This window comes from Bufo bufo, chromosome 8, assembly GCF_905171765.1.
Source record: "Bufo bufo chromosome 8, aBufBuf1.1, whole genome shotgun sequence".
NCBI lineage: Eukaryota > Metazoa > Chordata > Amphibia > Anura > Bufonidae > Bufo > Bufo bufo.
In genome coordinates, this window is record NC_053396.1 from 33,796,651 (window position 1) to 33,868,739 (window position 72,089).

Here is a 72,089-nt window from a genome sequence, read left to right on the forward strand (position 1 = left end):
ATTCAGAAAAACCTAAGACACACGCTAGCGTGCAGATAGAAGTCTGATTCTGTGATTAAACCTTAACCTGTCACACAGTGCAAAAAAAAACAGGCCTCACATCTCTATTTAACCAAATCTGTACTGTTTTAGCTGGTCAAGTTATTTGTAGTGACCGTAAAAGCACACTTTTTGTTCTGGGTTGAAAAACCATTCCCAAATTTGCCATTCTCAAAATAACTAGTTTCTGGTATTTGAGGCCTACTTGAAATCTATCCCAAAAAGAATATCTTACATTGAAGGTACTGATAGTGTCATTCAGAAAAACCTAAGACACACGCTAGCGTGCAGATAGAAGTCTGATTCTGAGATTAAACCTTAACCTGTCACACAGTGCAAAAAAAAACAGGTCTCCCATTTCTATTCAAGCAAATCTGTACTGTTTTATCTGGTCAAGTTATTTGTAGCGACCGTAAAAGCCCTATTTTTTTTCTGGGTTGAAAAACTATTCCCAAATTTGCCATTCTCAAAATAACTAGTTTCTGGTATTTGAGGCCTACTTAAAATCTATCCCAAAAAGGATATCTTACATTGAAGGTACTGATAGTGTCATTCAGAAAAACCTAAGACACACGCTACCGTGCAGATAGAAGTCTGATTCTGAGATTAAACCTTAACCTGTCACACAGTGCAAAAAAAAAACAGGTCTCCCATTTCTATTCAAGCAAATCTGTACTGTTTTATCTGGTCAAGTTATTTTTAGCGACCGTAAAAGCCCTATTTTTTTTCTGGGTTGAAAAACTATTCCCAAATTTGCCATTCTCAAAATAACTGGTTTCTGGTATTTGAGGCCTACTTGAAATCTATCCCAAAAAGGATATCTTACATTGAAGGTACTGATAGTGTCATTCAGAAAAACCTAAGACACACGCTACCGTGCAGATAGAAGTCTGATTCTGAGATTAAACCTTAACCTGTCACACAGTGCAAAAAAAAACAGGTCTCACATTTCTATTCAAGCAAATCTGTACTGTTTAATCTGGTCAAGTTATTTGTAGCGACCGTAAAAGCCCTATTTTTTTTCTGGGTTGAAAAACTATTCCCAAATTTGCCATTCTCAAAATAACTAGTTTCTGGTATTTGCGGCCTACTTGAAATCTATCCCAAAAAGAATATCTTACATTGAAGGTACTGATAATGTCATTTATAAAAACCTAAGACACACGCTAGCGTGCTGATAGAAGTCTGATTCTGTGATTAAACCTATACCTGTCACACAGCGCAAAAAAAAACAGGCCTCACATCTCTATTTAACCAAATCTGTACTGTTTTAGCTGGTCAAGTTATTTGTAGTGACCGTAAAAGCACACTTTTTGTTCTGGGTTGAAAAACCATTCCCAAATTTGCCATTCTCAAAATAACTAGTTTCTGGTATTTGAGACCTACTTGAAATCTATCCCAAAAAGAATATCTTACATTGAAGGTACTGATAGTGTCATTCAGAAAAACCTAAGACACACGCTAGCGTGCAGATAGAAGTCTGATTCTGAGATTAAACCTTAACCTGTCACACAGTGCAAAAAAAAACAGGTCTCCCATTTCTATTCAAGCAAATCTGTACTGTTTTATCTGGTCAAGTTATTTGTAGCGACCGTAAAAGCCCTATTTTCTTTCTGGGTTGAAAAACTATTCCCAAATTTGCCATTCTCAAAATAACTAGTTTCTGGTATTTGAGGCCTACTTGAAATCTATCCCAAAAAGGATATCTTACATTGAAGGTACTGATAGTGTCATTCAGAAAAACCTAAGACACACGCTAGCGTGCAGATAGAAGTCTGATTCTGAGATTAAACCTTAACCTGTCACACAGTGCAAAAAAAAACAGGTCTCCCATTTCTATTCAAGCAAATCTGTACTGTTTAATCTGGTCAAATTATTTGTAGCGACCGTAAAAGCCCTATTTTTTTTCTGGGTTGAAAAACTATTCCCAAATTTGCCATTCTCAAAATAACTAGTTTCTGGTATTTGAGGCCTACTTGAAATCTATCCCAAAAAGGATATCTTACATTGAAGGTACTGATAGTGTCATTCAGAAAAACCTAAGACACACGCTACCGTGCAGATAGAAGTCTGATTCTGAGATTAAACCTTAACCTGTCACACAGTGCAAAAAAAAACAGGTCTCACATTTCTATTCAAGCAAATCTGTACTGTTTAATCTGGTCAAGTTATTTGTAGCGACCGTAAAAGCCCTATTTTTTTTCTGGGTTGAAAAACTATTCCCAAATTTGCCATTCTCAAAATAACTAGTTTCTGGTATTTGAGGCCTACTTGAAATCTATCCCAAAAAGAATATCTTACATTGAAGGTACTGATAGTGTCATTCATAAAAACCTAAGACACACGCTAGCGTGCTGATAGAAGTCTGATTCTGTGATTAAACCTATACCTGTCACACAGCACAAAAAATAACAGGCCTCACATCTCTATTTAACCAAATCTGTACTGTTTTAGCTGGTCAAGTTATTTGTAGCGACCGTAAAAGCCCTATTTTCTTTCTGGGTTGAAAAACTATTCCCAAATTTGCCATTCTCAAAATAACTAGTTTCTGGTATTTGAGGCCTACTTGAAATCTATCCCAAAAAGAATATCTTACATTGAAGGTACTGATAGTGTCATTCAGAAAAACCTAAGACACATGCTAGCGTGCAGATAGAAGTCTGATTCTGAGATTAAACCTTAACCTGTCACACAGTGCAAAAAAAAAACAGGTCTCCCATTTCTATTCAAGCAAATCTGTACTGTTTTATCTGGTCAAGTTATTTTTAGCGACCGTAAAAGCCCTATTTTTTTTCTGGGTTGAAAAACCATTCCCAAATTTGCCATTCTCAAAATAACTAGTTTCTGGTATTTGAGGCCTACTTGAAATCTATCCCAAAAAGGATATCTTACATTGAAGGTACTGATAGTGTCATTCAGAAAAACCTAAGACACATGCTAGCGTGCAGATAGAAGTCTGATTCTGAGATTAAACCTTAACCTGTCACACAGTGCAAAAAAAAAACAGGTCTCACATTTCTATTCAAGCAAATCTGTACTGTTTTAGCTGGTCAAGTTATTTGTAGCGACCGTAAAAGCCCTATTTTTTTCTGGGTTGAAAAACTATTGCCAAATTTGCCATTCTCAAAATTGTGGTGAACGGGAACAATGAGGAAAACATCTAATAAGGGACGCGGACGTGGACATGGTCGTGGTGGTGTTAGTGGACCCTCTGGTGCTGGGAGAGGACGTGGCCGTTCTGCCACAGCCACACGTCCTAGTGTACCAACTACCTCAGGTCCCAGTAGCCGACAGAATTTACAGCCATATTTGGTGGGGCCCAATGCCGTTCTAAGGATGGTAAGGCCTGAGCAGGTACAGGCATTAGTCAATTGGGTGGCCGACAGTGCATCCAGCACGTTCACATTATCTCCCACCCAGTCTTCTGCAGAAAGCGCACAGATGGCGCATGAAAACCAAGCCCATCAGTCTGTCGCATCACCCCCATGCATATCAGGGAAACTGTCTGAGCCTCAAGTTATGCAGCAGTCTCTTATGCTGTTTGAAGACTCTGCTGCCAGGGTTTCCCAAGGGCATCCACCTAGCTCTTCACCAGGGGTGGAAGAGATAGAATGCACTAACGCACAACCACTTATGTTTCCTGATGATGAGGACATGGGAATACCACCTCAGCACGTCTCTGATGATGACGAAACACAGGTGCCAACTGCTGCGTCTTTCTGCAGTGTGCAGACTGAACAGGAGGTCAGGGGTCAAGACTGGGTGGAAGACGATGCAGGGGACGATGAGGTCCTAGACCCCACATGGAATGAAGGTCGTGCCACTGACTTTCAGAGTTCGGAGGAAGAGGCAGTGGTGAGACCGAGCCAACAGCGTAGCAAAAGAGGGAGCAGTGGGCAAAATCAGAACACCCGCCGCCAAGAGACTCCGCCTGCTACTGACCGCCGCCATCTGGGACCGAGCACCCCAAAGGCAGCTTCAAGGAGTTCCCTGGCATGGCACTTTTTCAAACAATGTGCTGACGACAAGACCCGAGTGGTTTGCACGCTGTGCCATCAGAGCCTGAAGCGAGGCATTAACGTTCTGAACCTTAGCACAACCTGCATGACCAGGCACCTGCATGCAAAGCATGAACTGCAGTGGAGTAAACACCTTAAAAACAAGGAAGTCACTCATGCTCCCTCTGCTGCCTCTTCTGCTGCTGCCGCCTCGGCCTCTTCTGCTGCTGCCGCCGCCTCGGCCTCTTCTGCTGCTGCTGCCGCCTCGGCCTCTTCCTCTGCCTCTGGAGGAACGTTGGCACCTGCCGCCCAGCAAACATGGGATGTACCACCAACACCACCACCTGCGTCACCAAGCATCTCAACCATGTCACACGGCAGCGTTCAGCTCTCCATCTCACAAACATTTGAGAGAAAGCGTAAATTCCCACCTAGCCACCCTCGATCCCTGGCCCTGAATGCCAGCATTTCTAAACCACTGGCCTATGAAATGCTGTCATTTAGGCTGGTGGACACACACAGCTTCAAACAGCTCATGTCGCTTGCTGTCCCACAGTATGTTGTTCCCAGCCGCCACTACTTCTCCAAGAGAGCCGTGCCTTCCCTGCACAAACAAGTGTCCGATAAAATCAAGTGTGCACTGCGCAACGCCATCTGTGGCAAGGTCCACCTAACCACAGATACGTGGACCAGTAAGCACGGCCAGGGACGCTATATCTCCCTAACTGCACACTGGGTAAATGTAGTGGCGGCTGGGGCCCCAGGCGGAGAGCTGTTTGGCGCACGTCCTTCCGCTGCCAAGGATCGCAGGGCAACATTCTTTGCCTCCTGTCTCCTCCTCCTCCTACTGAGCTTCCTCCTCCTCTTCTTCCACCTGCTCATCCAGTCAGCCACACACCTTCACCACCAACTTCAGCACAGCCCGGGGTAAACGTCAGCAGGCCGTTCTGAAACTCATATGTTTGGGGGACAGGCCCCACACCGCACAGGAGTTGTGGGGGGGTATAGAACAACAGACGAGTGGTTGCTGCCGGTGAGCCTCAAGCCCGGCCTGGTGGTGTGCGATAATGGGCGAAATCTCGTTGCAGCTTTGGGACTAGCCGGTTTGACGCACATCCCTTGCCTGGCGCATGTGCTGAATTTGGTGGTGCAGAAGTTCATTCGCAACTACCCCGACATGTCAGAGCTGCTGCATAAAGTGCGGGCCGTCTGTTCGCGCTTCCGGCGTTCACACCCTGCCGCTGCTCGCCTGTCTGCGCTACAGCGTGACTTCGGCCTTCCCGCTCACCGCCTCATATGCGACGTACCCACCAGGTGGAACTCCACCTTGCATATGCTGGACAGACTGTGCGAGCAGCAGCAGGCCATAGTGGAGTTTCAGCTGCAGCACGCACGGGTCAGTCGCACTGCGGATCAGACACACTTCACCACCAATGACTGAGCCTCCATGCGAGACCTGTGTGCCCTGTTGCGCTGTTTCGAGTACTCCACCAACATGGCCAGTGGCGATGACGCCGTTATCAGCGTTACAATACCACTTCTATGTCTCCTTGAGAAAACACTTAGGGCGATGATGGAAGAGGAGGTGGCCCAGGAGGAAGAGGAGGAAGAGGGGTCATTTTTAGCACTTTCAGGCCAGTCTCTTCGAAGTGACTCAGAGGGAGGTTTTTTTCAACACCAGAGGCCAGGTACAAATGTGGCCAGACAGGGCCCACTACTGGAGGACGAGGAGGACGAGGATGAGGAGGAGGTGGAGGAGGATGAGGATGAAGCATGTTCACAGCGGGGTGGCACCCAAAGCAGCTCGGGCCCATCACTGGTGCGTGGCTGGGGGGAAACACAGGACGATGACGATACGCCTCCCACAGAGGACAGCTTGTCCTTAACTCTGGGCAGCCTGGCACACATGAGCGACTACATGCTGCAGTGCCTGTGCAACGACAGCAGAGTTGCCCACATTTTAACGTGTGCGGACTACTGGGTTGCCACCCTGCTGGATCCCCGGTACAAAGACAATGTGCCCACCTTACTTCCTACACTGGAGCGTGATAGGAAGATGCGCGAGTACAAGCGCACGTTGGTAGACGCGCTACTGAGAGCATTCCCAAATGTCACAGGGGAACCAGTGGAAGCCCAAGACGAAGGCAGAGGAGGAGCAAGAGGTCGCCAACGCAGCTGTGTCACGCCCAGCTCCTCTGAGGGCAGGGTTAGCATGGCAGAGATGTGGAAAAGTTTTGTCAACACGCCACAGCTAAGTGCACCACCACCTGATACGGAACGTGTTAGCAGGAGGCAACATTTCACTAACATGGTGGAACAGTACCTGTGCACACCCCTCCACGTACTGACTGATGGTTCAGCCCCATTCAACTTCTGGGTCTCCAAATTGTCCACGTGGCCAGAGCTAGCCTTTTATGCCTTGGAGGTGCTGGCCTGCCCGGCGGCCAGCGTTTTGTCTGAACGTGTATTCAGCACGGCAGGGGGCGTCATTACAGACAAACGCAGCCGCCTGTCTACAGCCAATGTGGACAAGCTGACGTTCATAAAAATGAACCAGGCATGGATCCCACAGGACCTGTCCATCCCTTGTGCAGATTAGATATTAACTACCTCCTCTTAACAATATATTATTCTACTCCAGGGCACTTCCTCATTCAATACTATTTTTAATTTCATTTTACCATTATATTGCGGGGCAACCCAAAGTTGAATGAACCTCTCCTCTGTCTGGGTGCCGGGGCCTAAATGTGTGACAGTGGCCTGTTCCAGTGGTGGGTGACGTGAAGCCTGATTCTCTGCTATGACATGAATACAGATTCTGCGCTGACATAAGGCCAGATTCTCTGTTACGGGACCTCTCTCCTCTGCCTGGGTGCCTGGGCCTAAATGTGTGACAGTGGCCTGTTCCAGTGGTGGGTGACGTGAAGCCTGATTCTCTGCTATGACATGAAGACAGATTCTGCGCTGACATAAGGCCAGATTCTCTGTTACGGGACCTCTCTCCTCTGCCTGGGTGCCTGGGCCTAAATGTGTGACAGTGGCCTGTTCCAGTGGTGGGTGACGTGAAGCCTGATTCTCTGCTATGACATGAAGACAGATTCTGCGCTGACATAAGGCCAGATTCTCTGTTACGGGACCTCTCTCCTCTGCCTGGGTGCCTGGGCCTAAATGTGTGACAGTGGCCTGTTCCAGTGGTGGGTGACGTGAAGCCTGATTCTCTGCTATGACATGAAGACAGATTCTGCGCTGACATAAGGCCAGATTCTCTGTTACGGGACCTCTCTCCTCTGCCTGGGTGCCTGGGCCTAAATGTGTGACAGTGGCCTGTTCCAGTGGTGGGTGACGTGAAGCCTGATTCTCTGCTATGACATGAAGACAGATTCTGCGCTGACATAAGGCCAGATTCTCTGTTAAGGGACCTCTCTCCTCTGCCTGGGTGCCTGGGCCTAAATGTGTGACAGTGGCCTGTTCCAGTAGTGGGTGACGTGAAGCCTGATTCTCTGCTATGACATGAAGACTGATTCTGCGCTGACATAAGGCCAGATTCTCTGTTACGGGACCGCTCTCCTCTGTCTGGGTGCCGGGGCCTAAATGTGTGACAGTGGCCTGTTCCAGTGGTGGGTGACGTGAAGCCTGATTGTCTGCAATGACATGAAGACAGATTCTGCGCTGACATAAGGCCAGATTCTCTGTTACGGGACCGCTCTCCTCTGTCTGGGTGCCGGGGCCTAAATGTGTGACAGTGGCCTGTTCCAGTGGTGGGTGACGTGAAGCCTGAATCTCTGCTATGACATGAAGACTGATTCTGCGCTGACATGAAGCCAGATTCTCTGCTATGGCATGAAGAGACTGATTCTCTGCTGACATGAAGCCAGATTCTTTGCTATGGCATGAAGAGACTGATTCTCTGCTGACGTGAAGCCAGATTCTCTGCTATGGGACCTCTGTCCAATTGATATTGGTTCATTTTTATTTTTTTAATTTTAATTCATTTCCCTATCCACATTTGTTTGCAGGGGATTTACCTACATGTTGCTGCCTTTTGCAGCCCTCTAGCTCTTTCCTGGGCTGTTTTACAGCCTTTTTAGTGCCCAAAAGTTCGGGTCCCCATTGACTTCAATGGGGTTCGGGACGAAGTTCGGATCGGGTTCGGATCCCGAACCCGAACATTTCCGGGAAGTTCGGCCGAACTTCTCGAACCCGAACATCCAGGTGTTCGCTCAACTCTAACTATAACCACCCACCCCTTCCACCCCTTCCACCCCAATTGGCTGTTGTCACTTCAACTCTAATAAAAACCGACACAGTTTCACTAGTAACTATGTCTGAACAGTCATACGGGCCGCTCTCCGTTTTCTTTCCATATCCTCATAAACTTTAATTTGTTGAAGGTACAGAATCTAGCTGCTTTAGACATTAATCACTAATTGGCTTTTAATCTGATTAGCAATAAAAAAAAAAAATTTAAACAGTACTAATACAACAAAAAAAAGAAAATCTTAGAGCTGCAGCGGGAGCACCACAAAGATATAATGGAGCTACGGGAGCACCGGCCGCGAAAGTTGTGGGAGCTGAAGCTCCAGTTCTCCCACAAACTGATGTAGCTGGAGGAGAAGCACAATAAGGCCGTGGAGGTGCTGTTAAACCTCCATGACCAACTTAAAGCTTTGCCATAGTTTTAAATGTAAATATAAAGCTTTTTCATAATGTTAAATGTTAATATAAAGGTTTTCTAGTTAACTTATAATGTCTGATTTAATTTTTTTTATTTTTATGGTTTCTGTTTTATTTTAACCAATAGGGTTACAGTAAGGCCCCTTTAGTTCCATCCGCAGTTTGGCACATTTTCTGGTACTGATACATCTGGTATACCTGAAGAGGAAAGATTCTCCTCTTCGTTGTCATCTATTTGGCGGAAGATTCAAAACAATTTAAATAAAATGGGCAAAAAGTATAAATGTATGGTTGACAAGAGACGTGTGAGTGGTCCGGACCTGAGAGTGGGTGATTCTGTGTGGCTGTCCACAAGAAACATCAAGTTGAAGGTACCCTCTTGGAAGTTGGGGCAAAGGTTTATTGGGCCATACAAGATCTCTGCCATTATTAATCCGGTTGATTTTCGTCTTGAGCTTCCGCAGGCTTTGAAGATTCATAATTTGTTTCACAAGTCATTGCTGAAAAGATATTTTGAACCTGCTGAACCGTCCTCCTTGCCACCACCTCCTGTCATGGTGGATGGTAATCTTGAGTTTCAGATTGCCAGGATAGTGAACTCACGTATCCTTCGTGGATCTCTTCAGTACCTCGTGCACTGGAAGGGTTACGGTCCAGAGGAAAGAATGTGGGTTCCTGCGACCGATGTGAATGCCAGTCGCCTTGTGAGGGCCTTTAACAGGGAGCATCCTGATAAAGTCGGTCCTGGGTGTCCAGAGGCCACTGGTAGAAGGGGGGTTACTGTCACGGTCTCTCCTGTGAGAGAGGTGAGAAGATCAGATAGACTTGCTGCACGTGAGGCTATCTGACAGGTCTCCTATTTTCCTCTATGTATGTTGTTCTTTGGCAGGATCTCACCTCTCCTCAGGTGCCGCTCGTTATCAGTGATGAGGCTCTATTTAGATCCGCCACACACTGCTGACCATGCGGTTGATAGTTTCTGCTTGGAGTTGCTAATGCTGGTTTGTCTTGGATCTCCTACTTCTCCATACATCTCTAAGCTAAGTACTTATTGCCTTTGCTGTTTCTTATTATCTGGAGTGTGTTGTTTCTAGGCCTCAGGGAGAGGCAGGTTCCTTCATTCTGGAAGGAACCAGCTGTCTCATACCCTGCTACCTACATTGCTGCCCATAATTATTCATACCCCTGGCAAATTTTGACTTAAAGTTACTTTTATTCAACCAGCAAGTAATTTTTTGACGGGAAATGACATAGGTGTCTCCAAAAAGATAATAAGATGATGTACAAGAGGCATTATTGTGGGAAAAAAACATTTCTCAGCCTCTATTTACATTTGAGCAAAAAATACAAGATGTTCCGCACTGTGAAAAATCTCAGAGGACGTGGTTGGAAGCCAAAAGTGACAACTGTGCTGGCCAGGAGGATAGTTAGAGAGGTGAAAAAGAATCCAAGGATCACCACCAAGGCCATCCTGGTGAATCTGGTGGCAATGTCTCAAGGCAGACAATCCAACGGACACTGCACACTGCTGGGTTCTACTTCTCCAGATAAGGCACAAAAGCTTGCTTGGCCTTTGCAAAACCTCATCTGGACAAAGAAGAAGACTTCTGGTCTTCTGTGTTATGGCCAGATGAAACAAAAATTTAATTGTTTGGTCACAATGATGTTTCCTTCATTTGGCGTAAAAAAGGAGAAGCCTTAAACCCAAAGAACACCATACCCACTGTCAAACATGGTGGTGGGAACCTAATGCTTTGGGGGTGTTTTTCAGCCAATGAACCAGGGAACCTAATCACAGTAAACGACACCATGAAAAAAGAGCAATGCATGAGGATTCTCAACGACAACATCAGGCAGTCTGCAGAGAAACTTGGCCTTGGGCACCAGTGGACATTTCAGCATGACAATGACCCAAAACACACAGCAAAAGTGGTGAAGAAATGGTTAGCAGACAACAACATTAACATTTTGGAGTGGCCCAGCCAGAGTCCAGACTTGAATCCAATAGAGAATCTGTGGATGGAGCTAAAGATCAGGGTGATGGCAAGAAGACCCTCCAACCTGAAAGATTTGGAGCTCATTGCTAAAGATGAATGGCCAAAAATACCTGTGGAGACATGCAAAAAGCTGGTCTGCAATTATAGGAAGCGTTTGTTTGCTGTAATAGCCAATAAAGGCTTTTCTATTGATTATTGAGAACGGTATGAATAATTTTGGACTGGACACTTTTTGCTCAAATGTAAATAAAAGATGAGAAATGTTTTTTCCCCCCACAATAATGCTTCTTGTACATCGCCTATTATCTTTTGGGAGACACCTATGTAATTTCCCATAAAAAAACTACTTGCTGGTTGAATAAAAGTAACTTTAAGTCAAAATTTGCCAGGGGTATGAATAATTATGGGCAGCACTGTATCGTCATTTTTAGCAGGAATTTAGGCATTCGGTGTAAGAGTATTTCCACCAACAGGATTTATTCATAAAGGCAGAAGTTATGGAAAGGCCTATGGATTACTAGGAGGTCACCATCCCTCTTCCTTAGCTTTTGAGGCCTAGATTGTTGTCTATTCGTTGTGGTGTGTATTTGGTGTTTTCCCTTTCCCTTAACCTGTGACAATTAGAGGTCAAAATAGGCCATGAATGTGTCACTAGTCAGACTGGACTTCAGTGTGTCAAATGCTTTTTGATGTTGGATAGTCCATGACCATGAAGTATCTTTTTTGGTGAGCTGTTGCAGGGGTTCAAAAACAGTAGCCAGATTAGGTATGGAACGTCCACAACGTATGATACATTTTGAGGCTGGCTGGCAGAGTTATTAGCAGCTATTTTCTGAGGGTTAGCGGAAACACCATTTCCAGAAAAAGTATAGCCAAACAGTTTAATGACTTTTGGTTGAACACACATTTTACATGGATTTACAGTTAAAATTCAGGTTTGCAGACTCTGTTTGTTCTAAGTGATGTCATGTTCCTCTTGGGTTGTGTCAAATATAAGGATGTCATCACTGACATTGAGGACTCCAGGAACTCCTGAAAAAAAACTACCTGATAACATTCTGAAATATTTCTACAGCTGATGAAATATCAAAGTTCAGCCTCTCATCGCAGACCCACATGAGTGCTATAAGTGCAGTACGCAACCCTGCAGGGTATTGCGATGGTGAGGTCACGGCTAATAGGGAAAACGAGGGTTGCTCTTGGTTACTCACAGTTTATGAAAGACCCTGGGCAGGCGTACAGCAGTGATGGAGAGGCTGGCACTTGGATCCTCTGGGGCACTCTCTGTATATAGGGACCAGGTCAGGTGGTAGGTGAGGTGCCCTAGGTGTTGTAGGTTTAAAGTTTGTGACGCCAGTGCCGGTAACGGTGGCACACCGATTTGTTGCAGTAATAATGGAGGAACACAAGTTGCAGTGAACCAAAACTTTTGTTTACTGAAACAGTTAACTATTTACAGTTCTTTGTTCAGTTCCACATGTACAAGAAGGTAACAGGCAGGCTTTACATCCAATGGCAGGCACAATGTTCTTGCAAGATACTCAGAGGGTTAAACACTTACAGATCAGGCTGCACTTTTCCTCAGAATCCTGTCTGTCTTTATCCCAAGGCCTGTGTGCCCTATTGCTGGCTTTATCCTTGGTTAGGGAAACTTCCTCAGGTATATATCTCCTTGCTTTGAATAAATCCTTCTGCCCTTCAGCTCTCTGTTTAGCTGGAACAATAGCTCTGCTCTGTACTCTTATAAGAACTTCAGGTTTCTCAGGAGGCAGGTTCTTCTCTTGGTGGCAAGCTAGAAGCCTGGGCTATCTAGCTGCATGTCAGAAGCTGCACCTCAGCTACTGTCTGGCTGAAGTCACTCTTGGCTCCTGACTACACAATTCCCTCTTCCATGTCTGGGCCTAACTATTTATATAAGGGGTTCCCTAGCTCCCTCTACTGTCTAGGAGGAGGAACTACACCCTTAATAGGCCTGGTACACAGGAGATAACATAAATAACATGACAATTTACATTAAAATGACATATAAAATACAATAGCCATGTTCCACAGGAGGTGGAGAACAACATAGCCCAATTAACCCTTGTGTAGTGCCCACATTTACCTAGTGGGACACTACATACCCTGCTGCTTTGATGTTGCCCGTCCTCGGCGTAACACAAGGGGCCCGCCCAGCTGGAAACTGCAACCTGAAAGACGAAAATGCAAAGCAGACACACACATCTATATTTGCAATACAAATATCAGGCAGCTCCGCTGGCAAAGGAACAAGTGCGGTGAAAAGGGGCGTCGTTCTCTTCACTCATGATAGTATAGGGAACAGGGGAGCTGACCTGGTACAGCGTATCAGGAATAACCAGGATAGTCCATGATAATAAAATACAATAGTCCCATAAAACAGCATCTCAGAGACCCACAAGCACTGTGGTCATCTCTGGGCACATTTCTTTAAGTTTTAATATTGCACATAAAAGTCACAGCACAAAAAGTCCATATCCCAGGGACATTTTTTCCTGGCAAGTCCTGGCATATAAAAATAGTGCTGTAATATTCCCTACTCAACCTGAAAAGGGGGTTAAAAGGGTAAAGTGCAAAGATAACAGGCACAACTTGGTTTGGCACTTTAAAGCAGGCAGGATGTCCTGGTAGAAGGATGGCAGTAGAGAACTTGGTATACTCAGTGTTTTTTTTTTTTTTTTTCACCTACTACTGGGCCATGGGTAACTGGCAGCAGCTCTTGTGGCCAAAACATAGGACTCCTGTCCTGAAACAGTTAAATTTACTGGAAGGGTCCCTCAGCAATCATGGCCTAGCAGGCCTACTCACAGGTAAGTATCCAGTTCAAACTGGTCATCAGATGTGGTGCATCCTGGCTCCGCTCTGAGTCGTGGCCTGTGTGGATCAATACTTGGCTGGGCCCACAAAATGGTATTGGCAGGCAACTGTAGAATAAATGGGCCTGTCAATTGTATAGGCTCCGCAAGCCTGGAGGTTGATGCTGCAGGAGGCTCCATAGGTCTGGGTGGCGCCGGCTTTAGGCAACAGACCCGACTCCTGGTATAGCAAAGTTTCTCAGGTACAGCAATGGTGGGCACAGCGGTGGTGGTCGCTGAGCTGGTGGCGACGGGATCTTTTACTGCAGGCTCGGGGACATCAGAGTTCTTTGGGGGATCGCTATGGTCCGGTGGTATCGGTGCCACTCTGGACGCAACAAGTTGCCGCAAGCCATGAAGATGGATCTCTAACCTGGCAATCTGATCCTCCAGTCTCTGGTGATGCTCCGCTGCAGGGATCCGGTACTGTCGCAGCAGGTACAGGTGCTGAGTCACGATTCTTTCCTCGGCGCAGGTCATCAAGAGCCATTGCATTGAAGGCTTAACAAATCCTCTGCGCGAGCCAGGGTACGGCTCGGGCTGCGACCGCGATGGGGAGCAAGGTGGCCTCTCCGGTCCCGGAGTGTAGACGGGTGGCTCCTCTCCGATCATCTCAGGCTCCGGGGTCTTGTTCGCAGGTAAGGCCATTCCGGCAGGAGACTCTCCTCTCTGCGACATGCCCGATCCTTTTACTGCACACAACAGGGCGGCACACATGACCTCCCACTGCTCCGGGAAGCCGCCCCCTAGGTACTACAACATGGGGAGGCGGAGTCCATCTTGGCAGACATGAAAATAAGATGATAAGGCGGTGGCGCGAACATACAGTCCTTCCCGCTCTCATCAGCAGAAGGCGCCAATTTTTTCCGCCAACACAATACAGAGATGACGCAGCAGTAATTCAGTCAGCTTAAGCGGCCATCTTTAAGTATAACGCTGTCCATTCACTGACAGCAAGCGGTGACTTAAAAAGCGGCAAACAGTCCACAATAATACAATTTTCACACCACGGTTTTCCCAATTCTTTGGCCCCACATTTTCAAAAAAATATATAGGGCTTTATCACTTTATGGGCAATAACGACACACAGTTTAGATTCCACAATGGCGTAGGAATAATCCGTAAATCCTGTTCGTGACGCCAAAATATGCAGTACGCAGTCCTGCAGGGTATTGCGATGGTGAGGTCACGGTTAATAGGCAAAACGAGGGTTGCTCTTGGTTACTCACAGTTTATGAAAGACCCTGGGCAGGCGTACAGCAGTGATGGAGAGGCTGGCACTTGGATCCTCTGGGGCACTCTCTGTATATAGGGACCAGGCCAGGTGGTAGGTGAGGTGCCCTAGGTGTTGTAGGTTTAAAGTTCGTGACGCCAGTGCCGGTAACGGTGGCACACCGATTTGTTGCAGTAATAATGGAGGAACACAAGTTGCAGTGAACCAAAACTTTTGTTTACTGAAACAGTTAACTATTTACAGTTCTTTGTTCAGTTCCACATGTACAAGAAGGTAACAGGCAGGCTTTACATCCAGTGGCAGGCACAATGTTCTTGCAAGATACTCAGAGGGTTAAACACTTACAGATCAGGCTGCACTTCCTCAGAATCCTGTCTGTCTTTATCCCAAGGCCTGTGTGCCCTATTGCTGGCTTTATCCTTGGTTAGGGAAACTTCCTCAGGTATATATCTCCTTGCTTTGAATAAATCCTTCTGCCCTTCAGCTCTCTGTTTATCTGGAACAATAGCTCTGCTCTGTACTCTTATAGGAACTTCAGGTTTCTCAGGAGGCAGGCTCTTCTGGTGGCAAGCTAGAAGCCTGGGCTATCTAGCTGCATGTCAGAAGCTGCACCTCAGCTACTGTCTGGCTGAAGTCACTCTTGGCTCCTGACTACACAACTCCCTCTTCCCTGTCTGGGCCTAACTATTTATATAAGGGGTTCCCTAGCTCCCTCTACTGTCTAGGAGGAGGAACTACACCCTTAATAGGCCCGGTACACAGGAGATAATATAAATAACATGACAATTTACATTAAAATGACATATAAAATACAATAGCCATGTTCCACAGGAGGTGGAGAACAACGTGGCCCAATTGACCCTTGTGTAGTGCCCACATTTACCTAGTGGGACACTACATAAGCAGTAATATATCTGGAGTCTGGGTGCAACTAAAACTGATGATAACCAGATTTTAGATCAATTTTAGAAAATATTTTTGCACCATTTAGATCTGTGAGAATGTCATCAATAGTAGGCCTTTCTCTTTGTATAGCTCAACTGGCATGTCACATATCCACACATAATCAGATTTTACTAGGCTACTTAGGTACAGGTGCAACAACGATTTGGGGAACCCACATCCAATCCATCCATATGTTTAATAACATCAGATGCTTCTAGGTCTTGAAGCTCTTTCTCCACAAGCTTGTGGACATGGAATCGATGTGCCCATGAGGCTGAACTGAGGGCTGCACTGACTGATGAACGTGCAATTTTATTTGAAATTCTTTCAGTTTAACCATGCCTTTAATAATTTGAGTATATTTCTGCACAATGTTTTGGACAGAAGAATTTGTTACGCTGTTTACCAGTTTCACAAGGCCAAGAGATACTGCATCATTGCAGCAGAGAAGTGTGTCTGCAGAGCACTCCACTACATAGAAAGTGTCAGTGATGGATTTCATATCACATGCTCCTTCTGACTAAAATTTGCCACACAGGGGTAAGGCAGTAGCTTAACCATAAGGAAAAATTTGTAGTTTACTACTTTGCAAAGTAGGTTTGTTCTGAAGATGATTACAGATAGCGTGACTAATAACTTTGACAGATGCCCCTGTTTCCACAAGGGTTTACACAGGACTGACATTTATTAAGATTACTTGTTTTGGATTATTAATAGAGTTGAGCGGACACCTGGATGTTTGGGTTTGGCAGGTTCGGCCGAACTTGAAAAATAAATTCGGGTTCGGGACCCGAACTTGACCCCAAACCCCATTGAAGTCAATGGGGACCCGAACTTTTGAGCTTTAAAATGCCTGTAAAAATGTCATGAAAAGGGCTAGAGGGCTGCAAAAGGCAGCAAAATGTGCTTAAGAGCATGGTAAATGCTCTGCAAACAAATATGGATAGGGAAATGAATATAAAAAACATAAAAGACCTTAAAAAAAATAAAAATTTGGAATGATGTAGGAGGAAGAGGTTGAGGAGGCGGTGAATGGGTGGATGTGGCCATGTAGGCTCACGTGGCGGTCTAGGTGAAGCGGCGGCGAAGGAGGAATAGGTAGCCAACACAGATGTGTGTTATTTTGCATTTTTACATAGGGGTATCTCCCAAAATATTGGGACATAAAAATAAAAAAAGGAATAAATGCACTTGAGTACATGGATGGATGGTTGAGGCTGTTAGAACTGTCTATTCTGCACAAGGTACAGACAAGTCTTGTGGGATCCAGGCCTGGTTCATTTTAATGAACGTGAGCTTGTCCACGTTGGCTGTGTACAGGCGGCTGCTTCTGTCTGTAATGACGCCTCCTGCCGTGCTAAATACACCTTCAGAGAGTACACTGGCTGCAGGGCAGGCCAGTACCTCCAAGGCATACAGGGCAAGCTCTGGCCATGTGGACAATTTGAAGACCCAGAAGTTGAATGGGGCAGAACCATCAGTCAGTACGTGTAGACGTATGCACAGGTACTGTTCCACCATGTTGTTCAAATGCTGCCTCCTGCTAACACGCTCCATATCAGCAGTTGGGGCCGGTTGTTGCGGCGAGGTGACAAAGCTTTTCCACATGTCAGCCATGCTAACCCTGACTTCTGAGGTGCTGGCGCTGACACAGCTGCGTTGGTGACCTCTTCCTCCTCCCCTGCCTTCGCCTTGTGCTTCCACTTGTCCCCCGGGTTCAGTCGGGAATGCTCTCAGGAGCGCGTCTACCAGCTTGCGCCTGTAGTCGTGCATCTTCCGATCACGCTCCAGTGAGGGAATAAAGGATGGCACATTGTCTTTGTAAGGGAGATCCAGCAGGGTGGCCACCCAGTAGTCAGCACACGTTAAAATGTGGGCAACTCTGCTGTCGTTGCGCAGGCACTGCAGCATGTAGTCGCTCATGTGTGCCAGGCTACCCAGAGGTAAGGACAAGCTGTCCTCTGTGGGAGGCGTATCGTCTGCGTCCTCCGTATCCCCCCAGCCACGCACCAGTGATGGGCCCGAGCTGCATTGGGTGCCACCCCGCTGTGAACATGCTTCATCCCCATCCTCCTCCTCATCCTCCTCCTCCTCGTCCTCCAGTAGTGAGCCCTGGCTGGCCAAATTTGTACCTGGCCTCTGCTGTTGCAAAAATCCCCTTTCTGAGCCACTTCTAAAAGACTGGCCTGAAAGTGTTAGAGATGACCCCTCTTCCTCCTCCTCATCCTGCGCCACATCCTCTTCCATCATCGCCCTAAGTGTTTTCTCAAGGAGACATAGAAGTGGTATTGTACCGCTGATAACGGTGTCATCGCCACTGGCCATGTTGGTGGAGTACTCGAAACAGCGCAACAGGGCACACAGGTCTCGCATGGAGGCCCAGTCATTGGTGGTGAAGTGGTGCTGTTCCGCAGTGCGACTCACCCGTGCGTGCTGCAGCTGAAACTCCACTATGGCTTGCTGCTGCTCGCACAGTCTCTCCAGCATGTGCAAGGTGGAGTTCCACCTGGTGGGCACGTCGCATATGAGTCAGTGAGGGGGAAGGCCAAAGTTACGCTGTAGAGCAGACAGCCGAGCGGCGGCAGGATGAGAACGCCGGAAGCGCGCAAAGACGGCCCGCACTTTATGAAGCAGCTCTGACATGTCGGGGTAGTTGTAAAATGAATTTCTGCACCACCAAATTCAGCACAAGCGCCAGGCAAGGGATGTGCATCAAACCGGCTAGTCCCAGAGCTGCAACGAGATTTCGCCCATTATCGCACACTACCAGGCCGGGCTCACTGGCAGCAACCACTCGTCGGTCTGTTGTTCTATACCCCGCCACAACTCCTGCGCGGTGTGGGGCCTGTCCCCCAAACACATCAGTTTCAGAATGGCCTGCTGACGTTTACCCCTGGCTGTGCTGAAGTTGGTGGTGAAGGTCTGTCCCTGACCGGATGAGGAGGTGGTAGAAGAGGAGGAGAAAGCCGAGTAGAAAGAGGAGGCAACAGGAGGCAAAGAATGATGCTTATCGATCCTTGGCGGCGGAAGGACGCACGCCAAACAGCTCTCCGCCTAGGGCCCAGCCGCCACTACATTTACCCAGTGTGCAGTTAGGGAGATATAGCGTCCCTGGCCGTGCTTACTGATCCACGTATCTGTGGTTAGGTGGACCTTGCCACAGATGGCGTTGCGCAGTGTACACTTGATTTTATCCGATACTTGGCTGTGCAGGGAGGGCACGGCTCTCCTGGAGAAGTAGTGGCGGCTGGGAACGACGTACTGTGGGACAGCAAGCGACATGAGCTGTTTGAAGCTGTCCGTCTCCACCAGCCTGAATGACAGCATTTCAAAGGCCAGTAGTTTAGAAATGCTGGCATTCAGGGCCAGGGATCAAGGGTGGCTAGGTGGGAATTTACGCTTTCTATCAAAGGTTTGTGAGATGGAGAGCTGAACGCTTCCGTGTGACATGGTGGAGATGCTTGGTGACGGAGGTGGTGTGGTTGGTGGCACATCCTCTGTTTGCTGGGCGGCAGGTGCCAACGTTCCTCCAGAGGCGGAGGAAGAGACAGAGGCAGCAGCAGAAGAGGGAGCAGGAGGGGCCTGAGCCCTTTCTTGGTTTTGAAGGTGCTTACTTCACTGCAGCCCGTGTCTCGCATGTAGATGCCTGATCATGCAGGTTGTACTAAGGTTCAGAATGTTAATGCCTCGCTTCAGGCTGTGATGGCACAGCGTGCAAACCACTCAGGTCTTGTCGTCAGCACATTGTGTGAAGAAGTGCCATGCCAGGGAACTCATTGAAGCTGCCTTTGGTGTGCTCGGTCCCTGGTGACGGTGGCCAGTAGCAGGCGAACTGTTTTGGCGACGGCTGTTCTGCTTTTGCACCCTGCTCCTGCTTTTGCTACGCTGTTGGCTCGGTCTCACCACTGCCTCTTCCTCCGAACTCTGAAAGTCAGTGGCACGACCTTCATTCCATGTGGGGTCTAGGACCTCATCGTCCCCTGCATCGTTTTCCACCCAGTCTTCCTCCCTGACCTCCTTTTCGGTCTGCACACTGCAGAAAAACGCAGCAGTTGGAACCTGTATTTCGCCATCATCAGAGACGTGCTGAGGTGGTATTCCCATGTCCTCATCAGGAAACATAAGTGGTTGTGCGTCAGTGCATTCTATGTCTTCCACCCCTGGGGAAGGGCTAAGTGGATGCCCTTGGGAAACCCTGCCAGCAGAGTCTTCAAACAGCATAAGAGACAGCTGCATGACTTGAGGCTCAGACAGGTTCCCCGATATGCACAGGGGTGATGTGACAGACTAATGGCTATGGGTTTTGTGAACGTGCTGGATCCACTGTCGGCCACCCAATTGACTAGCGCCTGTACTTGCCCAGGCCTTACCATCCTTAGAACGGCATTAGGCCCGACCAAATATCGCTGTAGATTCTGGCAGCTACTGGGACCTGAGGTAGTAGGTTCAGTAGGACGTGTAGATGTGGCAGAACGGCCACGTCCTCTCCCTGCACCAGAGGCTCCACCAACACCACCACCATGACTATGACCACGTCCCTTATTAGATGTTTGCCTCATAGTTAGCGTTCACAAAGCAAAGTAAAAAGCGGTTAAGTCTGTTAAAAGTAATTAACCGCCAATAAAAACCCTGATGTAGGGTATTGCACTCAATTTGTTTTTTTTTAACTCTATACGACAGCGGTATTTGTGGCCTAAATTTCACAGTAATTTATGTACGTCTAATCCCAGATGTGCACTATATCAGAGGGTTTTTTCACCCCAGTAACCACAAAGCCGTATTTCTGGCCTAAATGTGACACTCACTTATGAAAGTCTTATCCCAGATGTGCACTATATGAAACAGATGTTTTTTTTCCCACCCCAGTAAGCACAAAGCCTAAATGGGACAATTTATGCACGTCTAATCCCAGATGTGCACTATATCAAGCAGATGGTTTTTTTTCCACCCCAGTAAGCACAAAGCCGTATTTCTGGACTAAATGTGACACTCACTTATGCACGTCTAATCCCAGATGTGCAGTATATCAGAGGGTTTTTTCACCCTAGTAAGCACAAAGCCGTATTTCTGGCCTAAATGTGACACTCACTTATGCACATCTAATCCCAGATGTGCAGTATATCAGAGGGCTTTTTCACCCCAGTAAGCACAAAGCCGTATTTCTGGCCTAAATATGACACTCACTTATGCACGTCTAATCCCAGATGTGCAGTATGTCAGAGGGTTTTTTCACCCCAGTAAACACAAAGCCGTATTTCTGGCCTAAATGTGACACTCACTTATGCAAGTCTAATCCCAGATGTGCACTATATGAAACAGATGTATTTTTTTCCACCCTAGTAAGCACAAAGCCGTATTTCTGGCCTAAATGTGACACTCACTTATGCATGTCTAATCCCAGATGTGCACTAAATGAAACAGATGTATTTTTTTCACCCCAGTAAACACAAAGCCGTATTTCTGGCCTAAATGTGACACTCACTTGTGCACGTCTAATCCTAGATGTGCAGTATATCAGAGGTTTTTTTTACCCCAGTTAGCACAAAGCCGTATTTGTGGCCTAAATTTCACAGTCACGTATGCACGTCTAATCCCAGATGTGCACTATATGAAACAGATGTTTTTTTTCCCCACCCCAGTAAGCACAAAGCCGTATCTCTGGCCTAAATGTGACACTCACTTATGCACGTCTAATCCTAGATGTGCACTATATGAAACAGATTTTTTTTCTTCTTCACCCCAGTAGGCAAAAAGCTGTATTTCTGGCATAAATGTGACACTCACTTATGCACGTCTAATCCTTGATGTGCACTATATGAGACAGATTTTTTTTCTTCTTCACCCCAGTAGGCAAAAAGCTGTATTTCTGGCCTAAATGTGACACTCACTTATGCACGTCTAATCCTAGATGTGCACTATATGAAACAGATGGGTTTTTTTTTCACCCCAGTAAGCAAATTGCTGTATTTCTGGCCTAATTGTGACACTCACTTATGCACGTCTAATCCTAGATGTGCACTATATGAAACAGATGGGTTTTTTTTCACCCCAGTATGCCCCAGTATGAGAAAGCCATATTTGTGGCCTAAATTTTACAGTCACTTATGCACGTCTAATCCCAGATGTGCAGTATATCAGAGGGTTTTTTCACCCCAGTAAGCAAAAAGCTGTATTTCTGGCCTAAATGTGACACCACTTATGCACGTCTAATCCTAGATGTGCACTATATGAAACAGATTTTTTTTCTTCATCACCCCAGTAGGCAAAAAGCTGTATTTCTGGCCTAAATGTGACACTCACTTATGCACGTCTAATCCTTGATGTGCACTATATGAGACAGATTTTTTTTCTTCTTCACCCCAGTAGGCAAAAAGCTGTATTTCTGGCCTAAATGTGACACTCACTTATGCACGTCTAATCCTAGATGTGCACTATATGAAACAGATGGGGGGTTTTTTCACCCCAGTAAGCAAATAGCTGTATTTCTGGCCTAATTGTGACACTCACTTATGCACGTCTAATCCTAGATGTGCACTATATGAAACAGATGGGTTTTTTTTCACCCCAGTATGCCCCAGTATGAGAAAGCCATATTTGTGGCCTAAATTTTACAGTCACTTATGAACGTCTAATCCCAGATGTGCAGTATATCAGAGGGTTTTTTCACCCCAGTAAGCAAAAAGCTGTATTTCTGGCCTAAATGTGACACCACTTATGCACGTCTAATCCTAGATGTGCACTATATGAAACAGATGGGTTTTTTTTCACCCCAGTAAGCAAATAGCTGTATTTCTTGCCTAAATGTGCCACTCACTTATGCACGTCTAATCCTAGATGTGCACTATATGAAACAGATGGTTTTTTTTTCACCCCAGTATGCCCCAGTATGAGAGAGCCGTATTTGTGGCCTAAATTTCACAGTCACTTATGCACGTCTAATCCCAGATGTGCACTATATCAGAGGGTTTTTTCACCCCAGTAAGCACAAAGCCGTATTTCTGGCCTAAATGTGACACTCACTTATGCAAGTCTTATCCCAGATGTGCACTATATGAAACAGATGTTTTTTTTCCCACCCCAGTAAGCACAAAGCCTAAATGGGACAATTTATGCACGTCTAATCCCAGATGTGCACTATATCAAGCAGATGGGTTTTTTTCCACCCCAGTTAGCACAAAGCCGTATTTCTACACTAAATGTGACACTCACTTATGCACATCTAATCCCAGATGTGCAGTATGTCAGAGGGTTTTTTCACCCCAGTAAACACAAAGCCGTATTTCTGGCCTAAATGTGACACTCACTTATGCACGTCTAATCCCAGATGTGCAGTATGTCAGAGGGTTTTTTCACCCCAGTAAACACAAAGCCGTATTTCTGGCCTAAATGTGACACTCACTTATGCAAGTCTAATCCCAGATGTGCACTATATGAAACAGATGCATTTTTTTCCACCCTAGTAAGCACAAAGCTGTATTTCTGGCCTAAATGGGATACTCACTTATGCACGTCTAATCCCAGATGTGCAGTATATCAGAGGGTTTTTTCACCCTAGTAAGCACAAAGCCGTATTTCTGGCCTAAATGTGACACTCACTTATGCACATCTAATCCCAGATGTGCAGTATATCAGAGGGTTTTTTCACCCCAGTAAGCACAAAGCCGTATTTCTGGCCTAAATGTGACACTCATTTATGCACGTCTAATCCCAGATGTGCAGTATGTCAGAGGGTTTTTTCACCCCAGTAAACACAAAGCTGTATTTCTGGCCTAAATGTGACACTCACTTATGCACGTCTAATCCCAGATGTGCACTAAATGAAACAGATGTATTTTTTTCACCCCAGTAAGCACAAAGCCGTATTTCTGGCCTAAATGTGACAATCACTTATGCACGTCTAATCCCAGATGTGCACTATATGAAACAGATGTATTTTTTTCACCCCAGTAAACACAAAGCCATATTTCTGGCATAAATGTGACACTCATTTATGCACGTCTAATCCCAGATGTGCAGTATATCAGAGGGGTTTTCACCCCAGTAAGCACAAAGCCATATTTCTGGCCTAAATGTGACACTCACTTGTGCACGTCTAATCCTAGATGTGCAGTATATCAGAGTTTTTTTTTACCCCAGTTAGCACAAAGCCGTATTTGTGGCCTAAATTTCACAGTCACTTATGCACGTCTAATCCCAGATGTGCACTATATGAAACAGATGTTTTTTTTCCCACCCCAGTAAGCACAAAGCCGTATCTCTGGCCTAAATGTGACACTCACTTATGCAAGTCTAATCCCAGATGTGCACTATATGAAACAGATGTATTTTTTTCCACCCTAGTAAGCACAAAGCTGTATTTCTGGCCTAAATGTGACACTCACTTATGCACGTCTAATCCCAGATGTGCAATATATCAGAGGGTTTTTTCACCCCAGTAAGCACAAAGCCGTATTTCTGGCCTAAATGTGACACTCACCTATGCACGTCTAATCCCAGATGTGCAGTATGTCAGAGGGTTTTTTCACCCCAGTAAACACAAAGCCGTATCTCTGGCCTAAATGTGACACTCACTTATGCAAGTCTAATCCCAGATGTGCACTATATGAAACAGATGTATTTTTTTCCACCCTAGTAAGCACAAAGCTGTATTTCTGGCCTAAATGTGACACTCACTTATGCAGGTCTAATCCCAGATGTGCACTAAATGAAACAGATGTATTTTTTTTACCCCAGTAAGCACAAAGCCGTATTTCTGGCCTAAATGTGACACTCACTTATGCACGTCTAATCCCAGATGTGCAGTATATCTGAGGGTTTTTTCACCCTAGTAAGCACAAAGCCGTATTTCTGGCCTAAATGTGACACTCACTTATGCACATCTAATCCCAGATGTGCAGTATATCAGAGGGTTTTTTCACCCCAGTAAACACAAAGCCGTATTTCTGGCCTAAATGTGACACTCACTTATGCACGTCTAATCCCAGATGTGCACTAAATGAAACAGATGTATTTTTTTCACACCAGTAAGCACAAAGCCGTATTTCTGGCCTAAATGTGACACTCACTTATGCACGTCTAATCCCAGATGTGCAATATATCAGAGGGTTTTTTCACCCCAGTAAGCACAAAGCCGTATTTCTGGCCTAAATGTGACACTCACCTATGCACGTCTAATCCCCGATGTGCAGTATGTCAGAGGGTTTTTTCACCCCAGTAAACACAAAGCCGTATTTCTGGCCTAAATGTGACACTCACTTATGCAAGTCTAATCCCAGATGTGCACTATATGAAACAGATGTATTTTTTTCCACCCTAGTAAGCACAAAGCTGTATTTCTGGCCTAAATGTGACACTCACTTATGCACGTCTAATCCCAGATGTGCACTAAATGAAACAGATGTATTTTTTTTACCCCAGTAAGCACAAAGCCGTATTTCTGGCCTAAATGTGACAATCACTTATGCACGTCTAATCCCAGATGTGCACTATATGAAACAGATGTATTTTTTTCACCCCAGTAAACACAAAGCCGTATTTCTGGCCTAAATGTGACACTCACTTATGCACGTCTAATCCCAGATGTGCAGTATATCAGAGGGGTTTTCACCCCAGTAAGCACAAAGCCGTATTTCTGGCATAAATGTGACACTCACTTATGCACGTCTAATCCTAGATGTGCAGTATATCAGTTTTTTTTTACCTCAGTTAGCACAAAGCCGTATTTGTGGCCTAAATTTCACAGTCACTTATGCACGTCTAATCCCAGATGTGCACTATATGAAACAGATGGTTTTTTTCTACCCCAGTAAGCACAAAGCCGTATCTCTGGCCTAAATGTGACACTCACTTATGCACGTCTAATCCTAGATGTGCACTATATGAAACAGATGTTTTTTTTTTCACACCAGTAAGCACAAAGCCGTATTTCTGGCCTAAATGTGACACTCACTTATGCACGTCTAATCCCAGATGTGCAATATATCAGAGGGTTTTTTCACCCCAGTAAGCACAAAGCCGTATTTCTGGCCTAAATGTGACACTCACCTATGCACGTCTAATCCCAGATGTGCAGTATGTCAGAGGGTTTTTTCACCCCAGTAAACACAAAGCCGTATTTCTGGCCTAAATGTGACACTCACTTATGCAAGTCTAATCACAGATGTGCACTATATGAAACAGATGTATTTTTTTCCACCCTAGTAAGCACAAAGCTGTATTTCTGGCCTAAATGTGACACTCACTTATGCACGTCTAATCCCAGATGTGCACTAAATGAAACAGATGTATTTTTTTCACCCCAGTAAGCACAAAGCCGTATTTCTGGCCTAAATGTGACAATCACTTATGCACGTCTAATCCCAGATGTGCACTATATGAAACAGATGTATTTTTTTCACCCCAGTAAACACAAAGCCGTATTTCTGGCCTAAATGTGACACTCACTTATGCATGTCTAATCCCAGATGTGCAGTATATCAGAGGGGTTTTCACCCCAGTAAGCACAAAGCCGTATTTCTGGCATAAATGTGACACTCACTTATGCACGTCTAATCCTAGATGTGCAGTATATCAGTTTTTTTTTACCCCAGTTAGCACAAAGCCGTATTTGTGGCCTAAATTTCACAGTCACTTATGCACGTCTAATCCCAGATGTGCACTATATGAAACAGATGGTTTTTTTCACCCCAGTAAGCACAAAGCCGTATTTCTGGCCTAAATGTGACAATCACTTATGCACGTCTAATCCCAGATGTGCACTATATGAAACAGATGTATTTTTTTCACCCCAGTAAACACAAAGCCGTATTTCTGGCCTAAATGTGACACTCACTTATGCACGTCTAATCCCAGATGTGCAGTATATCAGAGGGGTTTTTACCCCAGTAAGCACAAAGCCGTATTTCTGGCATAAATGTGACACTCACTTATGCACGTCTAATCCTAGATGTGCAGTATATTAGTTTTTTTTTACCCCAGTTAGCACAAAGCCGTATTTGTGGCCTAAATTTCACAGTCACTTATGCACGTCTAATCCCAGATGTGCACTATATGAAACAGATGGTTTTTTTCTACCCCAGTAAGCACAAAGCCGTATCTCTGGCCTAAATGTGACACTCACTTATGCACGTCTAATCCTAGATGTGCACTATATGAAACAGATGTTTTTTTTTTCACACCAGTAAGCACAAAGCCGTATTTCTGGCCTAAATGTGACACTCACTTATGCACGTCTAATCCCAGATGTGCAATATATCAGAGGGTTTTTTCACCCCAGTAAGCACAAAGCCGTATTTCTGGCCTAAATGTGACACTCACCTATGCACGTCTAATCCCAGATGTGCAGTATGTCAGAGGGTTTTTTCACCCCAGTAAACACAAAGCCGTATTTCTGGCCTAAATGTGACACTCACTTATGCAAGTCTAATCCCAGATGTGCACTATATGAAACAGATGTATTTTTTTCACCCCAGTAAGCACAAAGCCGTATTTCTGGCCTAAATGTGACAATCACTTATGCACGTCTAATCCCAGATGTGCACTATATGAAACAGATGTATTTTTTTCACCCCAGTAAACACAAAGCCGTATTTCTGGCCTAAATGTGACACTCACTTATGCACGTCTAATCCCAGATGTGCAGTATATCAGAGGGGTTTTCACCCCAGTAAGCACAAAGCCGTATTTCTGGCATAAATGTGACACTCACTTATGCACGTCTAATCCTAGATGTGCAGTATATCAGTTTTTTTTTACCCCAGTTAGCACAAAGCCGTATTTGTGGCCTAAATTTCACAGTCACTTATGCACGTCTAATCCCAGATGTGCACTATATGAAACAGATGGTTTTTTTCTACCCCAGTAAGCACAAAGCCGTATCTCTGGCCTAAATGTGACACTCACTTATGCACGTCTAATCCTAGATGTGCACTATATGAAACAGATGTTTTTTTTTTCACCCCAATAAGCAAAAAGCTGTATTTCTGGCCTAAATGTGACACTCACTTATGCACGTCTAATCCTAGATGTGCACTATATGAGACAGATTTTTTTTCTTCTTCACCCCAGTAGGCAAAAAGCTGTATTTCTGGCCTAAATGTGACACTCACTTATGCACGTCTAATCCTAGATGTGCACTATATGAAACAGATGTTTTTTTTTTCACCCCAGTAAGCAAATAGCTGTATTTCTGGCCTAATTGTGACACTCACTTATGCACGTCTAATCCTAGATGTGCACTATATGAAACAGATGGGTTTTTTTCACCCCAGTATGCCCCAGTATGAGAAAGCCATATTTGTGTTCTAAATTTTACAGTCACTTATGCACGTCTAATCCCAGATGTGCAGTATATCAGAGGGTTTTTTCACCCCAGTAAGCAAAAAGCTGTATTTCTGGCCTAAATGTGACACCACTTATGCACGTCTAATCCTAGATGTGCACTATATGAAACAGATGGGGTTTTTTTTCACCCCAGTAAGCAAATAGCTGTATTTCTTGCCTAAATGTGACACTCACTTAATGCACGTCTAATCCTAGATGTGCACTATATGAAAAAAAGTTATTTTTTAACCCCAGTAAGCAAAAAGCTGTATTTCTGGACTTGCAGACATGCAGATATCCTGTGCTGGTGCACTATTGTTGCATAAAATGGCTGCCGATTATGTATTGATATTCACAAACTGAAGTAACAAAAGTTCGTTTTCAGCAGTAGTTGGCTCAGGGCAGGCTTAAAAAAATTGTGCACTGCACCCACAAAACACATTTGCTGTAGATCGGTGAGTAAAAAAGCAGTTCTTCATAAGATTTCTCCCTGATCTCTCCCTCACAGCAGCTGCAGCCTCTCCCTACACTAATCCGAGCAGAGTGACGGGCAGCGCTACGTGCCTCCAGCTTAAATAGAGGCTGGGTCACATGATGCAGTTGGCCAATCACAGCCATGCCAATAGTAGGCATGCTGTGATGGCCTTTTGGGGCAAGTAGTATGACGCTTGTTTATTGGCTGCTGTGCAGCCTTTCAAAAAGTGCCAAGAAAGCGCCGAACACGAACCCGAACCCAAACTTTTACGTAAATGTTCGGGTTCGGTTCTGGGTGCCGAAAAACCTAAAGTTCAGTACGAACTCGCTCAACCCTAATTATTAATTGTATGCACATTCTGAGACCTCTCTCCAGTCATTGAAAATGGAGCTGCTGTTGGTCTTGTGAGTAGGTTGCACTGACTGAACTGCCGGAACTTTTTATGACATGGGGAGGAGATTGTGATTTAGATCTGCAAATTTAGGCAGAGTGATTTAGTTTTTCACAATTATGGCAAATTACTCCCTTTGCTGGACAGGGCTGGTGAAGATAAGAACCTCCAAAGTTGTAGCAAGTTACAGAATATGCATGAGGCACATGTGGCATCTGTGTGAACTTTCCTACAGAAGATAGCTGCTCTGGCGTACAGTCTATGGGGGTTATTTATTAAGACCAGTGTTTTAGTCGCTGGTCTAAATAAGCCCTTTAGCTAGCAGTGGATCCGCCAAAGTAATGTAGAGGCGCCGGCCTCAACATAACTTCGGTGTATCCACCGCCGGTCTAAATGATGAATGAGACGGGCCTACTGGCAAGTCCCCTTCTACATCCACGCCACGGACCCTTTTTTAGACCTAGCATGAACCAGGAAAAGTTGCAGATTGCATTGCAATCTGCACCAAAAACACGCCTCATATAGGCCTGCTTCTAATAGTAATTGACCCCATATGTTCTCTATAAGTTCAGCCTATTTTTCTGCTGCATCATTAAGGGCTTGTTCACATCACCGTTATGGTTTCCGTTATTGTTTTCCGTTATAACATGGTTATAACGGAAAAAAACGGAATCCACAAGACGGAAGTCAAAACGGAAGCCTATAAGAGGCATTCCGTTTTGATCCATCATAATAGAAGTCTATGAACAATCATAACGGAACCGTCTGCTTTCCGTTATGCAAGACGGAAAACAAAGTCCTGTCAATATGACTTTTTTTCCGTTCTGAATAATGGAAACCAGACGGATCCGTTATGATTCCCATAGACTTCCATTATGACGGAAAGCAAAACGGAATGCCTTTTAAAGGCTTCCATTTTGCATTCCGTCATAATACAAGTCTATGGGCAGCATAATGGATACGTCCTGGTTTCCGTTATGCTGCCCATAGACTTGTATTATCGAGGATCAAAACACAATGCCTCTTATAGGCTTCCGTTTTGACTTCCGTCTTATGGATTCCGTTATTTTCCATTATAACCATGTTATAACGGAAAACAATAACGGAAACCATAACGGTGATGTGAACAAGCCCTAATACATGCAGTGTCCAGGAACTTTGATAAAATCATGGTGGGATCACTGAAATACACCCTTATATATAATTTGCATTTCAATTTCCTTGCCTACATCTGCAAATTTACAGCTCCAAGATGTCTATGCGGGCATGATATTCATCAGTGCTTTCTATTGTTGACTGCTTTGACTGTCTAAACTTGAAAATGCAGAAAATGAAAGATGTCTTGTATGGAAATAATATTCATTAATTCTTTCTGTTGCTAACTGCTTTGACTGTCTAAATTTGAAAAATTCAAAAGCTGTATTTAAATTTGGGGAGAAGTGCTTACTTAAAGGGGTTGTCTCACTTCAGCAAATAGCATTTATTATGTAGAGGAAGTTAATAGAAGCCACTTACTAATATATTGTTATTACCCATGTTGCTTCCTTCGCTGGCTTGATTCAGTTTTCCATCACATTATATACTGCTTGTTTCCATGGTTATGACCACCCTGCAATCCATCAGTTGTGGCCGTGCTTGCACACTATAGGAAAAAGCACCTGCCTCTCTGGAGGCTGGGACTGCGGGAGCCCACATAGGCTAGTGCTTTTTCCTATAGTGTGCAAGCACGGCCACCAGTGATGGATTGCAGGGTGGTCATAACCATGGAAACGAGCAGTGTATAATGTAATAGAAAAATGAATCCAGTCAGCAAAGGAGGCAATATGGATAATAACAATACATTAGTAAGTGGCTTGTGTTAACTTCAACTACATAATAAATGCCATTTACTGAACTGAGGCAACCCCTTTAAAGTTTTTTTTTTTATTATTGCATTGTGCTTATTTTGAGCTAAAAATCATTTTTTCAATTGGTCTTTATTAAAAATATGGAATCCTTTTTTCTGTACAGAGCTGACATGCTGTAGTAGCAGCCTGAGGATTTTCTGTCTTTTGGGGAGCTGATGGGCTCCTTATCTCTGCTCTCTGACCTTATAAACACTCATTATAGCTGAGTTCTTATCTTACTGATAAGAACGTGGCTTAAATAAGTGTTTATGACCTCTTAGTAGTTTAGAGATAAGGTTTATTAGATTTTCACAAAGTGAAAATAAAATTACCAGTCACACAGCTAGAAAAAAACTGTTAACCCTTTGTGCCAGAATGCCTCAATATTTTTAATAGAGGCCAATTGAAAATATCATTTTTAGCTGAAAATGAGTAAAATGCAATCATAAACAAAAACGAAGGTGTACATAGTAGTGTTGAGCGAGCATGCTTCATGTCCTAGCTTCATGTCCCAGTTTGTAGGGCGCTGCAGGACAAAACTCTTGAAGTCAGACCAGTGCGACCAGGTGGTACAGTTGGATTGCAGCAGATAATGCTTCCAGTCTGTTAAGCACCACCCTGTCTTCCACCAAGTCCAGTCTCAGTAGCCAAGAGTCTGGTCAACAGAATCCTCATCCTGATCCTCCTTCCTCCCACCATGGAGAGTTTGGCCAAACAAGTGATCCCACACTCTGATATTCCGAGGAGCTCTTTTCATCGCTATTACTTGATTTGGCCCTCTCGCCAAGCCCGCTTGAAGAGGGACATGAGATTTTGTGCCCTGATTCCCAACCTCTTGAGCATCCACAGTCACAAGAACATGAAGGTGGGGAACTGCAATTAGTGTTTAATGAGGTAACATAGTACATAAGGCCGAAAAAAGACATTTGTCCATCCAGTTTGGCCTGTTATCCTGCAAGTTGATCCAGAGGAGGCAAAAAACCCTGTGAGGTAGAAGCCAATTTTCTCCACTTTAGGGGAATAAAAATTCCTTCCTGACTCCAATCATGCAATCAGAATAACTCCCTGGATCAACGACCCCTCTCTAGTAGCTATAGCCTGTAATATTATTAAGCTCCAGAAATACGTCCAGGCCCCTCTTGAATTCCTTTATTGTACTCACCATCACCACCTCCTCAGGCAGAGAGTTCCATAGTCGCACTGCTCTTACCGTAAAGAATCCTCTTCTATGTTTGTGTACAAACCTTCTTTCCTCCAGACGCAGAGGATGTCCCCTCGTCACAGTCACAGTCCTGGGGATAAATAGCTGATGGGATAGATCTCTGTACTGACCCCTGATATATTTATACATATTAATTAGATCTCCCCTCAGTCGTCTTTAAGTGAATAACCCTAATTTTGATAATCTTTCAGGGTACTGTAGTTGCCCCATTCCAGTTATTACTTTAGTTGCCCTCCTCTGAACCCTCTCCAGCTCTGCTATGTCTGCCTTGTTTACAGGAGCCCAGAACTGTACACAGTACTCCATGTGTGGTCTGACTAGCGATTTGTAAAGTGGTAGGACTATGTTCATATCACGGGAATCTATGCCCCTTCTGATGCAACCCATTATCTTGTTGGCCTTGGCAGCAGCTGCCTGACACTGGTTTTTTCTGCTTAGTTTGCCGTTTATTAAAATTCCTAGATCCTTTTCCATGTCAGTGTTACCGAGTGTTTTACCATTTAGTATGTACGGGTGACTTGCATTTTTCCTTCCCATGTGCATAACTTTACATTTATCAGTGTTAAACCTCATCTGCCACTTATCTGCCCAAGCCTCCAATCTATCCAGATCCCTCTGTAGTAGTATACTGTCCTCATCAGTGTAAATTACTTTACACAGTTTAGTGTCATCTGCGAAAATTGATACTTTACTATGCAAACCTTCTACAAGATCATTAATAAATATATTGAAGAGAATAGGGCCCAATACTGACCCCTGAGGTACTCCACTAGTGATAGTGACCCAATCTGAGTGTGTACCGTTAATAACCACCCTCTGTTTTCTATCACTCAGCCAGTTACTTACCCACATACAGATGTTTTCTCCCAGTCCGAGCATTCTCATTTTAAGGTGGATGATGATGAGACACAGTTGCCAATGAGTCAACCGCAATTACTGTCTCAAGAGGTTGATGAAGAGGATGAGACACAGTTGTCAATCACTGAGGTTGTGGTTAGGTCAACAAATCAAGAGGATGATCAGAGTGAGGAAGTGGAAGAGGAGGTGGTAGACGATGAGGTCTCTGACCCAACCTGGGAAGGTGGAAAGTCGATCGAGGACAGCAGTACAGAGGGGGAGGGATCTGCAGCACCGCAATAGGCTGGAAGAGGAAGTGGTGTGGCAAAAGGGAGAAGATGGGCCACACCACACAGTCCTGCAACTGTTCCACAGAGCACCCTCTTGCGGAAAACTGTTCCACGGAGCACCCCCTTGCGGAAATCTCCATTGCCAAGGGGTAGGTGTTCCGCAGTATGGCGCTTTTTTTTGGAAATTGCGGACGACAAAAGAATAGTAGTTTGCAACCTGTGCCACACCAAAATGAGCCGGGGCATGAACACTAGCAACCTCACCACCACCAGCATGATCCGCCACATGGCATCCAAGCACCGTAATAAGTGGGACGAACGCCTGGGTCCAAAATCTGTGTCTGCGGGTCACACCACTGTCTTCTCTTCCCCTACGGTACATGCTGGCCAATCACCTGTCGAAGGCGCAGGCGAGGATGCCTCCCAACCTGCACCTGGACCTTTGCAAGCACCATCAGTGACCACATCCACGTCTCTGTCCCAGTGCAGTATTCAAATGTCCTTACCCCAGGCATTTGAACGCAAGCGCAAATACCCAGCCACCCACCCACAGGCCATAGCACTAAATGCGCACCTTTCAAAATTACTGGACCTGGAAATGTTGCCATTTAGGCTTGTGGACACTGAGGCCTTCCGCAGCGTGATGTCGGCAGCTGCCCCGTGGTACTATATCCCCAGCTGCCACAATTTTTCAAGGTGTGCCGTGCCAGCCTTACACCAACATGTGTCCCGAAACGTCACACGTGCCCTGACCAACGCAGTTACTGGGAAGATCCACTTAACCACGGACACATGGACAAGTACATTTGGCCAGGGACGCTACATTTCCCTGACGGCACACTGGGTGAACGTTGTGGAGGCCGGGAGCAAGTCATACCCTGGGATGGCACAGGTGCTACCGATGCCGAGGATTGCGGGCCCTACATCGATCAGGGTTTCTGCCAGCACCTACGTTAGTGGCTCCAACCCCCACTTCTCCTCCTCTGCCTCCTCCTCTACTCAGTCAGCCATCAGCAGGGGCGGGCTGGGCCGGGGGGCAGGGAGGCAATTGCCCCCCAGGCCGCCCGAAATAAACGGCCACTGGGCCGACCGTCTTAAAAAAAAATAATTTTTTTTTTTTTTTTTTTTTTTATTCTTCAGGGCCGCACCGCCGATCATCACCACAGGCGGCGCGGCCCTGGATGTCATTGCGGCCGTGCTGTGTGCTGTGGGGCAGGGGAGGGAGAGGCGTGTCCCTCCCCTGTTCTTCTGATAGGCCGCAGGCACTAATGCCTGCAGCCTATCAGAGGCCGGCTCAGGCAGAGCAATGACGTCATTATCATTGCGACGCCTGAGCCAGCACACAGCAGGGACACAGGCCAGAAGAGGCTGCATCGCTGCTGATGGAGGTAAGTATTAGTGTTGTTTTTTTTTTCTTCTTTGCAGGGGGCTGGCACTATTGGGGGGGATCTGGCACTATAAGGGGGGCTGGCACTATGGGGGGGATCTGGCACTATGGGGGGGGGATCTGGCACTTTGGGGGAGCTAGCACTATGGGGGGGCACTATAGGGGGAGCTGGCACTATAGGGGGGGCTGGAACTATGGGGGAGCTGGCACTATGGGGGAGCTGGCACTATGGGGGGGCTGGCACTATGGGGGGGCTGGCACTATAAGGGGGCTGGCACTATGGGGGAGGAGCTGGCACTATGGGGGGGCTGGCACTATAGGGGGGCTGGCACTAAGGTGGGGAATCTGGCACTTTGGGGGAGCTAGCACTATGGGGGGGCACTATAGGGCTGGAACTATGGGGCAGCTGGCACTATGGGGCGGCTGGCACTATGGGGCGGCTGGCACTATGGGGGGGGCTGACACTATGGGGGGGGCTGACACTATGGGGGACTGGCACTATAAGGGGGCTGGCACTATGGGGGGGGCTGGCACTATGGGGTAGGAGCTGGCACTATGGGGGGGCTTGCACTATGGGGGGGGCTGGCACCACGGGGGGGGCTGGCACCACGGGGGGGGCTGGCACTATGGGGGAGCTGGCACTATGGGTGAAGTGGCACTATGGGGGGGCTGACACTATAAAGGGGCTGGCACTATGGGGGGGGCTGGCACTATGGGGTAGGAGCTGGCACTATGGGGGGGCTGGCACTACGGGGGGGGCTGGCACTATGGGGGAGCTGGCACTATAAGGGGGCTGGCACTATGGGTGAAGTGGCACTATGGGGGGGCTGACACTATAAAGGGGCTGGCACTATAAGGGGGCTGGCACTATGGGGGGGGGGTGGCACTATGGGGTAGGAGCTGGCACTATGGGGGGGCTGGCACTACGGGGGGGGGGGCTGGCACTATGGGGGAGCTGGCACTATAAGGGGGCTGGCACTATGGGGGGGCTGCCACTATGGGGGGCTTGTACTATGGGGGGGGAGCTGGCACTATGGGGGAATTTCTTGCTGGCACATTATGGGGGGGCACCATGGGGGAGAGGAGCACTATGGGGGTATCTGGGGGCTCTAAAGGGGCTTTTTTTTAATTATTGGCACATTCTGGGGGGCACTATAGGGGAGAGCAGCACTATGGGGCATCTGGGGTTACTATAGGGGCATTATTTGGGGGCACTATGGGGAAGTGGGGGCTCTAAAGGGGCCTTTTGTATTGGAACATTATGGGGGGCACTATGGCATTTGGTAGCACTAAGGGGGCATTTTTTACTGGCACATTATGGCAGGCACTATAGGGGAGAGCGGCACTATGGGGCATTATTTGGGGGCACTATGGGGGAGTGGAGCACTATTGGGGCATATGGTGGCACTAAGAAGGGAATTTTTTTTACTGGCACATTGTGGGGGAGAGGAGCACTATAGGGGCATCTGCTGGGGGTACTAAGGGGCATTTTTTTACTGGCATATTATGGGGGACACTATGGGGAAGGGGGAGAGGAGCAGTATGAGTGCATTTACTGGGGCACTATATAGGGGTATTTTATACTGGCATACATTATGGGGACATTAGCTCAACTGCGGGCACTAAGCGGGGGTATTTCATGTACTGTCATATTATAGGGAAAATTAGTACTACTAGGGGGTATTATGGGGAGCTTTACTACTACTGGGGGGCTATGAGGAACATGATTACTAGGGCACTATTGGGGCATTATTACTACTAAGTGTGCTCTGGCAGATAATTATTTCTATTGGTGGGATTTTGAGGGGCACTGTTACTTTGGGGGCACCCTAGCACAGTATCAGCTTAGCACAATTATTTTTGGGGGACATTATCTTTATACTATTAGTGTCTGGGCGCAGTTATTTTTTAGAGCACTGTGTGCCAATAATTGTTTAAGGGGGCACTATCTGTGTGGTAGTAGTATTCCCAGGGGGACTGTTTCTGCAGTATAGTATTGGGGGTGGCAGGAAACTAATGTCTGTTTCTCAATCTCTGCAGAGACGGGAGATGGCTGAAAAATCATCATGGCGGTCTGGTCTGAATGGAGAAGATGAGGAAAAAGAACGTCTACAACAAAGGTGACATTGGATGTAAGAGGTATGTGGTGCTATGTAGGAGAGGAGATGCTCCGGCTCCTCCTCCTGCCATTTGCAGAAGGAGGATTCAGAGCTGGGTGAGGATGACGAAAGGGGGCAGCAGGCCACGGGCGGGTGGCAGATGGTGGGGGGGAACCACAAGCCTTAAGCAGGATCTGGGGAGGGAGGAGAGCAGAGGAGCTTCCTGGCTGTAGCTTGTTGTATAAGCAGGCAGTGCAGCCAGGACAGGTCCTCCCCTCTTCGTATGATGTGTAGACAGGCCTCAACTATAGAATGTCAGCTGTACAGTGTGTGTTGGGAGTGGCCTATTAAATGTAGGAGGGGCTTTTAATAATGGGCGGGGCTAAAAATGGGCCACTTGACTGGATTTGCCCCCCAGGACTAAGGCTGCCAGCCCTCCCCTGGCCATCAGCCGGTAGATGGAAGCAGTGTAGCACTGCAGTGTGGAAGCGTCAACAGGCCATGCTGAAGCTGATATGCTTAGGGGACAAACAGCCCACTGCTGCAGAGCTGTTTCAGGGAATAAGATAGAGATATAGGGAAAAAAGAAGAGGGGATTAGTCACAAACTCTCTGGTGTCTAGAGAGTCTGGGATATCCAGGCAGGGCGCCAAAAGGAACGGACCGTTAGGTGGTGATATGATGTATCTAGGGTCCAAAATGTATTTCGGATGAATACTTATTGATTTTTATTATTGTTGTTGTTCTTTTTTGTATATATTTATTAATATATTTTTTTGTGTGTAGGATGTTAGAGGCTGCCACAGGTTTAATGTCCAGATAGAATTAATCTAAAGTGGACATGGTGCATGAAGGAAAAAAACAAAACAAAAGAAAAAAGGAACCTGTATACGGCGCCAAATCCCTCAGAGGTAGTCAGCTGCTTAATTTAAAATGGTAGAACAGTGGGTAATGGAGTGTCAGAACCAGCCGTCGTCTCATTCACTATTGAAAAATCCCAGATGCTTGTGCAACCCAGCAGGGTTACTTTTAGGATTAAATAGTGATGGTGAAATGAAGGTGGTATATTGGAAATACTATATTAAAAGTAGTATATTAAAAATAGTATATTAAAAATGCCTCAGTGGGAATTTTTCAATCAAGGTATTCCCTCTAGAAAAGAGTTTTCTAAAATGCAATATTTAGAAATGGAAATTTTCAAGTAAAAAACTTTAGTTTTTTTTTCCTTCAGGGAATAAGATACCAGACTGAGCTGTGGCTCTCACCACTCAACCTACATCCAGGCATGGCTGTGTGTGATAATGGCCGTAACTTGGTGGCGGCTTTTGAGCTCAGCAAGCTCACACACATCCCATGCCTAGCCCACGTCTTAAAATTAGTGGTTCAGCGGTTTCTCAAAACCTACCTTAATTTTCCTGAGCTACTGGTGAAGGTGCTCCTCGTGTGTGCACATTTTTTTTCTGCAAGTCATCGACAGCTTCAGCCGGTCTGTCAACGCTGCAGCAGCGCTTGAAATTGCCAGCTCACCGGCTGTTGTGCGATGTGAGCATGCGCTGGAACTCCACGTTCCACATGTTGGCCAGGCTTTGTGAGCAGTAGAGGGCAGTAGTGGAATATTAGCTGCTACATGGTCGTCGCATTTCCAGTCAGCTTCCGCTAATCAGAAGCGAGGAGTGGGCATAGATGTCTGACCTCTGTGAGGTTTTAAGAAACTTTGAGAAATCAACACAGATGGTGAGCGGAGATAACACTATTATCAGCATAACTATCCCACTTCTGTGTCTACTCAAACGCTCACTGCTCACAATTAAGGACGACGCTTTGCATGTGAAAGAGGTGGAAATGGGGGAAGAAGACATCACACAGGGTGATAGCCAGACCACCCTCCGCCCGTCTTCTCAGCGCGAATTGGATGATGAAGAGGGAGAGGAAGAGGAGCAGGAGACGGTTGCCTGCGCTACAGAGGGTAGTACCCATGGAAGTTTAATTCCATCTGTTCAGCATGGGTGGGCAGAAGAGGAGGATGAGGATGAGGAAAATGAGAGTCATCCTCCTGATGACGACAGCAATGTCTTGCCTGTTGGTACTCTGGCACACATGGCTGACTTCATGTTAGGCTGCCTTTCTCGCGACCAGCCCGTTATACGCATTTTAGACAACACAGATTACTGGGTTCTCGACCCCCACTACAAAGAAAACTTCTCATCTCTCATTCCTCAGGTGGAGAGGACGAGCAAAACGGTGCAATGCCAAAAGGTCCTTGTTGAAAAATTACTCCAAAAATGTCCATCTGACAACGCTGGAGGCAGAATCAGTATTTCCTTGGGCAACCGAGAAAGGGCCACACTCTCCAAGGCCTGGGACAGTTTCATGACACCCCGCCAGCACCCTCACTCTGATGCGTGGCCTAGTGTCACAAGGAGGGAAAAGTTTTGGAAGATGGTGAAGGAGTACGTAGCAGACCATGTCAGCGTCCTCAGTGATCCCTCAGTGCCTTACAACTACTGGTTGTCCAAGCTGGACACGTGGCAAGAACTGGCGCTCTACGCCTTGGAGGTGCTGACCTGCCCTGTCGCCAGCGTTTTGTCTGAGCGGGTATTTAGTGCTGCTGGTTGCATTATAACAGATAAGCGTATCTGCCTGTCAACTTAAAATGCTGACGGGTTGGCTCTTATAAAAATGAACAAGGCCTGGATTGCCCCTGACTTCTCGACTACACCAGAGGAAAGCGGATGAACAAAGGCACTTTAAATGTGTTGTTTAATGTACTCAATACACTGTATTCCCATCCACCACAAAAAAGGGTATATGGTTAAATCTTTCTTTCCTCATCCTCCTCCTCCTCTTCCATCATATCAACATGCTTATTCGTCGCATATAATGCCCTCGCATATATGCCCTCGCATATAGTTTTTTTTAGAGGGTCAGCTCACCTGCAGGCCCTTGCATATATTTTTTTAGAGGGTCAGCTCACCTGCAGGTCCTTGCATATAATGTTTTACAGGGTAAGCTCACCTGCAGGCCCTCGCATGTAATGTTTTACAGGGTCAGATCACCTTCTGATGATGACAGCGAAGTCTTGCCTGTTGGTACTTTGGCACACATGGCTGAATTCTTGTTAGGCTGCCTTTCCCACGACCTGCGCATTATACACATTTTAGACAACACTGATTACTGGTTGTTCACTCTTCTTGACCCCCGCTACAAAGAGAACTTCTCATCTCTCATTCCTCTGGTGGAGATGACAAGCAAAACAGTGCTATACCAGAAGGTCCTTGTTGAAAAATTGCTCCAAAGTTGATAGGGCAGACATCCAAATGGATCGTCGCTGTCACGGGGGCGTGCGATCGCCTAGAAGTTCTTTAGAGTCAACAAAGCGGCAGCAGGCTCTCACCTACAAGTCCAGTCTCAGTACCAAGAGTTTGGTCAACACAATCCTCACCATGACGGCACACTGGGTGAACGTTGTGGAGGCCGGGAGCAAGTTGGCTGCTGGCTGGCACCAGACTTGCCCTCCAATAGATCCTCGTTAACGGAAAGTGTACTCATTTCAATAACAGGGCCTCTTGTTATTCATCGTCACTACCTCCCCGAGTCGCGCCTGCTGCCTTCCTTGGACTCTTTTGCTTTAATAACTTGACCCATCTGGGTGGTTCACAATTAGTAAAAAAAGGGGCAAGGCAACAACAGCCAATTGGATTTCAGCCATTGACCTCCCTTGGATGTGGTAGCCGTTTCTCAGGCTCCCTCTCCGGCATCTAACCCTGATTCCCCGTTATCCATGATCCCCATGGTAGGCGCAGAAACGAACATCGAAAGTTGATAGGGCAGACATCCGAATGGATCGTCGCCGTCACGGGGACATGCAATCGCCCAGAGGTTATCTAGAGTCACCAATGCGCCCCTAATGTTTTAGATGGTCAGATCAGCAGGCCTTTGCTCCAAATGTTTTTGAGGGTCACCAGCAGGCCATGAATCATAATTCTTCAAGGGTGTGTATGATGCCCTCCTTTATGTGTAACAAAGGGTGTTTTGGAGTGCTGGTTCCTTGTAATTTTTGGCAGTCCTTTCACTTAGTGCATAGGCTTCACTACTTGAACTATTGTACCACAATGTGAATGAGGCCCTCCATTATGTGATATACAAGTTGTATCGGAGTACCTCTTCCTTGTAATTTTTGGCAGGACTTGCACTTTATATACAATTAAATATACAGGAAAGAATGTTTCTTAACAATTTTTCCTCTAAAATGGATTTTTTCCCCCGGTTTTGTGCGTATTATTGTCAGTCTGTAAAAGTGGCGTACTTCTCGGACAACATGTGTCACGAGGGTATCGAGAACCACGCCTGACTCCGTTATACCCGGGGTCAGGAAGTCGCAGCGGTTGGCTGCACGCTCTATTTAAGATAGGGCTGTTTTCCTTATGGTAGCTTTCTGGGTTTGCTTTGCAAACCCTTTTGGCTCACTCAGGGATCCGTAGCTCCTTCTCCTCAGCTGTTCCTTGTCCAGCACTCCCAGACCTCCTTATATTCCTCTCTCACACTTCTCTGGTTGCCAGAGATAGAGCTTCCTGCCTGGACATCTATTCTGACCTTCTGGAGCTGTGTTGCTGCGTTCGCTGGTAGTTGGTCCAGAACGCTACCCTCCGGATCCCTGTTGGACCTTTTTGGTTTATTGTGGTCGCCCACCTGGGTGTATGTGTTTGTCTGTTTTGTCTGTCCTCTCCCTGGTGTTTCCCTCTTAGTGATAGTGGTGTGGACTAGCGATCCCACCGGCCTGTTCACTATCTAGGGCTCATATTAGGGAAAGACAGGGTTTAGGCACGTGATCGCCGCACGGGTGAGGAACCCGTCTAGGGACGTCAGGGCAGTCAGTTGCCAGCCGCAAGGTGAGTTAGGGGTCACCACCTTTCCCTCTCCCTTGGGCAGGGCTTTCCCTGTTTTCCTCTCTGTGCGTGACGTTGGTCATTACATTATCTCTGGCCCTTATTTTGTGTAGGTAAAAAAAAAAAAAAAATTTTTTACCTACTTAGAATCCAGTATGGATCAAATTGCTGCTCTGTCCAAACAATTTCATGGCCTGTCTTTGGAGGTGGTAGGATTGAAGGCGTCGGTCCTCCAGCAACAGCAGCAATTACAACTGACTGCAAGCCCAGCGGTTGCTACTGGTAACCAGGTTGCTGCGGAACCCAAGGTCCCTCTCCCTGACAGATTTTCTGGGGGAAGGGACAAGTTTTTGACATTCCGTGAGGCCTGTAAGTTATATTTTAAACTGCGCCCTTACTCCTCTGGTAATGAAGATCAGCGGGTGGGGGTTGTTATTTCCCTGCTGCAGGGGGATCTGCAGTCCGGGCGTTCTCTTTACCTACTGATTCCCAGGCTCTTCGGTCAGTGGATGAGTTTTTCGGGGCCTTGGGTCTCATATATGATGACCCTGACCGAAGAGCCCTGGCTGAATCAAGATTACGGAGACTCTAACAAGGAGAGCGGCCGGTAGAGGAGTATTGCTCTGAATTCCGTAGGTGGGCTACGGATACCCAATGGAACGACCCGGCTCTCAGGAGTCAGTTCTGCTCTGGGTTATCCGAAAGGGTTAAGGATGCGCTTGCATTATATGAGACCCCCTTTTCCCTTGATGCGGTTATGTCCCTTTCTATCCGTATAGATAGACGCCTTAGGGACAGGTTGAAAAAACCGGAGCAATTGGTAACCCCTCCCAAGCAGCAGTTAGTCTGTACGGACTTAGACGAGCCTATGCAGCTAGTAGGAACTACTCGTCAGGTCCGTCCTCCTGAGGCTCGCCGTAGGCGTGGGGTTTGTTTTTTTTGTGGGGAGAGGGGTCATTTCATTAATGTCTGTCCTTCTTTCCTCAGAAACAAAAGACCGTCGGAAAAACTACTAACCCCAGGCTGTGTGGAGGATGTCAGCCGGGGGGTATACGTTTCCTCCATACGTACATCGCAATTTGTGTTGCCAGCGGTTATTATTTTTGGTGATAAGACGGAGACTATTTCTTTCTTTTTAGACAGTGGAGCAGGGGTAAATTTGATAGATGCCCATTTTGCCCGCACTTTGGGTTTGTCTCTCTGTACTTTACAGAGACCCATTCCCATATTCGCTATTAATTCTGCTCCTCTGTCTCAGAGAAACCTCACGCACATTGTTCATAATTTACACCTTCGGGTAGGGGACCACCATAACGAGATGCTTTCAGGTTATGTTCTGCAGGGGCTTCCCACTCCGGTAGTGCTGGGCCTTCCCTGGTTGGTAGCGCACAATCCAGTGGTGGATTGGCAGGCCAGGGAGATATTGGAGTGGAGTGAGCATTGCAGAGAAAATTGCTTAAATAGCAATTGCTTAGTCGCCTCCATAACTACCCTACCTACATTTATTTCGGATTTTGAGGACGTTTTTTCTGAAAAGGGTTGTCAGAAGTTACCACCTCATCGTCCTTATGATTGCCCGGTTAACCTTATTAGTAACATAGTAACATAGTAACATAGTACATAAGGCCGAAAAAAGACATTTGTCCATCCAGTTCGGCCTGTCATCCTACAAGTTGATCCAGAGGAAGGCAAAAAAAAACCCTGTGAGGTAGAAGCCAATTTTCCTCACTTTAGGGGAATAAAAAATTCCTTCCCGACTCCAATCAGGCAATCAGAATAACTCCCTGGATCAACGACCCCTCTCTAGTAGCTATAGCCTGTAATATTATTACACTCCAGAAATACATCCAGGCCCCTCTTGAATTCCTTTATTGTACTCACCATCACCACCTCCTCAGGCAGAGAGTTCCATAGTCTCACTGCTCTTACCGTAAAGAACCCTTTTCTATGTTTGTGTACAAACCTTCTTTCCTCCAAACGCAGAGGATGTCCCCTCGTCACAGTCACAGTCCTGGGGATAAATAGATGATGGGATAGATCTCTGTACTGCCCCCTGATATATTTATACATAGTAATTAGATCTCCCCTCAGTCGTCTTTTTTCTAACGTGAATAACCCTAATTTTGATAATCTTTCAGGGTACTGTAGTTGCCCCATTCCAGTTATTACTTTAGTTGCCCTCCTCTGGACCCTCTCCAGCTCTGCTATGTCTGCCTTGTTTACAGGAGCCCAGAACTGTACACAGTACTCCATGTGTGGTCTGACCAGTGATTTGTAAAGTAGTAGGAATATGTTCTCATCACGGGCATCTATGCCCCTTTTGATGCAACCCATTATCTTATTGGCCTTGGCAGCCGCTGCCTGACACTGTTTTTTGCAGCTTAGTTTGCTGTTTATTAAAATTCCTAGATCCTTTTCCATATCAGTGTTACCGAGTGTTTTACCATTTAGTATGTACGGGTGACTTGCATTATTCCTTCCCATGTGCATAACCTTACATTTGTCAGTGTTAAACCTCATCTGCCACTTATCTGCCCAAGCCTCCAATCTATCCAGATCCCTCTGTAGTAGTATACTGTCCTCTTCAGTGTTAATTACTTTACACAGTTTAGTGTCATCTGCGAAAATTGATATTTTACTATGCAAGCCTTCTACAAGATCATTAATAAATATATTGAAGAGAATAGGGCCCAATACTGACCCCTGAGGTACTCCACTAGTGACAGTGACCCAATCTGAGTATGTACCGTTAATAACCACCCTCTGTTTTCTATCATTGAGCCAGTTACTTACCCACTTACAGACGTTTTCTCCGAGTCCGAGCATTCTCATTTTATATACTAACCTTTTATGAGGTACAGTGTCAAATGCTTTGGAGAAGTCCAGATACACGACATCCATTGATTTGCCGCTGTCAAGTCTAGTACTTACCTCCTCATAGAAACTGATTAAATTAGTTTGACATGACCGATCCCTCACGAAGCCATGCTGATATGGCGTTATTTGCTTATTTCCCATAAGATGCTCTAACATAGCATCTCTCAGAAAACCTTCAAACAGTTTACCCACAACAGATGTTAAACTTACCGGCCTATAGTTTCCAGGCTCTGTTTTTGGACCCTTTTTGAATATTGGCACCACATTTGCCATGCGCCAATCCTGTGGGACATTCCCTGTTAGTACAGAGTCCGCAAATATCAGAAATAAGGGTCTGGCTATGACATTACTTAATTCCCTTAGGATACGGGGGTGTATGCCATCCGGTCCTGGCGATTTGTCTATTTTGATTTTTTTAAGTCGCTGTTGTACTTCTTCCTGGGTCAGACAGGACACTTTTAATGGCGAATTTATTTCAGCATTCAGCATTTCATCTGACAGTTTATTTTCCTCAGTGAATACATTGGAGAAAAAAATATTTAACAGCTTTGCTTTCTCCTCGTCGCTCTCTGCGACTCCCCCCTCATTACTCTTTAAAGGGCCGACACCTTCAGATTTATACTTTTTAACATTTATATAATTGAAGAACATTTTAGGGTTAGTTTTACTCTGTTTGGCAATTAATCTCTCGGTCTCTAGTTTGGCCGCTTTTATTTGTTTTTTACATGTTCTGTTTTTTTCCTTATAGTTTTTCAGTGCTTCCGTGCTACCCTCCTGTTTTAGGGTTTTATATGCTTTCTTTTTGTCATTTATTGCTTTCTTTACAGTTCTGTTTATCCACATTGGTTTCTTTTTGTTCCTTAACCTTTTATTCCCATACGGTATGTACCTCTCACAATGAGATTTTAGGATGTTTTTAAAGATATCCCATTTTTTGGCTGTATTTTTATTTTTGAGGACTTTGTCCCAGTTAGTTAGGCCTATGGCCTCTCTTAGTTGGCTAAATTTAGCTTTTTTGAAGTTTGGTATTTTTGTTTCTCCCTGTAGAAACGCTCTTTTGAATGATAATTGGAAGGTTATTACTTTATGGTCACTATTTCCCAGGTGTCCCCCAACCTGCACGTCTGTTGTTCTGTCAGGTCTATTGGTTAATATTAAGTCCAGTATGGCCGTCCCTCTAGTCGGGTCCTGAACCAGTTGGGAGAGATAATGGTCTTTGGTTATTGCCAAGAATCTGTTTCCTTTATGAGATATACAAGTTTCAGTTTCCCAGTCTATATCTGGGTAGTTGAAGTCCCCCATAATAACCACCTCATTATGATTTGCCGCCTTGTCTATCTCGTTTAGTAGTAGATTTTCTGTGGACTCTGGTATATTAGGTGGTTTATAGTAGACTCCTATTAGTAATTTATTGTTGTTTTTAGCTCCATGTATCTCTACCCACAGTGACTCCACATGTTCATGTCCCTCACTTATATCTTCACGGAGTGTGGGCTTTAGACAAGATTTTACATAAAGGCAGACCCCTCCACCTCTCCGGTTTTGACGATCCTTTCTGAACAGACTGTAACCTTGTACATTAACTGCCCAGTCATAGCTATCATCCAGCCATGTCTCAGTTATTCCCACTATGTCATAGTCCTCCTCACACATCACTAATTCCAGTTCACCAGTTTTATTAGTCAGACTTCTGGCATTAGTATACATACATATGAGAGGTTTATGTATATTTTTTACCCTACACCTTTCCTTCTGAACTGTTCTTGTCCCTCCTTCCATTTCTCCCCCAGTCCCACTACCTTGCCCCCGGTCTCTATCTGCACTATCTTCCCCTTCTATAGTGTAATTACCCTCCCCCCCAGTCCCTAGTTTAAACACTCCTCCAACCTTCTAGCCATCTTCTTCCCCAACACAGCTGCTCCTTCCCCATTGAGGTGCAGCCCGTCCCTACGATAGAGGCTGTAGCCGACAGCGAAGTCGGCCCAGTTCTCCAGGAACCCAAACCCCTCCATCCTACACCAGTTCTTGAGCCACTTGTTAATTTCCCTAATCTCCCGCTGCCTTTCTTGTGTGGCCCGTGGTACCGGTAGTATTTCGGAAAATACTACCTTTGAGGTCCTTGCCCTAAGCTTTTGCCCTAAATCCCTGAAATCATTTTTAAGGACTCTCCACCTACCCCTAACTTTGTCATTGGTTCCGATATGGACCATGACCGCTGGATCTTCTCCAGCCCCTCCCAGTAATCTGTCAACCCGATCCGCGATATGTCGAACTCTAGCGCCAGGAAGACAGCACACTGTTCGGCGATCACGGTCTTTGTGACAGATTTCCCTATCTGTTCCCCTAATAATTGAGTCTCCCACTACCAGCACCTGTCTGGCCTGCCCTGCTCTCCTGGTCCCCTGCTTACCGGAGCTGACATTCCCCTGACTGGCAGAGGAAGTGTCCGGCTGCGGCAGTGCCGTCCCTGGACTGACATCCCCCTCATCTGCCAAACGTGCAAACTTGTTGGGGTGTGTCAGATCAGGGCTAGCCTCCCTGGCACTCTTCCCTCTACCCCGCTTTCTAAATGTTACCCAGCTAGCTACCTCACTTTCCTCAGCCTCCTCTCTGTCACCCTCTCCCTCATCTACCCCAAAGAGTGCTTGCTCGGTGAGAAGCAAACTTTTTTGCAAATTGTCAATGCCTCTCAGTGTTGCAACTTGCCCATTTAGAGACTCGATTAGCGATTCCAAACGGGTAATTTGCTCACATCTTGAACAAAGAAATTCACCCTGGAACGGCTGTTCCAGGACTGCATACATCATGCAAGATGTGCACTGGACTGCGTTGTCAATTGTGCAACACATACTAAATGGGGATTACACCACAAAAGAAAAAAATACAATACAATGTAGTAATAATATACAGGCTAATTGCAGTCCCCCTCCGAAGTCCCTGAATCTAAAGTCACTTAATCTTAAGTCACACACTTACACAACCACACTTAATCAACCACGCGTCGCGGTCAAACTCGCGTTATATATCTGCTTATATTAATATAAATGCAGCTCACTGCACCAGCCTGGTTTGCTTCCCCTCTGGAATCAAAAAGGCTGTGCTGTTCTTACTGCTGAGTTTTTAAAGTCTCCTAATTAGACAGCCACACCCTAATTAAACAGCCACACCCTAATTGCTCACCTGTGCAACCCCTGGAGAAAGAAAAAAAAAAGTGTTATCACAGCTCAAAATACAGTCAAACACAGCCACTCATCAATGTCCACAAATTATTTAGCTCTCAGATACTCCCTCACTTAATCTTAAGTCACACACTTACACAACCACACTTAATCAACCACGCGTCGCGGTCAAACTCGCGTTATATATCTGCTTATATTAATATAAATGCAGCTCACTGCACCAGCCTGGTTTGCTTCCCCTCTGGAATCAAAAAGGCTGTGCTGTTCTTACTGCTGAGTTTTTAAAGTCTCCTAATTAGACAGCCACACCCTAATTAAACAGCCACACCCTAATTGCTCACCTGTGCAACCCCTGGAGAAAGAAAAAAAAAAGTGTTATCACAGCTCAAAATACAGTCAAACACAGCCACTCATCAATGTCCACAAATTATTTAGCTCTCAGATACTCCCTCACTTAATCTTAAGTCACACACTTAATCAACCACACTTAATCAACCACGCGTCGCGGTCAAACTCGCGTTATATATCTGCTTATATTAATATAAATGCAGCTCACTGCACCAGCCTGGTTTGCTTCCCCTCTGGAATCAAAAAGGCTGTGCTGTTCTTACTGCTGAGTTTTTAAAGTCTCCTAATTAGACAGCCACACCCTAATTAAACAGCCACACCCTAATTGCTCACCTGTGCAACCCCTGGAGAAAGAAAAAAAAAAGTGTTATCACAGCTCAAAATACAGTCAAACACAGCCACTCATCAATGTCCACAAATTATTTAGCTCTCAGATACTCCCTCACTTAATCTTAAGTCACACACTTAATCAACCACACTTAATCAACCACGCGTCGCGGTCAAACTCGCGTTATATATCTGCTTATATTAATATAAATGCAGCTCACTGCACCAGCCTGGTTTGCTTCCCCTCTGGAATCAAAAAGGCTGTGCTGTTCTTACTGCTGAGTTTTTAAAGTCTCCTAATTAGACAGCCACACCCTAATTAAACAGCCACACCCTAATTGCTCACCTGTGCAACCCCTGGAGAAAGAAAAAAAAAAGTGTTATCACAGCTCAAAATACAGTCAAACACAGCCACTCATCAATGTCCACAAATTATTTAGCTCTCAGATACTCCCTCACTTAATCTTAAGTCACACACTTAATCAACCACACTTAATCAACCACGCGTCGCGGTCAAACTCGCGTTATATATCTGCTTATATTAATATAAATGCAGCTCACTGCACCAGCCTGGTTTGCTTCCCCTCTGGAATCAAAATTACCCAAGACCAGGTTATATAATCTTTCGGGTCCAGAGAGACAAGCCATGAAAGATTATATCTCCGAGAGCTTGGCTAAGGGACACATCAGACCCTCTTCTTCACCCGTGGCTGCAGGGTTTTTCTTCGTTAAAAAGAAAGATGGGGGCCTGCGTCCTTGCTTAGATTTTCGCGAATTAAATCAGATAACCATCCGAGACCCATACCCTCTTCCTCTCATTCCTGACCTGTTTAATCAGATTGCGGGTGCTAGGTGGTTCTCCAAACTTGATCTTAGGGGGGCCTACAATCTGATTCGTAATAAGGAGGGGGATGAGTGGAAGACAGCGTTTAACACCCCTGAGGGGCATTATGAAAAGATTTTGCCTTTCAGTCTGACCAATGCTCCTGCCGTCTTTCAACATTTCGTTAATGACATTTTTAGTCATCTAATCGGCAGGTTTGTGGTAATATACCTAGATGATATTTTAATTTATTCGTCTGATCTGAAAACACATGAGGTGCATGTCAGACAAGTACTGCAGGTCCTACGGACGAATGAATTATATGCTAAAATTGAAAAATGTGTCTTCGCCGTTCAGGAGATACAATTCCTGGGTTATTTTTTATCTGCGTCAGGTTTCCGTATGGATCCTAGGAAGGTCCAGGCAATTTTAGATTGGGATCTTCCTGAGAACCTCAAAGCACTACAACGGTTCTTGGGCTTCGCGAATTTCTATAGGAAATTCATTAAAAGTTATTCACTTATTGTAAAACCGCTTACTGACATGACTAGGAAGGGGACTGATTTTTCTAAATGGTCTGACGCCGCTAAAGTTACTTTTTCCTCTCTAAAAGAGAGGTTTACCTCAGCACCTGTACTAGTCCAACCTGATGTCTCTCAGCCTTTTATTGTTGAAGTCGATGCGTCAGAGGTGGGAGTGGGGGCAGTGCTGTCTCAGGGTCCGTCTCCTGGCAAATGGCGTCCTTGTGCTTTCTTTTCTAAAAAACTATCTGCAGCAGAAAAGAACTACGATATTGGCAATAGGGAACTATTAGCTATTAAACTTGCGTTTGAGGAGTGGCGTCATTTCTTAGAGGGGGCAGTCCACCCCGTCACGGTGATTACGGACCACAAAAATCTTCTGTACCTCGAATCAGCTAAGCGTCTCACCCCTAGACAGGCTAGGTGGTCGCTATTTTTTACCAGGTTTAACTTTGTGATTACCTATCGTCCTGGGGCAAAGAACACCAAGGCTGATGCGTTATCTCGTTGTTTCCCTGGAGGGGGTAATGTGAGTGATCCGGTACCCATTCTTCAAAGAGGAGTGGTTGTTTCTGCGGTACACTCTGTTTTGGAGGGGAAGGTGTTAGAGGCCCAGGGGGACGCCCCGGTCTCTTGCCCCTCAGAGAAATTGTTTGTACCGTTGAACTTACGTTTCGAATTATTAAAGGAACATCATAATTCGGCACTTGCTGGGCACCCGGGTAGTAAAGCAACCTTGGAACTATTGTCTCGTCGTTTTTGGTGGCCAAGGTTGCGTCAGGATATATTGGATTTTGTGTCTTCTTGTTCTACCTGTGCGCTCAAAAGTTTCACATACACGTCCTGAAGGGTCTCTATTACCACTCGTCATTCCCAATAGACCGTGGACACATCTGTCAATGGATTTTATCACTGACTTACCTTTGTCTGCGGGTAAAACAGTTATTTTGGTAGTAGTGGACAGGTTTAGCAAAATGGTACACTTCATTGCGTTACCCGCACTACCTAATGCTAAGACTCTTGCTCAGGTATTCGTCAGTGAAATCGTGAAGCTTCACGGGGTCCCCTCCGATGTTGTTTCGGATCGGGGTACCCAGTTTATTTCTAAATTTTGGAAAGCTTTTTGTTCCCGTTTGGGGGTACACTTGTCCTTTTCCTCAGCTTTCCATCCTCAGTCGAATGGACAGACTGAGCGTACCAACCAAAACCTTGAGACATATCTAAGATGTTTTGTGTCAGAAAACCAAGAGTTGTGGTCATCATATTTACCGTTAGCTGAGTTTGCCATAAATAATCGTCGTCAGGAATCCACTGGCAAGTCACCATTTCTTGGTGCATATGGTTTTCATCCCCAATTCTGTACTTTCAAAGAGGGGGGGTCTTCTGGGGTTCCCGAAGAGGAACGGTTTTCGTCATCTCTTTCATCGGTATGGCAGAAGGTGCAAGCTAACTTGAAAAATATGGGAGGTAAATACAAATGCATGGCTGATAAGAGACGGTCGCCAGGTCCGGACCTAGGAGTGAATGACTATGTGTGGTTGTCTACTAGGAATATTAAATTGAAGGTTCCCTCTTGGAAATAAGTTTTTCATAAGTCGTTACTCCAAAAATATGTTCCACCTCTAGAACCATCACCGCTGCCACCCCCTCCTGTTGTCGTGGATGGTAATCTAGAATTTCAGATATCCAAAATTGTTAATTCTCGTCGGGTCCGCCGCTCTCTTCAATATCTGGTGCATTGGAGAGGTTACGGTCCCGAGGAAAGAATGTGGGTTCCTGCGTCTGAGGTAAACGCCGACAGGTTAGTTCGGGTTTTTCATGCCTCTCATCCTGAGAGACCTGGTCCTGAGTGTCCGGAGGCCCCTCGTAGAGAGGGGGGTACTGTCACGAGGGTATCGAGAACCACGCCTGACTCCGTTATACCCGGGGTCAGGAAGTCGCAGCGGTTGGCTGCACGCTCTATTTAAGATAGGGCTGTTTTCCTTATGGTAGCTTTCTGGGTTTGCTTTGCAAACCCTTTTGGCTCACTCAGGGATCCGTAGCTCCTTCTCCTCAGTTGTTCCTTGTCCAGCACTCCCAGACCTCCTAATATTCCTCTCTCACACTTCTCTGGTTGCCAGAGATAGAGCTTCCTGCCTGGACATCTATTCTGACCTTCTGGAGCTGTGTTGCTGCGTTCGCTGGTAGTTGGTCCAGAACGCTACCCTCCGGATCCCTGTTGGACCTTTTTGGTTTATTGTGGTCGCCCACCTGGGTGTATGTGTTTGTCTGTTTTGTCTGTCCTCTCCCTGGTGTTTCCCTCTTAGTGATAGTGGTGTGGACTAGCGATCCCACCGGCCTGTTCACTATCTAGGGCTCATATTAGGGAAAGACAGGGTTTAGGCACGTGATCGCCGCACGGGTGAGGAACCCGTCTAGGGACGTCAGGGCAGTCAGGTGCCAGCCGCAAGGTGAGTTAGGGGTCACCACCTATCCCTCTCCCTTGGGCAGGGCTTTCCCTGTTTTCCTCCCTGTGCGTGACGTCAGTCATTACAACATGGTTCCCAGCAGCGACCTGGGAGCCCAAGATGCATCGAGACATCATCCCCATGCTGTTTTTGAACCATTTCAGTGGTGTTTCCATCAATTTCTGACCTTTTCCTATGAACCAGGCACCCTCCCCTCTTCAGAGCAGGGTGTGCCTGGTTTAATGCTCTCCCATTGACTTCAATTATACTTTGGTTCTCAATCAACACTAGTACATAGCCTTTAATGCTGCTTTGCAGACCTCATAATCACTGTTCTCCCCTGTATCAGGCAGAGTTATAAAGATATCATACACTTGCTCCCCAGCATAGTGTAATAACATTGCTTTCTGTCTTGAATGGTCAGTAATGCTCATAGATTGCAGGAATATCTCAAAGCGTTTCAGCCATTTATTTCAGCACGCTCCCAAGTTTGCTTGAGGCTGGTGCACATCAAATGCAGGAAAGAAGAAGGGTAAACAGGTCATGGGTGGTGCTAACATTACAGTCTCATACACAGTGCAGTTCTTTGAAAATGATGACCTATCCTATCCTCTGGATCGATCATCAGCATCTGATCGGCGAGGGTCTGACCCCTGACTATCAGCTGTTTAAGAAGGCAGCGGTGTTCCAGGAGCGCCGCGGCCTTCTCTCGGTTTCCCTTAGGCCCAGTGACGTCACGACTAGTATCACTGGCCTGGGCGGGGCTAAGTTCTGTTCACTTGAATGGAGGAGCTTAGCCGCGCCCAGGTCAGTGATACTAGTCGTGACGTCACTGGGTCTGCAGTAAACAGCGAGAAGGCCACGGCGCTACTGCAAGCGATGCTGTATTCTCAAACAGCTGATCGGTGGTAATCCCAGGTGTCAGCCCCCCCCCCCCCCCAATCAGATGCTGATGACCTATCCAGAGGATAGATCATCAGTTTAAATGAACTGCAGAACCCCTTCAATCCTTGTCACCAGTTGTAGTTGGGATGCAGGTCACTCAGAAATAAGTCCATTCTGGGATCAGAACACTTTATTCCATGCTTTCTCCCTGGCTCTATGTCTCGTATCTGGCTCTAGCTAACCGGGCTCCTCCTCTCTAATACATCAGTGTTGCTAGGCAGACAAAGCAAAATCAGTTAACATCCATACTTGCAGAACAGTTATAACATCAGAGGTAGATGATTTTTAGGTTCTGCAGCAGCTGCAGCTGTGTTATAAGGCAGTAATTGCAGCTAGAAAGTACTGTCAGGCACACCCAGCCCCAGCTCCTCACTCTTAACTCTCTGGCTGAAAGCTTTCCTTGCCATTCCCTATTCTACACAATTCTTCTTCATTGTAAATCTAGAAAGGAGAAAAGAAAAAACACAGCGCCTCATGTGCGGTACCGCCTTATATAAAATATAAAATTATGGTGCGTATTGCGCTTACCGGATTTTGTTGTGAATAGTCACAACAGCTGGATGTGCCTTAGCTGGTATATTTCCCCACCAGCATTAGGGGATGCCGTGCTGCTGCCTGGGTCTTTTCCTGTCCAAAGGTTCCAGGGAAATAGGTATGCAGAGATTCTTAAAAATATCAGACCACTATCCGGCGCTGCTTGCTGCTCTCCTTCGTTTGACATGTGCTCATTGTAAATCTAGCCTTTCCCTTCAATGTCCCTCACACTAGAACAGCAGCTTGATGGTGACTTTACACTGTTCCTAAGATTGCTTTCTGTCAGACATTGTAGGATACATCCACCCTCATTCACAGCCCTACACAAAATTATGTTCTGCTTGTTCTACAAGGGCACCTCTCTGCCTACTGCAGAACTGCTTGGCTCATCCAGGCCGTCTGTCAGCCTATGAAACCAATCAGGGCAAGCCCTACCCTCCACTACCTATCAGGGTCATGTGAGCAGCCTTCTTTCTCTTTCGTCCTGTTTTCCTGCCTCCATGTGCAGCAAAATGGCGATAAGCACAGTTTTATTAGATTGATCAGAAGTAGAGTTGAGCGAACACCTGGATGTTCGGGTTCGAGAAGTTCGGCCGAACTTCCCGGAAATGTTCGGGTTCTGGATCCGAACCCGATCCGAACTTCGTCCCGAACCCGAACCCTGGACCTGAACTTTTTGGCACTAAAAAGGCTGTAAAACAGCCCAGGAAAGAGCTAGAGGGCTGCAAAAGGCAGCAACATGTAGGTAAATCCCCTGCAAACAAATGTGGATAGGGAAATGAATTAAAATAAAAAAATAAAATAAAAAATGAACCAATATCAATTGGACAGAGGTCCCATAGCAGAGAATCTGGCTTCACGTCAGCAGAGAATCAGTCTCTTCATGCCATAGCAAAGAATCTGGCTTCATGTCAGCAGAGAATCAGTCTCTTCATGCCATAGCAGAAAATCTGGCTTCATGTCAGCGCAGAATCAGTCTTCATGTCATAGCAGAGAATCAGGCTTCACGTCACCCACCACTGGAACAGGCCACTGTCACATATTTAGGCCCAGGCAGAGGAGAGAGGTCCCGTAACAGAGAATCTGGCCTTATGTCAGCACAGAATCTGTCTTCATGTCATAGCAGAGAATCAGGCTTTACGTCACCCACCACTGGAACAGGCCACTGTCACATATTTAGGCCCCGGCACCCAGACAGAGGAGAGAGGTCCCGTAACAGAGAATTTGGCCTTATGTCAGCGCAGAATCAGTCTTCATGTCATAGCAGAGAATCAGGCTTCACGTCACCCACCACTGGAACAGGCCACTGTCACATATTTAGGCCCAGGCAGAGGAGAGAGGTCCCGTAACAGAGAATCTGGCCTTATGTCAGAACAGAATCTGTCTTCATGTCATAGCAGAGAATCAGGCTTCACGTCACCCACCACTGGAACAGGCCACTGTCACATATTTAGGCCCAGGCAGAGGAGAGAGGTCCCGTAACAGAGAATCTGGCCTTATGTCAGCACAGAATCTGTCTTCATGTCATAGCAGAGAATCAGGCTTTACGTCACCCACCACTGGAACAGGCCACTGTCACATATTTAGGCCCCAGCACCCAGACAGAGGAGAGAGGTCCCGTAACAGAGAATCTGGCCTTATGTCAGCGCAGAATCAGTCTTCATGTCATAGCAGAGAATCAGGCTTCACGTCACCCACCACTGGAACAGGCCACTGTCACATATTTAGGCCCAGGCACCCAGGCAGAGGAGAGAGGTCCCGTAACAGAGAATCTGGCCTTATGTCAGCGCAGAATCAGTCTTCATGTCATAGCAGAGAATCAGGCTTCACGTCACCCACCACTGGAACAGGCCACTGTCACATATTTAGGCCCAGGCACCCAGGCAGAGGAGAGAGGTCCCGTAACAGAGAATATGGCTTTATGTCAGCACAGAATCTGTCTTCATGTCATAGTAGAGAATCAGGCTTCACGTCACCCACCACTGGAACAGGCCACTGTCACATATTTAGGCCCAGGCAGAGGAGAGAGGTCCCGTAACAGAGAATCTGGCCTTATGTCAGCACAGAATCTGTCTTCATGTCATAGCAGAGAATCAGGCTTCACATCACCCACCACTGGAACAGGCCACTGTCACATATTTAGGCCCAGGCAGAGGAGAGAGGTCCCGTAACAGAGAATCTGGCCTTATGTCAGCACAGAATCTGTCTTCATGTCATAGCAGAGAATCAGGCTTCACGTCACCCACCACTGGAACAGGCCACTGTCACATATTTAGGCCCAGGCACCAAGGCAGAGGAGAGAGGTCCCGTAACAGAGAATCTGGCTTTATGTCAGCGCAGAATCTGTCTTCATGTCATAGCAGAGAATCAGGCTTCACGTCACCCACCACTGGAACAGGCCACTGTCACATATTTAGGCCCAGGCAGAGGAGAGAGGTCCCGTAACAGAGAATCTGCCCTTATGTCAGCACAGAATCTGTCTTCATGTCATAGCAGAGAATCAGGCTTCACGTCACCCACCACTGGAACAGGCCACTGTCACATATTTAGGCCCAGGCACCCAGGCAGAGGAGAGAGGTCCCGTAACAGAGAATCTAGCTTTATGTAGTGTACGGGAGCTGTAATGCCCGTCACTACAGAAGGGTCACTTGTGTGCTGTCGTTTCCCCTTATTTATGGGGAAGTTGGTATGAGTCATCTGCATAAAATGTAATGTAATGTAATGCTATGTACTTCCCTGTTACTGTAAAATGTGCATGTACAGGCCTGCTAGGGGTGTCATTCCGGCTCTTAGTCACTAGAGGGAGCTAGGGAGCCCTAGTTTATATAAGGCCCAGTCAGGGTAAGGAGAGGCAGTCTTAAGTCTAGAGTTAAAGAGTTGGAGTTGGAGTTTAGACTATGTCTGAGTCAAGTCCAGGCCTGAAGCCTGCAGACCAGGAGAGGGTATTGCAGTCCCTGTAACCGGGTTCCAGATCCAAGGAGAAGGTTCTCCCTCCTGGGTTCATATATGCAGAAGCAGGAACACCACAGTTAACCAGCCTGAGGAAACTGGGAGAGACAGAGGCAAGTCCAGAAAAACAGAGGAGGTACTTGATAATTATAAAACCAAGGATATAAGCCAGAGCTAGGGCATTGGGCCTTGGAGAAGAGTTTCTATGTTCCAGGATCAGTCAGGAATAGAGTGCAAGCCGCCGGCACTGCAAGTCCTGTGTTTAACACTCTGAAGTCACCTTGCTATATATATATTGCCTGCATCAAATGTACTGCAACCAACTGTCTGCAAAGGAACTGCGCTTCCATCTATGTCCATGCATGATGACTACTAAAGTTTGAGTTCTGTTTTAACATCACGTGGTTCCTCAGTTATTCCTGCTATCAGCAAACGGCGTGCCACCGTTTAATTGGCACTGGCGTCACGAACATTACTTATCATCACCTGCCCTTGCAGAGAGTCAGCTGTCTCAGGTTAGTGTCACAATTGCACTACAACACCCAGGAACATTTCTACACCTAACTTGAGTACGCTGCACCTCTCTTTTGGCGTCACGAACAGGATACGCACGCTTTCTAGTGCAAGAAGCGTGAACTTTGTGCCTTATACAGTTGCCCTGTGACCAAAGTGACAAATTGCCTGTTTTATTAAAGTGGACTTTGTGGACTGAAAAACATACCAAAAGTGTCCCTAAAACCTCCAAAAAGCACTGTGCAGTGTTGCGCTATCAAGAGGAAGGAAATCGCCACATTGGAGTGTGGTTTTATGGACTTTTTACCATCCTGCTTGCTGTCAGTGAATAGACAGCGTTTCTTGCTAAAAGATGGCCGCTGAGCTTGCTGAATTTACTGCTGCGTCATCTTTATCCCGAAAAGGCGGGAAAAGTTGGCGCCTTTTTACTGAAAAAGCGGGAAAAGGTTCAAGGTCAGGACATTTGCATGTCTGCCAGCATGGACTCCGCCTTCCACATTCTGGAATACCTGGGGGGCGGCCTCCCAGTGCAATGGGAGGATCTGGCTGAACTTATTGGCGCCACCCTGTTGCTCTCCAGAGAAGGATCGAGCATGTTGGAGAGTGAGGACTGCTTTGCTGCGACGTCCGCGCCTGAGTTACCAAAAATGACTATCGGTGTAGAGCCAGAGGACGCTCCACCGGCCTACTCTCCGGGACCGGAGAGACCCGCCTGCCCGCCACCGAGGAAAGAAACAGAGCCCTGCTATGGCTCTTGGAGAGACTTTTTTCAGCCCTCTTTCAAGTGGTCCGCGTTAATGGCAGAGATTCGGGAGGCCGCTATAAAGAGAAATACCAAAACTAAAATATATTATGAAGAGCTAATCAAGTCGATTCACAAGCGGCACACGAATACCCAACCCCGCCTGGAAAGGAGGAAGGGGTTGGTGGTGTCCTTTGACAAGACCCGTGGCTACGGGTTCATACAAGACTACCTAACTGGCAGAGACTTATATGTTAACAGGAGATCTGTCAAGAGGGATTATCTCCCTTCATAACAGCATAGCCTCCGCGAAGGAGAGGAGGTGGAGTACACCCCTGCCGAGAGTCTGCGAGGCCCATATGCAACTGCCGTGACCCGTCCCAAGAGGGAACCGGAGGACTGGGAGGCAGAAGAGGACTATTCTGGCTGCGAGCGGGAACCTGAACGCTCTCCAGAACAACCAGCCCATCACGCGTTCCAAGAGCGGGGCTCTTTCATTGGTCCTAATGTATTCTGGCAGCCAACCGTGTTGGAGAAATGGGTGAGTCCCTATCCGTCCCCCGAGCTGCCTTGCCGGGAGAAGACCATCCAAGACCTGGAAAATCTCAAAGGACTCCGCGTTACCCTGGAGAATATCCGGAAGGGTAGGAGACCCGATGCGCCACCAGAGCCTGCAGCGGCCGCGTCTGATGCATCCTACACCGTACCTGCGCCGGCGGCGCCAGCAGAGGACAGCGACTCTGACACTGAAAGTATAGGTGACCAGATCGTTCGGCTGGAGGAGAAGTTGCGGGAGCTGCGCAAGATTGCCACCGCCAGGATCCAGACGCCGCCTGAGAAGGACGAGGTAAGGGTGCCTGCCACCACCCGTAAACCACCTTCTGCTAACATTGCTCCGTCAAGGTCCCAAAGAAGACCTGTTAATCCTGTGATTTGCTGCACAGAGCCCACCGGACCGCTTGCGGCGGCGGTATCAAGTCCACCGCAACCTACAATCATTATGCCTGGACTGGTACGGTCCACCAGTGTATTTACCCCTAGGCCTATGGGGCCAATTCCTATTAGGGGTCCCTTCACTTTGCAGCTGCCCCCTGACACTGTGATGTGGGCACATCCTCCTGTAGAGGACTACTACAGGCCATATTTGCCAGCAGAGCCGGGTGATTATGACAGGCCCTTTTGAATTAGCCTGCTAGGCCTTTGATTTATTTTGCCAAGAGATGATTTTGAAAATTTAACTCTTCCAGGACAGGAGTCCTATGTTTCTGGTCCTTTGTTGCGGCTGCCAGTTTACCCACGGCTCAGTGGTAGTGGTCACCAACTGAAATAATAAAGTCAACAAAGCCAAGTTTGTTTCCAGGACCTCCTGCCTGCTTCTGCTATCACACACCAAGTTGTGCCTGTTCCTTTGTTGCACCTTTTACCCTTAACCCCCTTTTCAGGTTGATCAGGGGTATTACAGCACTTGTTTTTAGCTGTCATTTTTACTGTGCAACGGAACTCCAAGTATACGTGCCCAGTGATAGACTCAAAAGTACCTGAGCCTCTGAGATCTTTGTTTTTAAGGAAATGTGCCCAGAGATGGACTCCACCGCACGAGAGCCTCTGTGAATTATACAAAGTAACCTGGGTACGGACTCATATTTGTTCTTTGAGCCTCCAAGAACTTTTAAATTGTTTACATTGTTTTGCTGTTCTATTAAGGACAATTTGCACATATGGACTATCCTGGTAATAATGTTACGCTGTGCCAGGTCAGCGCCCCAGTTCCATACACTATCCTGAGAGAAGAGAACGAACTATCCTGAGAGAAGAGAACGACGCCCCTTGTCACCACACTTCACCTTTGCCAATTGGACCTGATATGAATGACATATATGTATGCCTGCATGTGTTTTTTCTGTTTCAGGTGAAAATTCCAGTTGGGCGGGCCCTGATGGAGTACGAGGTCGTACTCAGCTTAAAGCAGCGGGGTATGTAGTGTACGGGAGCTGTAATGCCCGTCACTACAGAAGGGTCACTTGTGTGCTGTCGTTTCCCCTTATTTATGGGGAAGTTGGTATGAGTCATCTGCATAAAATGTAATGTAATGTAATGCTATGTACTTCCCTGTTACTGTAAAATGTGCATGTACAGGCCTGCTAGGGGTGTCATTCCGGCTCCTAGTCACTAGAGGGAGCTAGGGAGCCCTAGTTTATATAAGGCCCAGTCAGGGTAAGGAGAGGCAGTCTTAAGTCTAGAGTTAAAGAGTTGGAGTTGGAGTTTAGACTATGTCTGAGTCAAGTCCAGGCCTGAAGCCTGCAGACCAGGAGAGGGTATTGCAGTCCCTGTAACCGGGTTTCAGATCCAAGGAGAAGGTTCCCCTCCTGAGTTCATATATGCAGAAGCAGGAACACCACAGTTAACCAGCCTGAGGAAACTGGGAGAGTGAGGCAAGTCCAGAAAAGCAAGAGGTACTAAAGATAACAGAGGAGGTACTTGATAATTATAAAACCAAGGATATAAGCCAGAGCTAGGACATTGGGCCTTGGAGAAGAGTTTCTATGTTCCAGGATCAGTCAGGAATAGAGTGCAAGCCGCCGGCACTGCAAGTCCTGTGTTTAACACTCTGAAGTCACCTTGCTATATATATATTGCCTGCATCAAATGTACTGCAACCAACTGTCTGCAAAGGAACTGCGCTTCCATCTATGTCCATGCATGATGACTACTAAAGTTTAAGTTCTGTTTTAACATCACGTGGTTCCTCAGTTATTCCTGCTATCAGCAAACGGCGTGCCACCGTTTAATTGGCACTGGCGTCACGAACATTACTTATCATCACCTGCCCTTGCAGAGAGTCAGCTGTCTCAGGTTAGTGTCACAATTGCACTACAATACCCAGGAACATTTCTACACCTAACTTGAGTACGCTGCATTTATGTCAGCACAGAATCTGTCTTCATGTCATAGCAGAGAATCAGGCTTCACGTCACCCACCACTGGAACAGGCCACTGTCACACATTTAGGCCCCGGCACCCAGACAGAGGAGAGGTTCATTCAACTTTGGGTTGCCCCGCAATATAATGGTAAAATGAAAATAAAAATAGTATTGAATGAGGAAGTGCCCTGGAGTAGAATAATATATTGTTAAGGGGAGGTAGTTAATATCTAATCTGCACAAGGGATGGACAGGTCCTGTGGGATCCATGCCTGGTTCATTTTTATGAACGTCAGCTTGTCCACATTGGCTGTAGACAGGCGGCTGCGTTTGTCTGTAATGACGCCCCCTGCCGTGCTGAATACACGTTCAGACAAAACGCTGGCCACCGGGCAGGCCAGCACCTCCAAGGCATGAAAGGCTAGCTCTGGCCACGTGGACAATTTGGAGACCCAGAAGTTGAATGGGGCCGAACCATCAGTCAGTACGTGGAGGGGTGTGCACAGGTACTGTTCCACCATGTTAGTGAAATGTTGCCTCCTGCTAACACGTTCTGTATCAGGTGGTGGTGCAGTTAGCTGTGGCGTGGTGACAAAACTTTTCCACATCTCTGCCATGCTAACCCTGCCCTCAGAGGAGCTGGCCGTGACACAGCTGCGTTGGCGACCTCTTGCTCCTCCTCTGCCTTCGACTTCGCCTTGGGCTTCCACTGGTTCCCCTGTGACATTTGGGAATGCTCTCAGTAGCGCGTCTACCAACGTGCGCTTGTACTCGCGCATCTTCCTATCACGTTCCAGTGTAGGAAGTAAGGTGGGCACATTGTCTTTGTACCGGGGATCCAGAAGGGTGGCAACCCAGTAGTCCGCACACGTTAAAATGTGGGCAACTCTGCTGTCGTTGCGCAGGCACTGCAGCATCTAGTCGCTCATGTGTGCCAGGCTGCCCAGAGGTAAGGACAAGCTGTCCTCTGTGGGAGGCGTATCGTCATCGTCCTGTGTTTCCCCCCAGCCACGCACCAGTGATGGGCCCGAGCTGCTTTGGGTGCCACCCCGCTGTGAACATGCTTAATCCTCATCCTCCTCCACCTCCTCCTCATCCTCGTCCTCCTCGTCCTCCAGTAGTGGGCCCTGTCTGGCCACATTTGTACCTGGCCTCTGGTGTTGCAAAAAACCTCCCTCTGAGTCACTTCGAAGAGACTGGCCTGAAAGTGCTAAAAATGACCCCTCTTCCTTCTCTTCCTCCTGGGCCACCTCCTCTTCCATCATCGCCCTAAGTGTTTTCTCAAGGAGACATAGAAGTGGTATTGTAACGCTGATAACGGCATCATCGCCACTGGCCATGTTGGTGGAGTACTCGAAATAGCGCAACAGGGCACACAGGTCTCGCATGGAGGCCCAGTCATTGGTGGTGAAGTGGGTCTGATCCGCAGTGCGACTGACCCGTGCGTGCTGCAGCTGAAACTCCACTATGGCCTGCTGCTGCTCGCACAGTCTGTCCAGCATGTGCAAGGTGGAGTTCCACCTGGTGGGCACGTCGCATATGAGGCGGTGAGCGGGAAGGCCGAAGTTACGCTGTAGCGCAGACAGGCGAGCAGCGGCAGGGTGTGAACGCCGGAAGCGCGAACAGACGGCCCGCACTTTATGCAGCAGCTCTGACATGTCGGGGTAGTTGCGAATGAACTTCTGCACCACCAAATTCAGCACATGCGCCAGGCAAGGGATGTGCGTCAAACCGGCTAGTCCCAGAGCTGCAACGAGATTTCGCCCATTATCGCACACCACCAGGCCGGGCTTGAGGCTCACCGGCAGCAACCACTCGTCGGTCTGTTGTTTTATACCCCCCCACAACTCCTGTGCGGTGTGGGGCCTGTCCCCCAAACATATGAGTTTCAGAACGGCCTGCTGACGTTTACCCCGGGCTGTGCTGAAGTTTGTGGTGAAGGTGTGTGGCTGACTGGATGAGCAGGTGGAAGAAGAGGAGGAGGAAGCTGAGTAGGAGGAGGAGGAGACAGGAGGCAAAGAATGTTGCCCTGCGATCCTTGGCGGCGGAAGGACGTGCGCCAAACAGCTCTCCGCCTGGGGCCCAGCCGCCACTACATTTACCCAGTGTGCAGTTAGGGAGATATAGCGTCCCTGGCCGTGCTTACTGGTCCACGAATCTGTGGTTAGGTGGACCTTGCCACAGATGGTGTTGCGCAGTGCACACTTGATTTTATCGGACACTTGTTTGTGCAGGGAAGGCACGGCTCTCTTGGAGAAGTAGTGGCGGCTGGGAACAACATACTGTGGGACAGCAAGCGACATGAGCTGTTTAAAGCTGTGTGTGTCCACCAGCCTAAATGACAGCATTTCATAGGCCAGTAGTTTAGAAATGGTGGGAATTTACGCTTTCTCTCAAATGTTTGTGAGATGGAGAGCTGAACGCTGCCGTGTGATATGGTTGAGATGCTTGGTGACGCAGGTGGTGGTGTTGGTTGTACATCCCATGTTTGCTGGGCGGCAGGTGCCAACGTTCCTCTAGAGGCGGAGGAAGAGGCCGAGGCGGCGGCAGCAGCAGCAGAAGAGGCCGAGGCGGCGGCAGCAGCAGAAGAGGCCGAGGCGGCAGCAGCAGAAGAGGTAGCAGGGGGAGCCTGAGTGACTTCCTTGTTTTTAAGGTGTTTACTCCACTGCAGTTCATGCTTTGCATGCAGGTGCCTGGTCATGCAGGTTGTGCTAAGGTTCAGAACGTTAATGCCTCGCTTCAGGCTCTGATGGCACAGCGTGCAAACCACTCGGGTCTTGTCGTCAGCACATTGTTTGAAGAAGTGCCATGCCAGGGAACTCCTTGAAGCTGCCTTTGGGGTGCTCGGTACCAGATGGCGGCGGTCAGTAGCAGGCAGAGTCTCTTGGCGGCGGGTGTTCTGACCTTCATTCCATGTGGGGTCTAGGACCTCATCGTCCCCTGCATCGTCTTCCACCCAGTCTTGATCCCTGACCTCCTGTTCAGTCTGCACACTGCAGAAAGACGCAGCAGTTGGCACCTGTGTTTCGTCATCATCAGAGACGTGCTGAGGTGGTATTCCCATGTCCTCATCATCAGGAAACATAAGTGGTTGTGCGTTAGTGCATTCTATCTCTTCCACCCCTGGGGAAGGGCTAGGTGGATGCCCTTGGGAAACCCTGGCAGCAGAGTCTTCAAACAGCATAAGAGACTGCTGCATAACTTGAGGCTCAGACAGTTTCCCTGATATGCATGGGGGTGATGTGACAGACCGATGGGCTTGGTTTTCATGCGCCATCTGTGCGCTTTCTGCAGAAGACTGGGTGGGAGATAATGTGAACGTTCTGGATCCACTGTCGGCCACCCAATTGACTAATGCCTGTACCTGCTCAGGACTTACCATCCTTAGAACGGCATTGGGCCCCACCAAATATCGCTGTAAATTCTGCTGGCTACTGTGACCTGAGGTAGTTGGTTCACTAGGACGTGTGGCTGTGGCAGAACGGCCACGTCCTCTCCCAGCACCAGAGGGTCCACTAACACCACCACGACCATGTCCACGTCCGCGTCCCTTATTAGATGTTTTACTCATTGTTCCCGTTCACCACAATTTTGAGAATGGCAAATTTGGGAATAGTTTTTCAACCCAGAACAAAAAGTGTGCTTTTACTGTCACTACAAATAACTTGACCAGCTAAAACAGTACAGATTTGGTTGAATAGAAATGTGAGGCCTGTTTTTTTTTGCGCTGTGTGACAGGTATAGGTTTAATCACAGAATTAGACTTGTATCTGCACGGTAGCGTGTGTGTTCAATTTTTCTGAATGACACTATCAGCACCTTCAATGTAAGATATCCTTTTTGGGATAGATTTCAAGTAGGCCTCATATAGCAGAAACTAGTTATTTTGAGAATGGCAAATTTGGGAATAGTTTTTCAACCCAGAACAAAAAATGTGCTTTTACAGTCACTACAAATAACTTGACCAGCCAAAACAGTACAGATTTGGTTGAATAGAAATGTGAGGCCTGTTTTTTTTTGCGCTGTGTGACAGGTATAGGTTTAATCACAGAATTAGACTTGTATCTGCACGGTAGCGTGTGTGTTAGGTTTTTCTGAATGACACTATCAGCACCTTCAATGTAAGATATCCTTTTTGGGATAGATTTCAAGTAGGCCTCATATAGCAGAAACTAGTTATTTTGAGAATGGCAAATTTGGGAATAGTTTTTCAACCCAGAACAAAAAGTGTGCTTTTACGGTCACTACAAATAACTTGACCAGCTAAAACAGTACAGATTTGGTTGAATAGAAATGTGAGGCCTGTTTTTTTTTGCGCTGTGTGACAGGTATAGGTTTAATCACAGAATTAGACTTGTATCTGCACGGTAGCGTGTGTGTTAAATTTTTCTGAATGACACTATCAGCACCTTCAATGTAAGATATCCTTTTTGGGATAGATTTCAAGTAGGCCTCATATAGCAGAAACTAGTTATTTTGAGAATGGCAAATTTGGGAATAGTTTTTCAACCCAGAACAAAAAATGTGCTTTTACGGTCACTACAAATAACTTGACCAGCCAAAACAGTACAGATTTGGTTGAATAGAAATGTGAGGCCTGTTTTTTTTTGCGCTGTGTGACAGGTATAGGTTTAATCACAGAATTAGACTTGTATCTGCACGGTAGCGTGTGTGTTAGGTTTTTCTGAATGACACTATCAGCACCTTCAATGTAAGATATCCTTTTTGGGATAGATTTCAAGTAGGCCTCATATAGCAGAAACTAGTTATTTTGAGAATGGCAAATTTGGGAATAGTTTTTCAACCCAGAACAAAAAGTGTGCTTTTACGGTCACTACAAATAACTTGACCAGCTAAAACAGTACAGATTTGGTTGAATAGAAATGTGAGGCCTGTTTTTATTTGCGCTGTGTGACAGGTATAGGTTTAATCACAGAATTAGACTTGTATCTGCATGGTAGCGTGTGTGTTAGGTTTTTCTGAATGACACTATCAGCACCTTCAATGTAAGATATTATTTTTGGGATAGATTTCAAGTAGGCCTCATATAGCAGAAACTAGTTATTTTGAGAATGGCAAATTTTGGAATAGTTTTTAAACCCAGAACAAAAAGTGTGCTTTTACGGTCACTACAAATAACTTGACCAGCTAAAACAGTACAGATTTGGTTGAATAGAAATGTGAGGCCTGTTTTTTTTTGCGCTGTGTGACAGGTATAGGTTTAATCACAGAATTAGACTTGTATCTGCATGGTAGCGTGTGTGTTAAATTTTTCTGAATGACACTATCAGCACCTTCAATGTAAGATATCCTTTTTGGGATAGATTTCAAGTAGGCCTCATATAGCAGAAACTAGTTATTTTGAGAATGGCAAATTTGGGAATAGTTTTTCAACCCAGAACAAAAAATGTGCTTTTACGGTCACTACAAATAACTTGACCAGCCAAAACAGTACAGATTTGGTTGAATAGAAATGTGAGGCCTGTTTTTTTTTGCGCTGTGTGACAGGTATAGGTTTAATCACAGAATTAGACTTGTATCTGCACGGTAGCGTGTGTGTTAGGTTTTTCTGAATGACACTATCAGCACCTTCAATGTAAGATATCCTTTTTGGGATAGATTTCAAGTAGGCCTCATATAGCAGAAACTAGTTATTTTGAGAATGGCAAATTTGGGAATAGTTTTTCAATCCAGAACAAAAAGTGTGCTTTTACGGTCACTACAAATAACTTGACCAGCTAAAACAGTACAGATTTGGTTGAATAGAAATGTGAGGCCTGTTTTTTTTTGCGCTGTGTGACAGGTATAGGTTTAATCACAGAATTAGACTTGTATCTGCACGGTAGCGTGTGTGTTAAATTTTTCTGAATGACACTATCAGCACCTTCAATGTAAGATATCCTTTTTGGGATAGATTTCAAGTAGGCCTCATATAGCAGAAACTAGTTATTTTGAGAATGGCAAATTTGGGAATAGTTTTTCAACCCAGAACAAAAAATGTGCTTTTACGGTCACTACAAATAACTTGACCAGCCAAAACAGTACAGATTTGGTTGAATAGAAATGTGAGGCCTGTTTTTTTTTGCGCTGTGTGACAGGTATAGGTTTAATCACATAATTAGACTTGTATCTGCACGGTAGCGTGTGTGTTAGGTTTTTCTGAATGACACTATCAGCACCTTCAATGTAAGATATCCTTTTTGGGATAGATTTCAAGTAGGCCTCATATAGCAGAAACTAGTTATTTTGAGAATGGCAAATTTGGGAATAGTTTTTCAACCCAGAACAAAAAGTGTGCTTTTACGGTCACTACAAATAACTTGACCAGCTAAAACAGTACAGATTTGGTTGAATAGAAATGTGAGGCCTGTTTTTATTTGTGCTGTGTGACAGGTATAGGTTTAATCACAGAATTAGACTTGTATCTGCATGGTAGCGTGTGTGTTAGGTTTTTCTGAATGACACTATCAGCACCTTCAATGTAAGATATCCTTTTTGGGATAGATTTCAAGTAGGCCTCATATAGCAGAAACTAGTTATTTTGAGAATGGCAAATTTGGGAATAGTTTTTCAACCCAGAACAAAAAGTGTGCTTTTACGGTCACTACAAATAACTTGACCAGCTAAAACAGTACAGATTTGGTTGAATAGAAATGTGAGGCCTGTTTTTTTTTTGCGCTGTGTGACAGGTATAGGTTTAATCACAGAATTAGACTTGTATCTGCACGGTAGCGTGTGTGTTAGGTTTTTCTGAATGACACTATCAGCACCTTCAATGTAAGATATCCTTTTTGGGATAGATTTCAAGTAGGCCTCATATAGCAGAAACTAGTTATTTTGAGAATGGCAAATTTGGGAATAGTTTTTCAACCCAGAACAAAAAGTGTACTTTTATGGTCACTACAAATAACTTGACCAGCTAAAACAGTACAAATTTGGTTGAATAGAAATGTGAGGCCTGTTTTTTTTTGCGCTGTGTGACAGGTATAGGTTTAATCACAGAATTAGACTTGTATCTGCACGGTAGCGTGTGTGTTAAATTTTTCTGAATGACACTATCAGCACCTTCAATGTAAGATATCCTTTTTGGGATAGATTTCAAGTAGGCCTCATATAGCAGAAACTAGTTATTTTGAGAATGGCAAATTTGGGAATAGTTTTTCAACCCAGAACAAAAAATGTGCTTTTACGGTCACTACAAATAACTTGACCAGCCAAAACAGTACAGATTTGGTTGAATAGAAATGTGAGGCCTGTTTTTTTTTGCGCTGTGTGACAGGTATAGGTTTAATCACATAATTAGACTTGTATCTGCACGGTAGCGTGTGTGTTAGGTTTTTCTGAATGACACTATCAGCACCTTCAATGTAAGATATCCTTTTTGGGATAGATTTCAAGTAGGCCTCATATAGCAGAAACTAGTTATTTTGAGAATGGCAAATTTGGGAATAGTTTTTCAACCCAGAACAAAAAGTGTGCTTTTACGGTCACTACAAATAACTTGACCAGCTAAAACAGTACAGATTTGGTTGAATAGAAATGTGAGGCCTGTTTTTATTTGTGCTGTGTGACAGGTATAGGTTTAATCACAGAATTAGACTTGTATCTGCATGGTAGCGTGTGTGTTAGGTTTTTCTGAATGACACTATCAGCACCTTCAATGTAAGATATCCTTTTTGGGATAGATTTCAAGTAGGCCTCATATAGCAGAAACTAGTTATTTTGAGAATGGCAAATTTGGGAATAGTTTTTCAACCCAGAACAAAAAGTGTGCTTTTACGGTCACTACAAATAACTTGACCAGCTAAAACAGTACAGATTTGGTTGAATAGAAATGTGAGGCCTGTTTTTTTTTTGCGCTGTGTGACAGGTATAGGTTTAATCACAGAATTAGACTTGTATCTGCACGGTAGCGTGTGTGTTAGGTTTTTCTGAATGACACTATCAGCACCTTCAATGTAAGATATCCTTTTTGGGATAGATTTCAAGTAGGCCTCATATAGCAGAAACTAGTTATTTTGAGAATGGCAAATTTGGGAATAGTTTTTCAACCCAGAACAAAAAGTGTACTTTTATGGTCACTACAAATAACTTGACCAGCTAAAACAGTACAAATTTGGTTGAATAGAAATGTCAGGTCTATTTTTTAGGCGCTGGGTGACAGGCTCAACTTGCCCCTGATGTAGTATATGGCCAAAAAATAACCACACTATTGATGGTTAAATGCACTTGGGTGACACAGGCTCAGCCTGCACCAGATGTAGTATATGGCCAAAAAATAACCAGACTGTTGATGGTTAAATGCACTTCGGTGACACAGGCTCAGCCTGCAGCTGATGTAGTATATGGCCAAAAAATAACCAGACTGTTGATGGTTAAATGCACTTCGGTGACACAGGCTCAGCCTGCAGCTGATGTAGGATATAGCAAAAAATAACCACACTATTGATGGTTAAATACACTTGGTGATAGCTTGTGCTGGCGCACCACAAGCCACTAAAGGGCCGCCGATCACCCCAGAAAAAAGTGATCTAAAAACGCTCTGGGCAGCCTAAAAAAAGTGAGCAAGTCGATATTAGCACTTCAATGATCCACAGCTGGAGATCGATCACAGAATGAAGTCTTTTGGAGGAGTTAATCTGCCTAATCTCGCCCTAACGTCGCAGCAGCAACCTCTCCCTATGCTTGAATCAGCAGAGTGACGTGCAGCGCTACGTGACCCAAGCTTATATAGAGGCTGGGTCACATGCTGCACTGGCCAATCACAGCCATGCCAATAGTAGGCAAGGCTGTGATGGCCTCTTGGGGCAAGTAGTATGACGCCTGTTGATTGGCTGCTTTGCAGCCTTTCAAAAAGCGCCAAGAAAGCACCGAACCCGAACCCGGACTTTTACGAAAATGTTCGGGTTCGGGTCCGTGTCACGGACACCCCAAAATTCGGTACGAACCCGAACTATACAGTTCGGGTTCGCTCATCCCTAATCAGAAGCAAACCTGAAAAATTTCAGGCTCTTTTGCAGACAATTTTGTCTTGCCCCTCAAAATCACCAACACCAAGGGCACCCCAACCTATCGTCGTTGACAATGCAGTGGTGAGCACTCTAATAACAAGTCTACCATCCAATTCACTTCAATGGGACAGCGGCATTGGTATAGGTTGGGGTGCCCTTGGGGTTGGTGGTTTTGAGGCGCAAGGCAGGGTCCCTTAGTGTAGCAGTGGATGTCGGCAGTGCAGGATATAATGAAGTCCACTACACTTTCCTATATTGATGGATACAGTAAAAAAAGATATCACACAATGTTTCTTTACTGTTGGAATCAATGGGCGATATATGCCTATACAGTGATGTATGTTGCACCCTGCCATCAGTGTTATATGTTAGGGAGTAATCATTCTCAACGTATACTTCAGACAGAAAAAAAAATCTAACAAAAATCCCCACCAAAAAACAAGGTGTGAAAAAAGCCTAAGAATAGCTGAATAGCAGTATTAACAACTTGGTGATTCAGTCTTTACAGATTCATCCTGCAATAACAATATAAGCTGCTTTTTGGTTGCTATAGTGACCAGCAGTAAATGTAGCCTGTTATTAACAGAGGCTCCCCAATTGTTTCTGTGATGGAGGGAGATTAGAAAAATAACACTGATTTCCTTTCGAAACAGCACCACATGTGGGCTAGGTCTCATATTGCAGCTCAGCCTAATATCAGACACAGCCTCTGGACTAGGATGATGCTGCTTCTTGGGTTTATTCTGTGGCAATTGAGACTTGGGGTTTGCTAGTACTTAGATATTGAGGCAGGGAGCAGAGAGTATGTGCTTCTCTTCTCAGGCACTCAGCTTCAATACTTCCGGAGACTAACAGATCCCCGTATGTCCTCCACTACCATCAGAGAGAGAAAGAGAAGAGTTTGAAGAATTTTCATGGCTACACTGGCGTGGGGGGGCTCTCACGGGGGTGCCAGGTCCAGAAGCAATGAGCGCTTCCATCACTACAGATGGAAGCGCTCATTGCTGGAGCGCTGATGCCCACATACTGAGGTGGGGCACGGGAGCGCATAGTTCCCTGCCTGCCCCGCCGCCGATCACCCCCATAGGCTTCAGGCCTAGTAGGACTGAGGCCCATGCAGTAGTGAAATCCTGGACATAGATGAGTATTTAGCTTTTAGTTTTTTTTCTCTTTTTTATTTTTTATATTATGTGCCAACTATGGGGGACACAAGAGGACATGTGGGGGAAAAATATTATGGTGGGATACTGTGTTGTGTGGGGGCAAATTATTATGGGAGGGATTACTATGTGGGGGCAATAATTATGGGAGGGAATAGGGATTACTATATGGGGCAATGTGGAGGAAACTACTGTGTGGGGCAAATTACTATATGGGGCAGTGTGGGGGAAATTACTGTGTGGGGGCAGTGTGAGGGAAACTACTATATGGGGGCAGTGTGGGGGAAACTACTGTATGGGGCAGTGTGGGGGAAAATACTGTGTGGGGGCAGTGTGAGGGAAATTACTATATGGGGGCAGTGTGAGGGAAATTACTATATGGGGCAGTGTGGGGGAAACTACTGTATGGGGCAGTGTGGGGGAAATTAATATATGGGGGCAGTGTGGGGGGAATTACTGTGTGGGGGCAATGTGGGGGAAATTACTACATGGGGCAGTGTGTGGGGAAATTACTGTATGGGGTCAGTGTGAGGGAAACTACTGTATGGGGGCAGTGTGGCGCAAATTACTGTATGGGGGCAGTCTGGGGAAAATTACTGAAGGGGGCAGTGTGGGGCAAATTACTATATGGGGGCGGTGTGGGGAAAATTACTGGGTGGGGGAAATTACTATATGGGGGCAGATTGTGGAGCGTTGCTATTGGGGAGGCAGTGTAGGGGCAATTCTATTATTTCTGGGGACACTATACAGGGATGTCTGTGAAGGTTCTCATTTATCCAGGTCATGGTATATCTGTAAAGAATAAATCAAGGCAACTGGACTTACTGTAGATTTCTTGAAAACGTTTTACTCGTTCTTCCAACGAGCTTTCTCAATTCTGAGTGACTGTACAAGAATTCTCTGGGAATAAATATATAACTGAATAGATGTCTAACCCCCCCTCCTCTATTCAAGCTTGGCTTCTCCATTTTTACCTAGGAATCAACACAGATTGTCTGCCGACAAATGGGTCTCAATAATATCAGGAAAACTGTTGAGCAAAGCAGCTGATGCCTTCGGGGCTGTAGCAGAGCAGGAGATCCACAGCTATGCACGAGTGAAGGAGGCGCTCCTAGCTCGGTACGCCGTAACCCCAGAGGCGTACAGCAGAAAATTTAGAGACTCCCGCAAAGTGGAAAGAGACTCCTATACAGAGTGGGCCTGCCACTTGTAGCTCTCCGCTTCCAATTGGGTCATAAG